This window comes from Rhamphochromis sp. 'chilingali', assembly GCF_963969265.1.
Source record: "Rhamphochromis sp. 'chilingali' genome assembly, chromosome: 1".
Classification (NCBI taxonomy): domain Eukaryota; kingdom Metazoa; phylum Chordata; class Actinopteri; order Cichliformes; family Cichlidae; genus Rhamphochromis; species Rhamphochromis sp. 'chilingali'.
This window is the reverse complement of record NC_137929.1, coordinates 31,491,281-31,563,369: the sequence shown is the minus strand read 5'-3', so window position 1 is coordinate 31,563,369 and position 72,089 is coordinate 31,491,281. Positions and strand designations below refer to the sequence as shown.

At 40.5% G+C, this 72,089-nt stretch overlaps 1 protein-coding gene across 5 annotated transcripts; it reads right to left on the bottom strand.

The window, feature by feature from the left end:
- Positions 1 to 17,501: 17,501 nt before the first annotated feature.
- LOC308407189 (protein Dok-7-like) lies at positions 17,502 to 70,445 on the bottom strand. Of its 5 annotated transcripts, none has more exons than XM_080898708.1 (13): positions 69,989 to 70,375; positions 69,848 to 69,893; positions 67,717 to 67,947; positions 61,830 to 62,030; positions 53,814 to 53,933; positions 43,532 to 43,630; positions 42,544 to 43,340; positions 40,271 to 40,319; positions 39,471 to 40,058; positions 37,212 to 37,300; positions 35,558 to 35,627; positions 26,775 to 26,954; positions 17,502 to 21,192 (listed from the first exon to the last, which is right to left on the bottom strand). In XM_080898708.1, exons 1-13 carry the CDS (start codon positions 70,040 to 70,042, stop codon positions 21,056 to 21,058), a joined length of 2,661 nt encoding a protein of 886 aa, XP_080754834.1. In that variant the 5' UTR covers positions 70,043 to 70,375; the 3' UTR covers positions 17,502 to 21,055. The 5 variants fall into 5 exon arrangements, with proteins under 5 accessions (XP_080754834.1, XP_080754833.1, XP_080754836.1 ...); XM_080898707.1 differs by having other exon boundaries at positions 39,471 to 40,061; positions 69,989 to 70,373; XM_080898709.1 differs by having other exon boundaries at positions 21,054 to 21,192; positions 26,751 to 26,954; positions 39,471 to 40,061; positions 69,989 to 70,378.
- Positions 70,446 to 72,089: the final 1,644 nt, after the last annotated feature.

Below are 72,089 nucleotides of genomic sequence, written 5' to 3'. Positions count from 1 at the left end.
ATCAGAACGTTACTGGAGGCAGTACACTGCTTCTGCATTATGGCATAATTAATGTTTAATAAATATATTCATTAAATATATGGTGTAATATCTTATGTGTTGTTGTTCATATGAGGTTAGATTTGTTCAAATATGTTCATTTTTCAGCCTGGTAAGGATCAGATGTTTGTTTGTTTTTAAATTATGTCCTGATATGTAAAACCTCAGAATCAAAAGAGAGTGTACTCTCTTATTACCACGACTGTATTTTAACTGTTACCTTGTAGTTCCCAGTCCCAATTTCTTGCCATACTTTCATGTTACTCCACCATAAATTTTGCATTCTCATTTAACAAGAAGGTGCCTGAGCTGCACTTTGATATTTCACCAGTAATCCACCAGTCTGTGCCTCTGCAGTTAGCTCATTATAAGCCCTTGTTAACCTAGCCCTGACAGCTGCCAAAGCCTTTTGAAGCTGGAAATAGCTGTGATTATGACCATCAGATGAAGCTGCTGCTGTGATTGTGTCTATAGCCACAGCTATGCTTTGGTTCTTATAATTAAGCACCTGCTTTGAATGTTACAAGCCCACCGAGTGGCTGTTATCAGTTGTGATCACTCCCGTATGTCCAGTAGACGCCCTCTTTTAACTACTGGTAGTGCAGAAGATGCATAATCATTCATTTTATTCATTCGTAAACAAAAAAAGCAATCAGATATTTCATATTTCAATTTACTTTTATCTTAGAAAAGACTTGGATTAAATATCACTGAAAACTTGCCAAGGATCATCTGTGAAGAAAGATCCTCCTTCATTAGACTCAGATGACCCAACATGGCAGAGCAGAAAGCCAACGATGACAGGAATTAGGACAGGACGCCCGGAGTCTAAACGCCGGTGTTGAATACCACTTGCTGCTAAACCGTAACAGCATTTGTTGTTGCATTTGTACCGTATGAGTTTAACATCGGCACTTCAAATCCTCAGGTCAAATCCTAAGATATATACGTGTAATTAATGGTTATGTCAAGCTTAATGTCTGACTTATGTGTCACAATGACTCTCTTTTTACCTGGATAAATCACTATGGCAACTTGTGCTAAAAAGATAACCTGGTCAGGAGCAGTTTATGTTCAGTGTTGCAACATTTTCTTTTATTTAAAGCATGTTTTAACCCTTTAATGCCCAGTGTATCACAGATCTATCAAATACAGTGCAAATGAAAAGTCACATATGGGAATTGTTTTTAACAAATTTGTCAGATGGTTCAATAAACTCTCCATTTAAAAAATAGATTTTTCTGGCAATTATTTCATGGCTCAGACTAAAGAATAAAGTGTCACACAGCTGTAAAGTTACAGCAATGCAAACTGTGCAACACTGGATTTTCCATATGACACACACAGCTGGTTATACAGGAAATATACTTATTCTTGATTCTAATCTGCTGCTCAAATTGCTTCTACTAGAGCACAGAGTAGAAAGTTATCATCAAATTTATCATCAATCATCTATTCAATCAATGAAATTAATTTCACATTGCTCTGCGGACAGATTAAATTGATTTTCACATTTCCTTTATTAGGTTATAGAATAGTAATCTTTAATGCTTTTAGTGTTGGAAGGCATTTTCAGAGCTGTAATCATGTCAGAAATAAACAGAAACACAGAGAGTGCACTCAGTATTAAAATAAATATATTAACTTTTTTTTTTTTAACTTTTGCTGCTCTCTGTTAAAATCCCAAGATTGAGTGATTTTCTGATGCAGTCAGGGAAGAACAGCAGTGATTGCTCCAGCAAGCACACCAAACAGGATTCTCTCAGAGGAGAAGAAGGAGACAAGGGGGTGAGTACACATGCTGTACAACAGCTTGAAGTAAGTAAACTATCTGCCAACAAGTAGCTTTAAATACTGCAGTGACTGGAGATGGGAAACAGGTGCGCCGGCCGGGCTCCTCCCAGGACTGCCTGCTCCTGGATGACGGTGGTTCGTTCCACCTACACACTCATGCACACATGAGAGAGAAAGAGACAAAAGCCAGGTCTACTCATGGATGACATTTTTACACAAACCACCAAATAAGCCAGTGAAACTAACTAAACAGTGAGTGAACATCAACAGGCAACAGTGAAAATAAAAATCTAAAAGATGAGTCTGAAGTCATGTGACAGTCATGTGATTTGGGGAAGAATGTCATGAACTTCCCCAGCAAATTTAAGTTTATACTCAATAAATTGTCATAGATGGGTAAAAAAAAGAGTGTCTTTTAGCAAATGGACTGATAATTAGAGTTGCTACAGTACACATTATTTGTGATTTTTTTTTGGTGGCATTGACGTGCAAAGTTTCAGCCTTTTCAGGCTTTCTTAATTCAGGTGGTTTAACAAGAGCATTGCTTTGACCTTTTAAGAATTACTGCCTTTTTTATACACAATCCCCCATTTTCACAGGTGACTCACCAACAGTTTTATGGCTAAGTGTGGCCTGTTCACTTACTATACCATAACAAATTACCCCAAACGATTTAGGTCCACATATTTATGGATCTAAGCATATACAGCGCTTTTCTCTTCTAACTGAGCTCTCAGAGTCCTGACACCCCAAGCAGCATTCACAGAGTGTTTCATAGCGATCACACGAACAGTCACACACTATTTCAGAGGCAATTTGAGGTTCAGCGTTTTGCTCAAGGATACTTTGACATGCACACTACAGAAGCAGGTTTTCAAAACCACTGATCCTCCAATTAGTAGCGACCCGCTCAACCTCCTGAGCCTCCGGTGCAATTAGATTTTTTTTAAAACATTTTTTTTAGCTTCAAGCTTTCCTACTTTACCTGATCATTGTTTGTCTGCTTCCTGTGGAAAGCTGAGCCAGTCTGTATTAGGAGAGAGAGCGTACTATTTGAACACTATAACATTTTTTGCAAGTCTATCCTAAACTTTGGTTTCCAGTTACAAAAGAGAGCAGACCACTGATGAAACCCCCACTCAGACATCATGTGGCATTTCTGCAGAAATGGAAAAAGAATGACTCGCCACTGAATCTCACTGTTGCAAATGGCTCCTGATTGCTGTTGATAGATTGCTTGCATTCGTTTTCATTGGGGTTTCTGAGAGGACTGTGCAATCCAGACAAGAGAAACACACACAGACACACACACCTGCTACTTCTGTTCCGGTATTGTTGATTGCAGTGCAAAGCAGTAAGTGACTCCTATATGCCTGCAGCCTGGTGTCTTAATTACACTCCTAAGTCTGATAATTACTTTATAATGACTTTGCTTTCCCTTTGCTCTCTTTGTAGTTATATTATTCTGACGTGGCACTTTTCATAGCTTGGAGTAATTCCCCGGAGTGTAACCAAAACAGAAATCAAAAGTCTCCCTGAGTTTTTCTGGGTTTCTAAACAGTAGCTGCAGGTCTTTCTTAGAAAGCCATTTGGATTTGGGTTGGTACAGGGTGTGGTAGTTACCACAGGATTCAAATCCAACCTGAGGCTGTTCTGTGTGGAGTTTGTATTTTTTCCCAGGGTTTTCTCTGGGTACTCTGGCTTCCTTCCACATCCTGAAGATTGTTTTTAGGTAAATTATTGAGTCATAATTGACCGAATGATTGTCTGTCTATGTAATAACCCTGAGACAGGCAACCTGTCCAGTTTGTACCCTGTCTCTTGCTCTGACAGAGGCTCCAACGCTCCATCCAGAGAACTGAAACGGATGAACAGAAGAAAATGGATCATTTTTCTCTGCAACAATTTCCAGCTCTTCCTACAGGATCTCAAGGCACACTCTCCGGCAAATTCTTGGTCTAATGAAAAGCAAGCCATCCAAACCAGAAACTGAACCTCTTCAGCTGGTTCAGTCTGACAGAGATGCAGAGGTTCTAATCCAAGATTTCTCCAGATCAGCTCATCATGGTATCAGTAAAGGCTGAGCCCAGCCGCCCTAGAGACAAAACGTAATTCAGCTGCTTATACTCACACCCTTATTCCACTTACTAGTTACTAACATGGTGTTTTGAAAAAGAAATTAGATCTGCAACAAGAAAACTGCCACTGAACACCACTGTATAATTTTTAACAAGAATAGGTGGACTCATCTATGGGAGCAGACCCAGACAGCAGCCACAGGTTTACAGACAGGCAGGTGAGCAAGCTTTCCTTTCTGACAAGCTGAGAGTGATCCAGTGGAGATGAGGAATGGGAAACAGGTGTGGCAGCCATCCTAGGGTCGGGCTCTAGGAGGAGGAATGGTTTCCAGGCTACAGCGGCTGAGTAAGCGAGAAGGCTAGCCTGTCAAGATAAGGACAAACTGTTGTTAATGAAGAAATTGTACAGCTGCTGACTGAACACCTACAGCCACAAATAAAATTTTCATATAACTATCTGTGTAGGACCACATGTTTAATAATGAGTGAGCTTTAGAGCTGCTGTTAGTCTTTAGTTGTTCCACCCAGGGCGCTTCTGGCAATGGTCTCCTCAAATAATGCTGAGGAAAAATGAAAATTGCCCAAACTAGTTATTTAATCATATGTGCTAGCATCCTATGATGTATTCGTTAGAACTTTTATTGTCATTGTACAGTTTCTTGAAAAGCGAAATTAGGTAGCAAGACCACAAAGGTGCAAAAGTAAAGAAATTAATATACAACAAAGAAAAGCAATAAGTAAACTATATATATGGTGTATGAGTCACAGAAACATTGTGGGGGTGAAAGGGCTCTGGTCATTTAGGATGGGTATGGTAATTGCACATCTGCCAGAATATTGCACAGAGAATGGCAGCAACATAGTCAATAGCAGCGACAGAGTGAAAAGAAGTCTGTTCACACTCTTAATTTGCATTAAGAGTTCAAACAGCCCACCAAAAGAAACTGTTTTTTTTAGTCTATTGGTTTTGCACCTGATGGATCTGAACCGTTTTCCAGAGGGCAGGATTTTGAAGAGGTGCTGGTTAGGATGGAGCTGGTCTTTTATAATCGCCCTGGTTAACAGGGCCTTCCAAAACATCACTAGTTTGAGCCTGGGGGAAGACAGAGACCCAGCCTCAGGGCGTCAGCACACTGTATAAATGGGAGGGTTGGAACTGGAAACTCACCCACCGTCAAATCTGTGCTAAATCAACATGTGGATCCACTCCGGACACCCCCTGGGGAAATAAGGTAGCAAGCAGAAGCACTACCTTCTGCTACTACATACTGCAGCTTTGGAAAAACTCCCACACAAATAAATGTCTTATCTTATGAGCTTTGAAATATTACCAGTAAAACATATCATCATTTGCAGATCCACAACCTAGCAGTTGATACTCGTCTCCACTGGTATGGTTTCCTTTTACTGTGTCTCTCGCTGATCATCAGCTCTGCGAGTCTGCAGTGACACCTCATCAAAGTGGAATATGTCCGAGGCTTTACTGTGGCTACTGTAAGCCAGCCCGTTATCTTCAGTGAACAGGCTATTTCAATGGCACTCTTTGAAACCCTGCATCCAAATCTATTTGTTCCAATTATTCAAGAGTGTTAATTGCTGAAAGAGGTCCCATCTTTTTTCTTTCTTTTTTTTGCGTAGGTCCATGTGCAAAATCTGTTTGCCTGCTGTGACAACTCCCACTCATCCTCTTGTTCAAGTGAAGAGAAAACGGAGACACGTGGAGAGATTTCAGCACCAGGCTACTCTAAATAATGTTCCTGTGATTGTGTTTCATCAATGTGCTACTGTATTTTACACTTTACCTCCATTATGCCCCCTCGTTTCCAGCTACAGACACAGTTAATATCAGGTTTTCTATATAGTATTCTCAGCCATGCACCAAAGACATAAAAGGGGCCTGCAGTTCTTAAAAGAGCATGTTAAATGTCGATCTGTCTTGCCATTAACTTGCCCATTATGTCCAGCTGTGATGACAGATAATCGTGCACCGCTACAGTATGCCGTCTCTCACTGAGACACCAAAAGTAAAATCAAAGTAACACTGAAGCAACAGCATGAGTAAATCTGCTTAACCTCGAGCACCAATATTTTTATAAATGTGTTAATACCGCCTTAAACAGCCGATTCACTGTCAGAGGAAAGCCATTCATCTTGTTCCACTGATTCACACACAGTAGTGCATAAACAGGAGAGAAGTGACTTCTAATGTTGCGCAGTGAGTTTATGTCAGTAGGATCGTTTAGATGATGGATGGACAGCATGGATATATTTTTAAATGTAATTTAAATAACAGAGAAGTTCCTGTAAGTAAACAAAATAGTAAAAATAAGGAATTTTACGTGAATTAGCAGTCTGAGAAATATGAAGCCAGAATTTTCTGTTATTTTACACATAATATGCTGACAGATTTCCTTCTTTCATTACAGCAACTTCATCATAGAAAAACTGAAATGTACTGTTGAAACTGCACTTGCAATAGCTCAGGGATTAAATGTGTAGTTATGCTAGTTTACACTGACAGAGAGGCGAGTTTCAGTCATCCGGCCCACTGAAGACCAATGTGGGTTGTAAGTGATCCATGATGTAAAATGAGCTTGACATCCCCTCCTTAAACTGACGCAGCTGATCTAACATTTTCGGAAACGAAATGATTTGCTTTCATGCAAGTGAATCCAAATTAATCCAATGCATCAGCCTGCTTTAATAAACGGAAAAGTCCTCCAAATATCAGCCAATAAATTAAGCTGACAAAACATTAGGTTTTTCAAAGTAAGGTCAAATATCTACACTCGCAAAATGATTACACTAGTTTAGCATAAACACTGGAAGCAGTGAGGGAAAAAGTACTTTGCCTGTCTGAAAGTTAAAAAAAATAAATAAATAAATGCCTTCCAGCACATCCGGAGGCTCAGAAACAAGCACCTTTTGTTCAGTAATTCCATATAAAAACCAAACTGCAAAGGTGCCAAGTTAGAAATTTCAGTTTATATTGATTTCTTTTTTTCTTTTTTTTGAAGCAGGGTATTTTGTGTATGGGAGCAGTTACTTGCTCGGGTAAATTACATTTGTTGTAGGTGTGAGAGAGACATTTTTATATGGATTTTCTGAAGTCTTTCTGAATCTCTCCAGCTCACGCTTTTCCAACAGAAATATTGATGATTCTGCAGTGGTTGGATGTATAACTAATGGGCGAGAGTAGGATTGAATGATTTTGTGGAGTGAAGTGGTCTGGAAGGGAGAGTTATCGGCCTCTGAATGTGAAAAAGGTCAGAGAGATGGTGAGGATCTCTATATTTACCTGAAGGTACCTGAACGTCTACATCGATCACAGGCCGAACTGGAAGACAAATCCTGCGTCCTTTCAGTATGTGCCATAAGATGTTGTGAGTGCTGTGCACTTTGCTGTGGTCTGCTGAGGGAGAACCATTAGAGTTGATCACACCAACAGACTGACTAGACTGATCAGGAAGGCTGGCGCTGTGATACTGAAGCTGTGGTGGAGAGGAGTTCACTGATCAAGCTGTTGTCCATCACAGACCACCTGACCACCCTCTGCACCACCTATTGGGCAGGCAGCGGAGCACCTTCTTTAACAGACTCGTTCAGGCCCACTGCCACAAGGACAGCTCCAGAAATACAATTTATCTGTATTACAATGTTTATGCAATTTATCTTTTTTCAAAATTATGGGATAAAAAAAATTATTTCTCACTTCTCATTTTTAACCACTCCACTATCCCAGCATCCACCTGCAGCCTCCAGGAAGGATATTTATTCATTACTCCCCAAGTCTATATATAACATCTTAGACAGCAAACTTTAACTGTATTCAGCTGTGGATCAATCTGCAGATCAACCACTTGAAATGCCAGTTGTCAGACTGTTTTAACTTTATTGTAACTCTTGGCCAAAAAGCAAATTTGTATTTTTCTTTTCCAAATTCCAAACTATTATTTTCAATAGATGGGAAAAATGTCTGTAGATTAACTCCAGATTTTGAAAATATAGTGATTAAGAAAGTGTGTGAGACGATGACATAGTTTAATTTTTGGAAGTCTCAGGAGAGCAAAACAGCTACAGCATCAAATGAGATGAATGAACCTGTTGTGCAATTAAAAACACAGTAGTGCAAAAGACATTATCAGTAATTGAAGCTTCCCTCTTGGATTAGAAGTGTCATCTTAACATCGTCAGCTGGACAGTATCTGCACACAAGTCACCTTCACTGGCTAAACAAAGATAATCTTACAAACATTTTGCTGAGCAATGGTTGTCTTTTTTTCTCCTTCCAGTCCACTCAACTGAAACCTTGTGACTCATTTCTAAAATACCAAGTCTTTCTGAAAGTGTGATGAGTGTCTCATCTGCCTTGAAGGTTTAATCAAAGGTCATGCTTCTGCTTCACACAAATGTGCCGGGATCCCCTTCAGATTACTGAAAGCCCAGCAGGAAAGAAACACCCCTGCTAAAGGTAACAGTATTTTCTCAACTTTTTAACCCCATCTGCAACATTAGTAATCTTTGATAACAGTTCATTATCAGCTGAGCAGAGAGACATCTGAATGCAACTGGGGCTTTGCCTCAACAAAGCAGAGACTATAAAACCAAATACTATGCAGAGATATTTTAAACATTAAAGCCTGCAAAGGTCCACAAGATCTGCCTGGAAAGACAGATGACAGAGTGTTTACTGAGAGAGCGCCAGACGTAATGCCAGACATAATGTAACTCAACAACAAGGCCTCTGCTCTGATCTCACTCCTGATGGTGCTGTATACCATTTTCATTCACCTCATCATATGTGATGTTTACAAAGATCAGACAGACCTACTAAAGCTGACACATTTCACAGGGTCAAGGCCTTTAAGCTCAATAGGGCACTAAGTGCTGCATGCCCTATTTTGCAGCATAAAGATATCATCACTTCCCATTTAATATACTTGAGATTCTTTCCATAAATAGAAGAAAAGTAATCCAAACTAAATCACAATACAGTGAAAATATTGATTTTGGCAGCACGTCAGACAAAAGTGATGAGAATATTCTGGGTATGGGTGTATTTGTTGGGAATAATGACGAGGGGAAAAAAAACAGAAATTAGAGAATGACGCGAAAATAAAATCTATGTTTATGCACCGTATTAGACTTTCAGCTTTTTAATTTACTATTTAAAAATACATGTTTTCCTTGGACTCGACTGCTAATTCTCGCCCCCAGCTGCTGTGAAAACACTTTACAGTGACTGTTTACTTTAATGGTGGGAAGCAGCTGAATTGAAGAAAATACATCCCAAGTAGTGTCAAAAAGCAAAACAAGCAAAACCGCAGGATGAAGTACCAAGAAGGTAATAGACGTCGCTCACAATCATCATCATTTTTCAGATTTCCTTTTCCCATTCTTTTTGAATACGTGATAACTTTTCAAAAAATCAGCAAGCCATTTAAAAGATTGTATCCTGCTGGGATGAGTCACACTGTGTCACACAGCTGTGACTGCGATAATTAGTCTGCATGTAAAAGCTAATTTTCTGACACATTTCTATCATCCAGGCAAACACAGAGAGATTTCAACTGATTAACGATAAGCTGAAGACAAGTGAGAATAAAGGGAATGTTTGCTGGTTTAAAAAAACAGGAGAGAGGAGGGGTTTTTTAATTTATAAAGTAAAAAAGTATCTACAGCGTCCTTTTTCTGCAAACATGCCAGCAGCAACATTATGGTGAAAGCCTTTACAAGTACTAATGGAAATCAACAGACAAGACTAAATGACCACGGCCTTACTTTGGGCATGTAAATCTCTCCACATATCCAACCAATCTCACACAGAGAATGTTACTTAAGCTGCTTTAGTTTGCTTATATTATTTCTGCTTAATCTGCAAGCCACTGTGCAACCCACCTCTTCTATTTCATGCTGTGTCTGACTTGCTCAGTCTCATATTTATTGTTACTGATGTCTGCTGTAGGCTCCTGGTAGGTTGCCAAACAGGTCCACAACAACAAAGATATAATCACTGCTTCCTCTTTTCTTCACCACCAAGCTGATTGTTTGTATCTATTTCATCCAATCTCTTAGATCCTCTTCTGTGTCACCAGCCCTCTCCATGTCCTCCTTCACTAAATCCACGAACCTCCTCTTTGGTCTTCTGCCTGGTAGCTCCACCATCCTTTGTCTGTCCATCCTCTGCACATGCCCAAACCATCTCAGCCTTGCCTCTTTAACTTTGTCTCCAAAATGCATATAAATTATGCATATGGAAATTATTTTCTTTGGCTAAAGTGGTGCTGGCTTCAGAGAAAAAATGGGCTTTTGTGCTAAAGTGGTGCCACTAAGCTGATTATTGTTTTTGTCAACCATTTGACCAATTTTGTTGTCTTTGCCTCATAGGGAACAGCCATAAAATGAGCATCGATTTATAAGCTGAAATGTTTGGCTGAATGCTCATTGCTCATATGACAGAGAAATAACAGGCCTCCATTTGGTTCGTTACATAACTCACACCCAAACAAAGCTTACTACAGCATTGCAGCTCAGCTGAATGTGCCAAGGAGAGGTCACAAATTGACTGACTTTGCTAAAGCTTTGGCTAATTTTTTACACATAGTAAAATGTAGCAGCTGCTAGTCCATTCCACGCACCTCTCCTGCAGCGATATCACAAAGTTTTGAAGCTCAAGGTAGTGTTAGGCAAACAATATTTGGGACCTTAATCATCAGTCCTAAAGCTATAAATGAGTGAGTCATACCCAAAAACTTAGAAGTCCAGCCTGCAGCTGCATAGCTGATGATATGTGAGATTGAGAATTGAAAGATCGAATTTGTTCACATCTTAATGTGTTTTATGTTGGGGTGATTAGACCCAGCAGAGAACATTAAGCCTGCAGACAATACTGTCACTATCTTCTTTTCAGTCAAATCCACCTTTTTAACAACTGGCTATAAGAAGGTTTGTTGCAGAAACTTCAGTGGAGCTGTATTATTTATGGGCCCACTGTTACGCAAAGTGTGACCCCTGAAATGAACACTCGGCACCCAGCACACTGAGAAATATTCAGGGTGAGTGAATGAACACATTAGAGAGCTACTGTACCAGCGCTGATGCACAGTTTGGCGTGTATGTGTGTGTCAGTGTGTTTTTTCAGCCTTCAAAAATAAGATCCTGCAGAGATAATGATGATGTTTGTATTCCTAGCTGTCTATAAATCACCATGCTTAATGCCTGGAAGACTCTTATTAAGCTATAATGTGATTATTGCAAATTATAATACACTCTTATCAGCATATGAGCACATTTTGAAAGTGAGCACAAAGAAGGCAATAATGAAAGCGTCAGGCGATAGAGCAGCTGCAGTGCAATGAGAATGAAGGCTGCATAAGGAGAAAAAAAAACAAAATTAGGCATTTCCTCCTGAGATGCCTTGTGGGCAGTGACTGCAAGAGGCTCTTTATGTGTTTGTGTGAGACATTAGGGGTCATAATCGAGTTGGGCTGAACAAGGCCAATGACCAGGCCCAATGACCAGAGCAAAAAGGTCAGTGGCTCGAGTTTATTGGGTTGGCGTTTGGAAATGCTACCAAACCCTGCAGGCTTTGACCATTGCAACAAATCACTTCCGACAGATAAACCGATCAGCTGCTATTTGTGGATGCATAACATTTACTTAGATGCTCTGAGGTTGTTGGATCAAGCATCAGTGCATCATGAGTTAAGAGACTGTAGCTCATTGCTTAGTGGACTCAACACTTCTGCCATGTATTACTTTCGGGTTTTGCCAAACTGTCTCATTGAGACATAGCCTCACCTTTGTGAACTGTTTAATATGATGTAAAATATTCTCTTTGGATGACTTTATTTCAATCCCACGTACAGCAAGGCAAGGTCAGTTAAGCTAAAAGTCAACACATTTCAGTGTCTTTTGTGCTCTGCCAAATAAAAGCTGATGAAAATATGTGGTACAGAAAAAAGAAATCGATTTAAACAAGAAGAAAGAAGTATGTGAATAACTGTATCATGTAGTCAGATTAATATATTGAGTTAGTTGGAAATTGTTTGGATGCTTACGAAACATTGGTTACACACTGTAACCCTAGTTCTTTGACAAATACAGACTGAGCTGTGGGGGCTCAAAACTTTTTGAACTATAGCTAAATTCCTCTGAGATTACAGTGTGTAACCAATGTTTTATTTGACAACAATACCGTCTATGAGCTGCTGGGATGAGGGCATAGCTGGAGGTGGTGCTCCCCTATAGTGGTGGTTTGCCCTCTAAGGAGACTTGTTTTTCCTTTGCTTAGTTATCCAACTTTTCTCATTGCCTCTGGCATGCTGCTCTTTGTTGGGTGACATAGATGGTAGATTAGGCCAAGAGATGGCTGGAGGCTGGTGCTGTGGAGTGGTGTTGGGCTGCCAGAGGATGCTGTAAGGGAGATAGTAGTAGGATACACCAGGATGGGATATCGGAGGGTTTCTTCTTAAAATGACCACCTTCTGGTTTTCCATGCTGAGATATAGCTGTCTTTGAGAGATCGGACCTCCTCAAGCCTTCTGTGCTTCATGTTCCACTTATAGACGAGGCTTTAAATAGTGGTGGAGTGATAAAAGCATATCAGCAGTGAGTACAGGATCTTTAGTCCTTAAATTGTTTTTTAAAAACTGATTTTATTTGTTATTTTCTGCTCCTCCACTGCTAAATTCATCCACTTATGCAAAGTCAGGTCATGGTGGCTTCAGGCTATGCAGTGTATTCCAGACATCCTTTTCCCCACCGCAAAGCTTTTCTCTTCCTCCTGTGGGATCCCGAGGCGCTCCCAGGCCAGACAAGATCATCTCTTTAGCTAGAGATCTGTAGAGATACTGTAAGTTTTTAACCATCGTTTCCTCCCAGTTGGACAGACTTTCCTCCCAGAGGGAAGCATCGTAATCAGATGTCTGAAACACATTAACTTTCTCCAAGCTCTCACCACATGTCTACACTCTCCACTTCTATCTATTCCTCCAGTGCAAAATATTCCATTTTATTCACCAGCAAGATATTAACCTTGTCTGTCAACGTTGACAAAGATTTTGACAAAGAAAGGAGAAACTCCAGCGAGGTTCATCACCAAGAACATTAGCTTTTCACACATACTCATTTGATTCGTGGTTATGAGAAAAATATTGATCAATGCAGCTTCAAGTTACACAGTGCTGCTACAGATTCATTAAGGTGTCGCATTGTAGCTTTTTTTTTTTTTTTTTTTTTTACCCCTATGATGTAGAAAATTTCCTAATCAATGTTTGCAGTAATCCACTGACTTTTCCAGCCATATTAGCCACTGCAGAGAGTGGACTCTTTAAGGCTTTATGTTCCTGAAGAATCATCATTGCACAATAATTTGTTGTTTGGCCTTTAAGTGCTGTCGTATGAACATAATAGCTTTGCATGGTTTCTGCGTAATTTATTACATTTAGGTTTTATGTGTCCTATGAAAACAGCAACATCAATGATAAAGTATCACAAAGCAGAGGGAGAAAAATGACCTTACATTAATAAATAAACAGACGGAGTTGTTTGAATTTGTTTTCTGACAAGTATAAGAATGGTGACGCAAATTAGACTAATTATTTATTCAGTAGATGTAATTTAGTTAGAGGCGGAGAAACAGATTTCAGATAAATGAACAGGCACAAGGAACTCAGCTGAATGATCCTGGATTTTAATACATAACCTTTGTCTGTATTTAACACACTGTAGCCCATGTAAATCTAAAAACAGTGGCATTTACAGTTATTGCAAATATTCTGGAGTGAAGACCACATTAATTTACTTCCTGGGCACAGCCATCGGTCATAGTAAATGGCCTGTATTTGTATAGCACTTTACTAGTCCCTAAGGACCCCAAAGCGCTTCACACCCATTCACACACCGGTGATGGTAAGCTACATTGCAGCCACAGCCAGCCTGGGGCGCACTGACAGAGGCGAGGCTGCCGGACACTGGTGCCACCGGACAGTGGCGGCACCAGGCCCTCTGCCCACCGCCAGTAGGCAACAGGTGAAGTGTCTTGCCCAAGGACACAATGACCGAGACTGTCCAAGCTGGGGGCTCGAACCGGCAACCTTCCGATTACAAGGCGAACTCCCAACTCTTGAGCCACAATCGCCCCAGGAAAAAGAAAGTAAACCCTCTTTCAGTTTAAGGCTTTAAGTAACAAAACATATGAAAAAAATATGTGCTCCTCTGATGCTTCATAGGGATTAAGAGCTTAAGTACAAGTCAGGTGCTATCAAATAGACTTGATTAACTGATCAGTACTTCTATAGCTCTACTCCATTCAATGTTCTGTTCAGTTTTAATGATATAGCCTTTATATATCCTCCTTAAAACAAACTGGGGTTCTTTTGCTTGCTAGGCAAATGTGTAAACCACTACACTACAGAGCCACTACATTTGAAGCTGGCTGCATGTGTAAAAATGGACGTTTTAGGTCAAACCTGGCTTCTGACTAATGGTTTTGAGTCAGTGAACTGTAGTGAACTCCGAGTAAATATTTCCTGACGTTTTCTTAAAGTAAGTTGAAAAGTAATTTTTTGAATTCCTTTGTCAAGTTTTCAGTCTAGTCTTAAGTGCCACTCAAGATTTTACAGTCCTAAGTTGAGTCTCAAGTCTAGGATAAAAGATGACTTTCGGGGCATGTCAAACAAGTCTAAAGATCTTAGAGGAAAAATATGCAGCCTTTTCTCAGTAGAATGTCATTTGGACATTTTGCTCCTTTTTCTTTTTTTATAGACAATTTGAAACCTTTTGGCTTGACAATGGGTTTAAAGTCCGGGATAGATGAGGAATACAGATTGTCAGGATAAAGAACTTTATTCTTGCTTCATTTTATTCTAGATGGCTGCAGCTCCTGTAATTCCAAAACTACTTCACTGTTCACCTGGCCTCTGTACAACAACACATAAAAGAGCACAAAAGCCTTGCAGCCTACTAGTTCACCTTTTATACGATTTGTAAGTACGACTATTTCATGTTTTAAACTGTGTTTTTGTTCTTTACTTGCTCCCAGGAACATTTAACACCATCATGGTGTTAAATGTTCCTGGGAGGCCATAGGAATAGTTGCTTAGAACAGTATCTAAGCAACACATTAAGTTAATGGGAAGACAATTCTATTTAGATCTACCCGTGGCTTAATGTTGAGGCAGTGATATAGATAAGCCCAGCTGAACATTTTCTTCCAGCTTTCCTTCCAGGTTTTGGCTGCTGCAAATGTGTTGCTTTTAGCCCGTTTTAAACGTCTGCTTCCTAACTTGCCCACGTGTGTGATTAAGCATCCAGTGGCAGCACAGCCCCTTTTTATATGAACTCATTCCTAGACTCAGAAAATCAGGGTGGACTTACCAAGGTTTAAACCACTGTGGTGTGACCACGTAAAGAAGTCAAGTGTTTAACAGCACATGAAGTCATGTAAGGCATTCATGGCCTCATGTGGTGTAAATACTAGTTTTGATTTTCCTCAGGTCAACACCTACACATAATATTGCAAGGGAAATCTTCAGGTAGAGAAGTCTCAAGTAATTTAAGCCTGCAAATCCTCATTTTTTATGACTTAAGTGAGTCCCAGGTCTCCAGCTCTTGCAGACAGATGGTAGTCCTGAATTAGGCCTGTGGTGTATGTCGCTGTTGGTAGGCACAGCGGGAGAGATTAAAACCGCTTTTCCTTCTTTGAAAGCAGGTCCTGCAATTACAAGCTGTCTGTGGATTTGCATAGTTCATTAAACTGTTGCCACTAGTTTCTCAATGACATTAACATTAATTTATTTATATCAATATTTGTCCACAGAGGCGGTCCATTATGCTTTATGAATTTAACAGCTCTCTCCATTTAAATTTATTAAGGTAAATGAGTTTTCATGAAACACTTCACTGCACCATATGGTTCCGTTCCAGTTCAGTGACATTAATGTCCAGGGTGCAAGTCTGTGACAAGTCACTGTTAATCATTTTTCACTAAGAGTTGGTGGATAAGATACGACTACCTTAAAAATACGTGGAGCGGGAACAATCCCCATTGATAATCTCTCTGTAAGGGAGCTTTTAATTTGAAATTTGTAAAGGCTGATGTGCAGCTTAGATTGAGAATAATGGGCAACTGTATGGGAACTTTCTCTCCCAGAGCTCCTGCAACGGCAAGCAGCTCACAGATCCTTTCCTGGATAGATGGACTGGAGACAATTAGTGTATGCTCCCACACTGGACCTGTGGCTCAGTCCATGCATACACTGCATTTCAGGCACAAATGAAGTTTGGCATCCATTAGAGCATTGCCACTTTGAAACTCAGATTAATCAATATCTGGTCTCGGTAAGACAGTTTCTTAAAATTAAACGTTTAATAACCTTACCCTTGCTGACTACATTACATTCTGTCAATTAGTTGGACACACCATAGAAGAATGGACAGACTGCTTTGAGCTGATAGGAAAAGATCCCTAACTCAAATAACCACTTGTTAAAATCAAGAGCATCTCTGAATGCACAACATGTTGAGCCTTTAAGCAGATGGGCTAATGCAGAAGACGACAATTCACAGGGGTTCACCAAAAATGTCCAACAGAAGATTTAAAAAAAAAAATGTCTGGTCTGATCAGTCTTGATTTCTGCTGCAAGATTTGGATTGCATAGAGTCAGACGAACATAAAACCATGGATCTATCCTGTCTTGTTTCAACAGTTTAGACAGGTGGTTGTGAAACGAGGTGGGGGATATAGTATCTTTTCTGACCATAGCCATCTGATTGTGACCACAGTGTAACCATCTACCGCTAGCTACTTCCAGCAGGATAACACACCATGTCAGAAAGCTCAGATCATCTCAAACTGGTTCTTGAAGGTGACAATGAGCTCCCTTTGGAATGTGATGGAACGGGAAAATCACATCATGGATGTGCAGCCTACAAATCTGCAGCATCTGTGTGATGGTATCATGTCAACATGGACAAAAATCTCTGAGGAATGTTTCCAGCACCTTGTTGAATCTGTGCAATGAAGAATGAAGGCAGTTCTGACAGCAAACAGGAGGTCAACAGTCCTGGCAATGTGTAACTAATGAAGTAACCAGTGACTGTATATTACTTGTGTTACATTAGATTACTGTGTTATGCTAGCTTTCAGGACAATAACTTACCTAACTATCATTAGTTTAAAAAAAAAAAAAAAATCAACCTTTGAACAGCTTACTGGATCCCGTGTTTAAATGTGAACACCACATCAGATATTGTGTAAACCAACACAACCACCTCACTATGATTTTCTCACAGGTGTTCTTTATATGTTGATATCCTCTGTGCAACAAGGGGACAAATATCTGCTGCGAGCAAAGGATTTTCATGGTAAGCTACCTCGCACAGCAGAAAGTGGAAATACACTCACACACACCAAGAAATATATGATGTTCTGAGCACCTCTGCTACACCCAGCAGAATGTGCAGCACCATATTAAATCATATGATGCAACTGACATGATGAGGTCACACAGGCAGTCTCCATTATCATCCATGCTGTCTGTCTTTGGCTGATATTCCTGCATCAGATCAATAAAGGCACCTTTGCAGTTTTGTTTTGTTTTTTCAATTATTTAATGACTGACTTCAAATCTGGGCAAAGACTACTAAGGGTTTTAAGTCAAATTTGTACATGGAGGAGTGTTTTGTAATCACTTCACATTATTGAAACTCTGTCCATCAATGCAGTGTGACATATAATACCATATATTAATTTGTGCATGTTCACGTTTTCTGCACATAAAGCTGGACATTTATGCTCAATGTATTATCAATGTAATACTTCTGTTTACTTATGTTTTACTTTCCCAGTTTGCCCAGAAATTATCAAAACATCTCGTCTTTCTTGCTGTAATAAATGAGTAAAAATTAGAGCTACAGAGTGTCTGCAAGCTGCACCCTCAGTGTTACTGACTCAGCTTTCAAGCCTAAGTCTTCAGTGTTAACAGAAAAAAACATTTCCAGCATGATAATAAAAAAAGTTAGATATGTATAGCTAGTTTGTAATAAGATGATCAGTATTAATATTATTTGTGCTATCTGCATTATAAACCAGTGGTGTTACAGTTGAATAAAGCAAACACATCAATGGTAAGGCTGATTTATATAATATGGTACCCAACAGGTTTACAGCTGTACATGGAGGGAGAGCCATATGAGATCTACTGTTGTTCTAGAAAAAGAAAAAGAAAGAACACATCAAAGCAGTGTTAACATAAATAATTTACAAGAAAAAGAGTATTACATGAAAAAAGTAGATCCTTAGGAAGCAGATGCCATCCTTGAACCCTTTCCATACATGCTTACTGTACAGAAACACCTTCACATTTTATGACAATCCACCCAAATAGAAAGAAAATATATTTACAGCTAATCAAATCAGTGGTATGTGAACAGAACATGAAAAAAAAAAAAGCAATACTGGCTTTATCAAGAGGAGTAGCTCTACAAATACAAGCTATTTTCAATACTGCAGTAAAATGCCAATATCCACACAAAGACACACAGTATGGAATAACAAAAATGCTAATAGCTTCAGGGAGGTGATTAGAAAAAAAACATTGTATAATATAATTTTGACAAAAACGGCCACTGATTTAAAAACAAAACAAAACAAAGCTTTGCATTATTTATGAAGACTTTCCCAAATTAAACCCAATTGTATATGAACTGGGAAGCAGGAGGGAAAATGTATGGCAGCAACTGATCTTTTTCCCATTAGTTAGAGCCAGGCTAACAAGAGTCACCACGCATAGAATGGAAGTGTTATGCAGAACCATTACCGTATTTTCTGGACTATAAGCCGCTACTTTTTTCCTAGGTTTTGAACCATGAGGCTTATACAAAGGTGCGGCTATTCTGTGGATTTTTCTTCCACCGCTAGGGGCTCTCACCGGAATTGGAATCAAAAACAAGACAGACGAAAAATCAATGCAAAGAAGAATACGATACTTTTTCTTTAGCAGACAGAACACGCACAACAAATTACCAACTGGTAATTATTTTCAAATCCTCGCCCCTTCATCGTGGAAACCACACAAAGAAGTTCATATGAGTTTTAAGTTGAAGGCCATCAATCTTGCTATCCAGGAAGGAAACCGGGCTGCTGCACGCAAGCTTAGCGTCAATGAATCTATGGTGAGACGTTGGAGGAGGCAGCGGGAAGAGCTCATGCAATGCCAAAAGTAGAGAAAAGCTTTCAGAGGACATAAAAGCAGGTGGCCTGAACTTGAATATGTCCTGGAGGACTGGGTGAATACACAGAGAGCAGGTGGCCGAGGTGTACTCACTGTACAGATCCGACTGAAAGCCAAAACAATCGTCCGCGAAATGAATATTGAAGATTTCAAAGCTGGGCTGTCGTGGTGTTTCAGATTTATGAGACGTAAAAACTTGTCCATCAGGGCACATGGACAACCTGTCCATCATGCATCATGGTGCCAGGATAACCATCTCCAGCTGAACGTTGGCAAGACCAAGGAGCTGGTGGTGGACTTCAGAAGGAGTCAGCACAGAGACTACAAGCCCATTATCATCAATGGAGCTCCAGTGGAAAGGGTGCAGTCCTTCAAATATCTCGGTGTCCACATCTCCTCAGACCTGACATGGGCTGCCCGCATTCAGGTCCAGACCAAAAAGGCTAGGCAGCGCCTGTACCACCTACGACAACTGAGGAAGTTCAGGGTCTCTCCAGAGATCCTCGGGATTTTCTATACAGGCGCTGTGGAGAGCATCGTCACACAGAACATGACATCCTGGTTTGGGAACAGCTGTGTTAAGGACCAAAAAGCTCTTCAGAGAGTGATCCGTACAGCTGAACGCTGCTGCAGGATTGCTCTCACCCACTTCAGGACACCTACACCAGGAGATGCCAGACTAGAACAGCACAGACACTGAAGGACCCGTCCCATCCTGGCAACAAACTGTTCCTACTTCTGAAATCCGGTAGAAGGTTCTGCATCATCTGGGCAAGGACAGAGAGACTCAAGAGGAGCTTCTATCCCCAAGCCATCCGGGCCCTAAACCTGGAGGTACAACAAAGTATTTGCAGCCACTTGACATCAGTGTGAATCGGGCATTTAAAGCTGCACTCCAGGTTGAGTGGGAGACTTGGATGACAAGTGGTGAGAAGCATCCTTTTCTGATGTCTGTCAGTGGATCCTAATACCGGTTATTTTCTTTTGTTTCTGTTCCGTTTTAATCAGCTAAGTTGCTGCCGTTAAAAGGCACTGAAAGAATCTGTTCAGGTACATACATGTACATTTACAGTACAAAATCGTTCTGTACATGCAGTAAATATCTAATTTTTCAACATAGATATCTGCGGCTTATATACTGGTGCGCTCTATAATCCAGAAAATACAGTACTTGTGCTACTTTTACACAAAAAAATCTTTTTTTTTTTTTACGCATCAAGCTACTCTGAATTTTGCATCACTCTGAGTAAGACCGGCTGGTAAGCTTTCCTAAATTTGAAACACAGAAAGAGTTATGTGCAACTACATATGGAATTACAGATCACTGAGGAATAAATGTGTGTGAACTCCTTGTGAGAACAAACACTGTTTCCACTTCCTTTCCTGCAAACACCCTACCTTTCTTTTTTACCCACACAAGGGCAAAAACAGCACACAATTAGTGATGGCTTGAGTGAGCTGTAAAGTGCCTTTGCTCTGGGGTATTAGTGAGGCCCCTGACTCAGCCCAGGGTTTGCTCATCCAACTTCTAGAGAGCCTGGAGCTCGAGGAGCAGCGTAATGCCATTTAACGAGATGTTGTTCACAAAACAACGTTGTGAAATCTCATGACTAAGAGCCAAACCTTTCTAAAGCCAGCTCTATATTCCAGCTCCTTTGTGACTACAGTCTCGATCTAACAAAGTAGACATTGGACGCAATACATTTTTCTGGGATTCTGGGTTTTGTAAACTGGCTGAGGTTGCTTTCAAAGATATCTGTATTCAAAAGATGGAACAGAATAGAGAAGGAATCCCACAGGAAGGCCCACAGAGCCACGTTTCTTGCTAACGTTATAGTCTGATGTTGTAGTTCTGCTGTTGTGAAAAAAAAAAATCCTGCTGAGATTAACGTTTGAGTGAAGGAAAATTCAATGTGGCGTCCCCTTTCTTCTCAGCTCCAGAGTGTGCAGGCCCTCCTGCCGACCCAGAGCGTGCAACGTGCCGACTTTGTGGGCCATCTCTGTGGCAGTGATGTCAATCTGGGCGTACTTGGTGGAGCTCTTTCCTGTCAGGACACAAAAGTGGGACTTCTTTTAACTCAATCAGTGTACCATTTAATTATTCATCAGTGTTGTGCTGCACACAAAACTAGCTGCACAGAGCAGAAGCTATTAGATGATTAATCTGACAATGGAAATTTTAAAAATTAGCTTGTCATTTTAGAAATATTCCAACGAGTGTATCAGTATCATACAATATCATATCGTACGTTTACCTCACTCACAGAAGCTTTTCATGCGCTTTGCTAAATTCCTGTCCTCTTCTACGATTTTATCTTGTGGTGCGCCCCAAGGTTCATTTTTGGGGCCTGTCTTCTTTGAAGACATCTCATATCATTGTTTGAGATGATGCCCAGTTGTACATGTCATTCAATGTTACCAAATTATTTGTCTTATAAATAACCGGATGGCAGCCAATTGTGTATTTTGTCTCACTTTATTGTTATTATTGTAATTTGTTATTACTTCCGCTGACCAAATTATCTCTGGATCGCATCCTTGGATAGCCCAGAATGCTGCCCTAAGGTTTCTCACCAGTTCCTCTGAAAGGTCCCTTGTGACACTGATTCTGCCCTCTTTAAACTGGCTCACCACAAAGTTCAAAGTTCAATTTCAGATTCTGATTATCACTTTCCAAGCTCTTTGTGGTGCCTCCCTATATTAGTGAATTTCTACATCCATACATAACTGCTAGGTCTCTGATGCAAGTTGATCAATGCTTCTTGGTTGTACCTCAGTCCAAGTCGAGGATAAAAGGAGGTTTTCGCTGCCATGTTGTGGAACTCACTTCCACTAGACTAAAGATCTGTTGACACTGCTGATACCTTTAAAGGGAAGGTGAAGACCCACCTATGCAAACGTGCATTTATTTGGTTTTATCCTTTTATGCTGTTTTAATGCTCTACTGTCTGACATTGTGAAGCAATTTATACTATTCTTGAAAAGCACTACATAAATAAACTTTACTTTCTTATATCAGTGCTGTGAAAAAACATTTCCCACCTTCTTTATTAATTAGCTTTTTTGCCTTTTTCTCTCACTTAAATGTTACAAATCATCAAATTTTTATATTAAACAAAAATAAACTCTGTGAATATAAAATGTAGTTTTAAATGATGATTTCATTTATAATATTAAGATTATTTCACTCCTACCTGTAGCGACTGATTAGCCTAGCTAAGTCGGAGATAAGCATCTAGCCTAAGGCTTTGGTTTCCCTTCATGAGCCATCAATCATATACAAGTATGCAAGTTCACTTTCCTGATATAAATGGCTGCAAGGTGGCATCAGCAAAGTGTTGTTTATAAATTTTACTCCATAATATTTCTTTTGTTTCCCTTTGGTTTACACATTTGCAGATGTCTTTGGGCATTTTTCATTAATCCCAACATTCTTTTGTCAACAAGATTATGGAAATGAATTGTTAGGGGATATAATCATTTCTTGAACTTGAATCATTAATTGTGGAAGTGACAAAAAACACTCCTAGATCATCTTAAAACATTAATACATACATATATATACACACCGTATTTTCTGGACTCTAAGCCGCTACTTTTTTCCTAGGTTTTGAACCATGAGGCTTATACAAAGGTGTAATTATTATTAATTATTTTCAAATCCTCGCCCCTTCATCGTGGAAACCACACAAAGAAGTTTGTATGAGTTTTAAGTTGAAGGCCATCAATCTTGCTATTCAGGAAGGAAACCGCGCTGCTGCACGCAAGCTTAGCGTCAATCAATCTATGGTGAGACGTTGGAGGCGGCAGCGGGAAGAGCTCATGCAATGCCAAAAGTCGAGAAAAGCTTTCAGAGGACATAAAAGCAGGTGGCCTGAACTTGAAAATGTCCTGGACTTATACATCTTTTTTTTTTTAATACGGCAGATGCGGCTTACAAACAGGTGCGCTCTATTGTCCAGAAAATACGGTATATACACACACACACACACACACACACACACACACCCCCACCCACCTCTGCCCTCGCTGCCAGTCTGCGTGCTTCAAGAATGAGACAGCGCATCACAACACAAATCATATGCAAATGATTTAGCTGAAGCATTTAACATTCCTGTCATGCACTGTCTTCCATATGCACATTACCATAATGTACAGTGGGGCAAAAAAGTATTTAGTCAGCCACCGATTGTGCAAGTTCCCCCACCTAAAATGATGACAGAGGTCAGTAATTTGCACCAGAGGTACACTTCAACTGTGAGAGACAGAATGTGAAAAAAAAAAATTCCATGAATCCACATGGTAGGATTTGTAAAGAATTTATTCGTAAATCAGGGTGGAAAATAAGTATTTGGTCAATAACAAAAGTACAACTCAATACTTTGTAACATAAGCTTTGTTGGCAATAACAGAGGTCAAACGTTTACTATAGGTCTTTACCAGGTTTGCACACACAGTAGCTGGTATTTTGGCCCATTCCTCCTTGCAGATCTTCTCGAGAGCAGTGATGTTTTGGGGCTGTCGCCGAGCAACACGGACTTTCAACTCCCGCCACAGATTTTCTATGGGGTTGAGGTCTGGAGACTGGCTAGGCCACTCCAGGACTTTCAAATGCTTCTTACGGAGCCACTCCTTTGTTGCCCGGGCGGTGTGTTTTGGATCATTGTCATGTTGGAAGACCCAGCCTCGTTTCATCTTCAAAGTTCTCACTGATGGAAGGAGGTTTTGGCTCAAAATCTCACGATACATGGCCCCATTCATTCTGTCCTTAACACGGATCAGTCGTCCTGTCCCCTTGGCAGAAAAACAGCCCCATAGCATGATGTTTCCACCCCCATGCTTCACAGTAGGTATGGTGTTCTTGGGATGCAACTCAGTATTCTTCTTCTTCCAAACACGACGAGTTGAGTTTATACCAAAAAGTTCTACTTTGGTTTCATCTGACCACATGACATTCTCCCAATCCTCTGCTGTATCATCCATGTGCTCTCTGGCAAACTTCAGACGGGCCTGGACATGCACTGGCTTCAGCAGCGGAACACGTCTGGCACTGCGGGATTTGATTCCCTGCCGTTGTAGTGTGTTACTGATGGTGACCTTTGTTACTTTGGTCCCAGCTCTCTGCAGGTCATTCACCAGGTCCCCCCGTGTGGTTCTGGGATCTTTGCTCACCGTTCTCATGATCATTTTGACCCCACGGGATGAGATCTTGCGTGGAGCCCCAGATCGTGGGAGATTATCAGTGGTCTTGTATGTCTTCCATTTTCTGATGATTGCTCCCACAGTTGATTTTTTCACACCAAGCTGCTTGCCTATTGTAGATTCACTCTTCCCAGTCTGGTGCAGGTCTACAATACTTTTCCTGGTGTCCTTCGAAAGCTCTTTGGTCTTGGCCATGGCGGAGTTTGGAGTCTGACTGTTTGAGGCTGTGGACAGGTGTCTTTTATACAGATGATGAGTTCAAACAGGTGCCATTCATACAGGTAACGAGTGGGGGACAGAAAAGCTTCTTACAGAAGACGTTACAGGTCTGTGAGAGCCAGAGATTTTCCTTGTTTGAGGTGACCAAATACTTATTTTCCACCCTGATTTACGAATAAATTCTTTACAAATCCTACCATGTGGATTCATGGATTTTTTTTTCACATTCTGTCTCTCACAGTTGAAGTGTACCTCTGGTGCAAATTACTGACCTCTGTCATCATTTTAGGTGGGGGAACTTGCACAATCGGTGGCTGACTAAATACTTTTTTGCCCCACTGTATACCTTGTGTGAAAATCATATAAGCAAAATGTCAGAGTTTAAACCCACAACATCAGTCCTCGTGCACCAATATGTGTCTCCTGTTAGAGTCCTGTCGCCTTACAGTGCCAGAATTGAGGACATCAAAACCGGCTCCTCACGACACATAAATAGTCCCTGGAGGAGGGTCCCATTAGGGCCACTGAGTTTACAGCTGTGATCTGAATGCCCTGCGACCCCCTTTCAGTGCCGAAATAGGACACTCCTCCTCCCAGGTGACAGATTAATGAGGCCGCATGCCGGGATATAAACTGTATTGCTGACATTAGACATTAACCTCATGTCAGAGCTCGAGCCACGCTGTTCGTATTCTCGAGGGCAGTGACGCTAGCGGCCAACGTGTCTGTCAATTACGGCTCCGATGACAAGGACTCAGCTGTCTTTTACCAAGATGAGAGGAAATCATCTCAATTGTTTGCGAGCGATTCCAGTAACTCTGAGTAGGTCGAATAGAATTACACATAAATATGTAACTACAATGGCTTTCATCCTTGCGTAACGCTGATACACCAGCTTACTGTAAGTTGGCTCTTGCACAGAACACTTTTGCACATTGAGCAAAAGCAAAAAATACCTCACACTATGAGTATCAGGGCTGAGGTCATTTTGTTTCTTAAATCAAGGAGGTGGTCTCTAAAATTCAACAATTTGCATTTTGGACAGTCCCGGGAAAATCTCACAAATATACAAAGACAATCTGAAGAGAGAATAAAAGGAAACAATGATTTTACAGCTTACTCTCCAAAAACGCAGGACGTGGTTCATCAGACCTGACTAACACCAACTCTAATAGTTCGCCCGCAGCTTCTTTTACTTCCTCTTACGCCAACACGTGCTTGTTCATAGGGGAACTTTGCATTGTTGGATTTCTGTCCATAATGGCATTTGATGAGCTTTAGATGAACATTGTTTTGAATTTGCTCTGCATAAATAAAATGGATCGACTGCAGGATGTGCTGCGCACTCTGACCACGCGGTCTGTGGCTACACAGCAATGTGTCCCACGACAAGCTTTATCACAGGCAGCAATCCATGGTGGTAACAGGCACTAAAGACAAACTATAGCTTAGGTTAGTAAGAAAGTTTTATAGGAAATTGGTGCTAAATGAAAACATTGGACAAATGTTACTGCTTACTGGCTGGTGGTGCTATAACATGCAGCCAAAAAAAGAGGTGCATTGAGGTGGACATAAAAATTCAGGATTAGCAGAGTCATTAGGATTCATCTTCTGTGGGTCATGAATGTGATTACAACATTTCTTAGTAGTTTGTTCAAAGGTTAATGGAAGACGTGCGCTGCAGACCGACTGAAAATAACTACACAAGTCTGAGAATTTGTTTCAGTTTGTAATATTTGACAGTTTAACAGCCGGTCTTGAAGACATTTCCTTGTGCCAAAAAAGACAACAGCTCACTTCAATACCCAGCCTATTAAAATTCAAAGATTTATTAATGAGACAAACTTTTTTTGCTATATACTTAAGCTTACAGCATCATGTGGTGGTTGCAGTGAATTGCCACCGTCTCTTCTTAGAGCAGTTCCCTTTAAACCTGCTTTCAATAAGCAATTCTGCACCACCAATCAAAAAGCTCTCTGTAGATTAATGCTCTTATTGGACAAATAAAACACAGTCTTGGTGACATCCTTTAAACTATAATCTTGTAACATGACAATTTTCCAAGTGTCCACCCTGACTGGTCCTCACAGCTGCCGTTTGCAGTTATACGGTATGTATAAATCGAAAGCAGAACATTCATTCCTCAGACACCAACTATCTGGCGTTTATCTCCTTTACTAACCAGAAGATATTCATGCCTCCTTACTCTGAGCTGGCAGATGTGCGGCAGCCGCTTTAGTGCCATGCACAGGATCCTGCAGCTCCAGCTCCATGTAGTTGAGCTGCTTCTTGGACGTGGGGCTAACAGGAATATTCACATACGTCACACCTTCACCGCGAGGTCTTTCAGCAAGCGGAGCCTCTGGGGGGAACACAAACACGGCCCCTGAAAATGCGAGAGTAAATTAAGCTCAGACGGTGTTAGGTTCGTTTCTGTCATGCTTTTTCTTTTTTTAACGTGTGAACACTTGTTTTTAACAAAAATCCCCCACAGAAACTAAAAATAACAAGCAATTTGTCCTGTTGATAATATGCTGGTTTTTTTTGCACCTCCAAGCCTTCACTGTCAACCAAAATCTATTAAAAACATAAAAGAACAATGCCACCTGGGTTCAGCACAATGAACACACACTACACGTATTTCTAGATTCACTTGTGTTTTCTAGACAGTTTGTGTTTCTTAACATGATAAATGCTGCCCGAGTGCAACAGCCCATGTTTAGATTTCCTGTCGTGAGGATTCCCGTGGCATAGAGAGACAAGCTCAAACGGGCTATGACGGCACACAGTACCAATCAAGTCTTTCTCAGAACTGATAATAATTATAAGATTAAATTGAACCAGACTTACACTTTGACACTTCTTTGAAACTGGATTTGTTTTTGTCATTATAACCTTAATCAAAAGCTAAACTTACCCTCCAGTCTGAGCAGCTCTCCAGGCTGCAGCCCAGTGTCAATTAGATATATTCAAATACAGACGTCCACAACACAAGTATCAATACGGTTTCCAGCAGTAAAAACAACGGTAGCTATAATGGGATCGGCAGTCGCACAGGAACACAGCGTTTCACGATGAATTGGTTCTCTCCCCGCCCCAGAGACTAATTATGTGAAATTAGCTGATATGCCCCAGAGATAATTTATGGGATACACATTACGTCCTCGAAGCACAGAATGCTTTGAGGAAGTAAAACTCAATTGTTCTTTTAATCATCATCAAGCTGTTTTGTCATGCGGCTGTATAGTGTATGAACGTGTCCAGATCAAATATCTGAGGGTTTATGGAGCAAAATCTCATTTTTCTATTAGCAAACGTTCATTAAAACTTGAATAGGAACACCCAAACCTCTTTGATTTTCCTGTCAAACACACATTATTGCCAGATTTTTTGCCTACAGTGGATTGCACATCTAATTAATTGTGCCAGAAAAAATTGTTTCAAATCACAAGAAACAGCTCACGGCTTTATCTTCATAAACCTAAAAGCTGAGAAAGGCAGATTTGCAGTCAAGTTTTCTGCTGGCTGCAGAAATGATTAGTTCAGCATCTCAGTGATACAGCTTCAGAACAACCACTACATAAAATATGTGCATATTTCAGCTCTGTGACACACATCACATATTTTTTTTGTGGTGCCTGGGTATGCATTAATGCAGTGATAGCTGCAACCTTCAAAACCAGAGTACAGTACGCTCAAGGATATCTTGAAATTAGCATAACTTGAATACTGCTCTGTGAATAGAGACCAGTGAAAATCACTTATCCTGAACGGTGATATAAACGTTTGCTGTCACTTTAATTTTGTGCAAATGAGAGTCAAGAAAGCCAAATGAATCTACATGCTTTGTGGTTTTACTACAACAAGTACTGCGGTACTGTTCATAGGAATCATCTAACCCGGTTGATGGGCTTACATGACAGGTACAAAAAGTTGTCTACCAGCACAAAATAGATGAGCCATGGCAGTCACACACTATCAGAGTTTCGATGTATAAATATCTCTTTTGTTCTTTTTAACACATTTGCCCATTTGAATTTGTTGGGACAGGGGCATGATTAGCAACACGGTGTCTGGGAACTAAGGGAAAGAATTACTATAATGCTGAAATATAAACATTTTCAGACTCACCTATGCTTTCTTTGTCAAATTCATTGTTTCATAATGCACCAAATCCGATCTAAAGGTCTGGACTTCGGATACATCCAATTTTCAGACACCTTCACTTTGATGTTTTCTGGTAAACATGCAGAATGTTGTTTGGCATTGCAGGCAAGACTTTTCCCTGATAATCAAATCATCTGCATGGCAGCATATGTTGCTCCAAAAGCTGTGTCTATTTTTCAACATATTGTTAGTGGTGCCTCCAAACATGTTACTCATGCTATGTGCATTAATGACCCTTTATACCATCACAGATGCTGGCTTTTTAACTGCGTGCTGACAGCAAGCCAGATGTTGCCTCTCATCTTTAGCGGTCCATAATTTAAAAAAAGAAAAGGAAAAAAAAAATTCACATTTTGAGACCCGAAGACTGTTTTCCAACTGAACTCAGAGCATGGAAGGAAGGACTCTAATCTAGCCTCAATCACAGAGCACGAGGGGTCACTGAATGTTTGATGAGCATGCAAGTGATGCAAGTCGTACACTATGGCCTGCAGTGACCACATAACTAGAGTGCAGTTCAAGTAGCTGCAATTCAAGTCTTTAATAAACCCAACAGAGCTGACACAGGACCTGAGAGATGCATCTGGGCCTTCAGGTTATCCATCGACTGCTCACTGAAGCTTCATCAGAAATGGTTTAAGTGGAAGCGTTGCTGTCAAGAAGCCACTCTTAAAGAAGGGAAACAGGAAGAAAGTGGAGTGGGCCTTATGGAGTGATGAAACTAAAGCTGAAATGTTTTTGTTCAAACCATCCGTGTGCATGGAGAAGTTCAGGAGATAGAGACAACAGTGAGTATCTATAGCCATTTACAAAACATGGCGAATACTGTGTCATGGTTCGAGGCTGTATTTCTGCCAGTGGTGTTGGATCATGATAAGGCAATTCCATCAACTTGTGAAAGTTGGAACAGGGCCTGCAGGCTCATTACTGCTTCCAAAAAGAAAAAAGTCAGCAGCATAATGTGGTTGTTTCTGTCCTGGATGCAGTTTTCGACGTTGCACACAAAGACCATTTATCTCGTCTTTGTTCATATCCACGTTCTAGACTGTGTCGCCATTTCCTTCCTCTGACACGAGAACTGAAAACAGTTCATCGTTGCAAGAGTGCAAGAAAGTGGGATCAACTGGCAGGCAGACCAACAATCCCAAGGAATTGGAAGACTGGGAACAGGAACCAGTTTACAATTCCCATCCCTATTGTTCATGAATATCTTTTTTTATCTGCTGATTTTTGAAATGCAATGCAAAACTGATCAAATGATTAACTAATTATTTAATACTATAGTTTTATAGTTTCACTTTATTTTCAGCACTATTAAAAAAAATATGAAAAAACACACAGTCTTGTATTCATTATGTACAAAGTGGAGTCCAAACAGTAAATCATATATAATTTCTTTGAAATTATTTTAGGGAAAAACAATATCTGTTTTTATATTAATATCGGACCCCCAAAAAAAGAGTGAATTGTTGAAAAACGCACCAATGCAAATACATTTTTCCCTGATTTACCCTCAAGGATCATAGTTGAGCTACAATACACAAACAGAGCCTGTGTTATCTTTTTCAAGTATAATGTCAACAAAAAATGTTTCATCATTAACTAAAAAGAAAACAAAAAGAATTCAAAAAGCCCAGACCCTTACAGACGTAGCAAAACAACGCACTGTTCCTAACAATGCAAACACTGCTGATCTGAGCCTGTGAACATTTATCTATCTTTCTTTGAGTCCGTTGCTGTGTGTGCATTGATGTTTAAAGATTAAAGAGTAGATCTGGATCACAGAAAAGATTTATTTTTTTTGTTTTTTTATCTTCCGTCATTATTTGTCAATCAAAGCAACACAAAGCAGCTTGGTTGAGGCATTTCACAACTACAAACAGAAACATTAATCAGAGTGTGGACTCTGTAGTAGAACGTCTATAACCGTCTTATAGTAAATAAAACAATAGATGTTGGCGCATATATAATACCTACAGGATTATATATGCGCCAACATGGATTCATATTTCTCTTGTTGCAATTACCCTGTCACAGATAGTGCGTTACCATTGGCATACAGATTGTATAGAACAACATTTGGGAAAAAAGATTTCACCTGCTATTGACTCTTCCTAAATGGTAGTAGGCAGTGGCCATTACCCGCAGCTCAGAAGCATCAACCCCAGGGGACACTCTTACAATCAGTGAGAAGCCATTAGACGCCAGCAAAGTCTCAGTGGGTACAGCCTTTGGCAAAGTCTAACCTAATTGATCAGACACCAACCAGCCCTTGCAGGAGAGTGTGGTGCTTTATAATGGCTTCCATTACAACAGTGGATTTGCCCACAGCTCTAAGGCTGGGGGACGCCTCGATAATACACTTTGCAAAACCTCCAGGGGAGAAGTTAGAGGCAATACCTGACAGAGTTTAGTGACCCCCAGCTTAAAAAGTCAAGTGCTTTCGGATGGAAAACACAGTTCAGATAATAACTGTGTATTCAGGGTGTGTGGGTTTTGCACCTTTCCCACATTATTGTTGCAGAAGGACACTAAGCTGTGGTATGTACACAAAAAGGATTACAAAGACCTGTAAACCTCCCACAATGTACAATTTATGGCAACGTATGCATGTGGAAACCTTTGGGAATGGGAAAGCAAAATGCCCTAGTGTAGGTGTTTGTTTTTCTTTGACTAGAACACCTTACCATTTCACTCCCGCTCCAGTTTCAGCTTTAAATGAGACCTTCACCAGGACAACAACATCCACTTTTTGATGCGATAAACTTGTGTAAAAAGTTGAAGAGGCGGGTGCGTGAAATTAAAATAGTTTTTGAGAGCAAGACTACATCACAGATGTGCACGAGCCACAAAGACGGTCCTACCAAAATCCTATTTATGATAGTGTAGTCTATGTGGTCTTTAGTAAAGGCTGATTTTTAGAAATCAAAACTTATAATCAGCCCCTTGGAGGGCTGGAGGGTTTTTGCGTAATCTTGAAAACATGTCAAAGAATATTATTTGAATAATACACAGATTTATAGATGACATACTGTTTAGACCTTGCAAAGTTTCAGGTGGAAAACCATCTTCTTTCGATAATGTCTGCGCTGTATCAAGCGTAAAGCACGGAGGGGGAGGGATGATGATTTTTGCTTGTTTGGTAGTCATGGGACCTGATTATGAACTCTTCTGTGTACTAAAGTATTCCAGTGAAGCAATCTGTCTGATAGCCAAAGCATGTCTCGAACTGACTCCAACAACTGGGCAATGAGCCCAAGGACAGCAACAAACCTACAACAGCACGGCTGAAAAGGAAAAGAATCAAGGTGTAGCAATGAGTCCAGACCTGAACCTAACTGAAATACTGTGATAGGTACATAAGGAGCTGTGCCTAAACAAATGCCCGGAAACCTCAATGAATTAAAGCAACATTATAAAGAAGATTCAAGTAATTCAAGGGTTCAAACTGCTTACTTTGGTGTCATGCTGTTGGCAGGTTTTTGATTACGATGCCTCTTCCGCTGAACTTGGAAAGAAGCCCCTGCCTGTAAGCTAAAAGCTTTAGCATAAAATGGTGTATTTGTATTAATTCCCACCTGAGACTTGGTGGTATTCATTTTAATATCAATGAGATACTCTCTTCATGTCAGCACCAGTGTGATTATTTTGGTGGGAAACAAAGAGTAGGAGATAAGTTCAATAAACAGTAAAATTTGAATAATTAAAGACAACATAATGGCTATGGGCTGGTTCTACAAATATCATTTCAGAAATGGATTAGCAGTGTGAAGCCTAAACTGTCCTGAGGTGCAATTCACACCTCTCCAAGCCGACCACTTAGTGTGTAACATGTAATGACCAACACAGCAGCATCTAAAACGCCACGGGCAAAGCCAGTGTTTGTTTAGCTGCGTTCTGATACAGTGACGCACTCATGATGCAAGCATGTGTGTGTCCGCTTGCATTTTTCATCACATAGAGCTATGATTTATTGCAAAGTCTGGAATGCCTCAAACCTGATATTTTATTTATTTGACCTGTGTGCATTGCTTTAATATGAAAAGTTCTTAAATCATATGACAGTTTTTCTGTAGCTTATCTTCCACTAAGCCCACATACCTTAGCTGCTGGACTTAGCCACATCCGGTCTACCCCCCATCCATTAAGTGTCCGCTGAAGCGGGATGATGGGAAAGATGACGAGGGAGTCGTGAGTCGTGTGTAGGTACGTGAAAATGACTGATGGGTTTGGTGCCACACTGCGACAGCTGCAGGGACTTTGTAGAGCAGGTGTGTGTTTGACTGAGGGCATGTTTCTGGGTGTGGGATGCTTAAGTGGCCAAACGTCCCCTGACAACTGTCCTCTCGCCTCATATCAGGGGAGGCAGCCCGTCACACATCACTGCACTCTCTGGTTACACATCTGTGAGTTTTCTCAGCACACAATGGGCCTTTACGTAACTCGAGTTTATGGCTTTGGATAAAAAGCCAATGAAGACATAAAAAAAAAAAAAACCAAATAGCAAAGACTGTGACTCATGCCGTTGTCTGTTTTGCATGCGATTTATCTGTCTAACCATAGATGGGGTAAATTAATGCCATTTTAAATTACACCTCTGTTTAGCCCTAATTTGTCCCTTTGTGTATTCATTCCCACATTGGAAAGAAACAAAAGGACACAATGATGTGCAAAAAAATGGGAAAAGAAAAACAGCCAAATGCTGAAATTAACCTCGGGTAAACATCACATTAATTTAATATTAATTTGTTGTTTGGACCTCGAGCTTTACGGTTCCTTTTAAACGAATAAAAACTGTAGCGCTTGCATAGCATTTCTTTAATTAGTATCAACTTAACAAAAAGGGAACTGCTTTGGAAAGTTTTACAAATTTCTTAGAACTTTTTCCTTTAAAAGCAGGTCATTAGTAAAATGTAAAAAAGTTCAAAGAGTGAATACTCTCTCATATCCTTTTACTACTTCACATTATCTACAAGAGAAGTGTGTCTGGAAGTTTTGCCACACAGTAGCCATCGTATTTATTTGTGCAGTTATTTCACCTATCTGAATAAATAGGAGGTTCGCCTTTAATTTCAGTGGTAATCAGGCCAGGATCAGGAACAGAACCAACTAGTCATGGAGTCAGTCACTTCCTTTAAGTCCTGTTTTAATGCATATGTATTTACTGACTGACTGACTGACTGACTGACTGACTGACTGATTGATTGATTGATTGATACTATAGCTACATATCTCGCTCTTATTTCCTCAATACTCAAATTTCTAACATTTTCAGTTTATTGGTCTTCAGTGTTTCTTTTATCATTGCCAATTGTTTGTTTTATGTTCGTTTTTGTACACATTTTGTAAAGTCTTATATAAATAAAATACATTCATGTTTTAAAAAGTTTAAATTATCAGTGTGTATAGAGGAGGTCAGCTGAGTGGAACCCTGTAAAATACAGTGGAGGCTCTGTCCTGGTTTCAGCCAGTGGTGTAGGGATTATGTCAAAATTGATGAAATTATGAACAGAAAAAGTAACATCAGACTTTTATCATCCATGCAATAGCATCAGGAAAGGCTTCATTTTTTTAGTATAACAATGATCTCAAGCACACTGCCAATGCAGTAAAAGATAGACAGACCTGGATAGAAAAACTCATAATCAGAAACCATCAGTCATCGATTGTAGCATCATCATAACAGAGAACAGAACAAAAGGTCCAAAGAAGAACTCTGAATGTCCTTCAAGAAGCCTGGAGAACTATTCCTGAACACTACTTAAAGAAATTACAAGAAAGGTGTTCATTCCAAACACTGACATTGATCTTTACACATTTAAAAAATGATTGCTGCACCTATTCCCTATTTTACTTGCAAAAAGCAAAGAAGTGCAGGGAGTTTTGCACCATACTGTAAAATAGCATTTCTATAATTTTATTATATTAGTATTCGTGTAAAATATTATTTAGTAAACGAATTCTAATAAGTTCATTGTTTAGGTGAATGACTGTTTCTAATGTAATACTTTCTCCAGGGGTGTTTCTTATTATGGAGATTTCCCAGAATCCTCTCTCCTTGAGTGACCAGGAGCTCCCCTTTAGTTTTGAGCAATTTTAGCTATTGATGCTACACTTAAGCAGCTTTTTTCCAAACAGTGACGTTTACTACAGTGCAAATTTGCAATGAAAAGGCTTAAAAATTTAGCAGCAAAAAATTTCTCCATACAAACTAGTTTGCATGGCACAACTATTTTACATGTAATAAAGTGCTAATTACCCCTTTGTTTACACTAATCTGACAGCTGGTGCTTGCAGAGAGTCTCTGTAATGCGCTTCATGTGCTATGTAGTAATAGCCACTTCATGAAGGCAAGTCCCCATCAGCATTACAGTTCACTGCCCTGACTGAAGTCAAGCAGGTGTATGGCGAGCGCGCCGAGATATAACATGTTCCTATGTTCAGCCTTGTGGATGTTATGCTTAGTGCCAGTCTGCTTTTCAGACTCTGAATGAGCCTCGTTTTATTTATTCATTTCAGTCCAAGCACACCAAGCAACAGGTGATGGTTTACAGCGATGTTGATTCAGGCGCATGACTCAATTTAATTCACTTTCCGTAAGTGGGCCCGGTTATTGTAAGAAGCCTGGGTAATGCACAGCTGAAAAGTGTTCAGAGCACTTTAAAAAACTAAAATGGTCCATTCAGAAAAAAGAAAAATCCATTTGTGCTGCTACAGACTTGAAAATCTGCATATGTTTGAATAGCTTGGCTGAAAAAAATAATGAACCAAATCGCTGAAACAACCTGGTTATGTTGATTGCCTGGCGTCAGTCTCACTCACCTTCAGTCTCTTGAAGGAACCTCTGCTGGCCGTAGCTGCCCATTAGTTCATACTTGTGTTTTTCCTGTGCCTGCAACACACATTAAAGTAAGCACTGCTGATTATAACTTGCATTGAGTGACATAAGTTTATTACATAAGTGTGACGATGACTGTTCAGTGGGCACATGAGGAGTATTTATAGACATTTGGAATTTACTCAGAACTCAGGGCTATGTCTTACATGTGCGAACACTGTGCAGCATCGCTACAGACAGATAACCATGAACTTTAGGCCCACTGCAGTGCAGAGCATTAAATAAGATTGTGCTCCAGTTTTAGTGAGCTTACCCATGTCTGTATGATGAACTGTTAGCATTTAATGCTAACATTACCTGATATGCTTTTCTTTGTTTTTGTATTGTTCAGCACTTTGGTCTGCCTGGTGCCTTTTTAAAGTGCTATATAAATAGACGACGACAATGATGACGATGATGATGACGATGATGACAATGATGATGATATTTAGCACTTTACTCTCTGGGCTATAGATGCTAATATTAAAGTTTAAAAATACAGAGTCCAGACACTAGTAGGTGACATAATGGTAGCCATCTTTTACAGTCACATAAAAAAGAACGACAGCACAGGACAAACATGAACATGTAATATGCTTGCAGTAAGTGTGTGTGTGACTTTATCAGTGTCTCACATTGCTGTGGAGGAATTCTGGCCCACACTTCTTTACAAAGCCACTTCAGCTCATTGAGATCTGCTGGTATTCATTTATGCACAGTCCTTTTGAGGTCACCACACCCTTTCCTTAAGGGTGGAGTCTTGACTTTGACTGGATGATTGCAGCACCTTGATTCTTTTGTTTCTCAGTCATACTGTTGTAGATTTGCTGCTGTGCTTGGGATCACTGCCCTGTTGCATGTCTTTAACATTTAAAATCCTAACTGAGGCCGTTAAGGTCTAAGGTGTAGCTCTTGGGCTTTTTGCAGTTTCTCTGAGCACTGCACAATCTGACCTTGGGGTGAGTTTGCTGGGAAGCCCACTCCTGGGAAGAATTCCAGCCATCCTGAGTATTTTCTGGTTGTCAATAGTCTGTCTCGCTGCAGAATGATGGACTTCAAATGTTTTGAAATACCCCATAACTCTTCTCCGACTGATGAGCAGCAACAACTGCTTGTTTAAGATCACTGCTGATGTCTTTTCCTGTGTGTTATGCCTCAGACCAAGAAACTGCCAAAATGTCTGCTTTTTGTTCATGCTTGATGATGATCACGTAATCAAGTGTATTTGCGGCTGTAATTGCGAGTGCATTAAATACATTGTTTTCATGCTAAAACTTCAGTTCATTATAGAGAAAATACAAACCCTTAAACTCGCTTATTCTAATCCAAATGCTTAATAATATCAGGACAATAGGCTCAAAACTACAAAATGCTTATTGGACATATTTTTCCATGTCTAATTTCAGATTTACTACTGAAGCCTCTTAATAACAAACCTCTATGGGTTGCCCTTTATTCTGTGTATTCAGTTAATATTCTCATGATATCAGACATTTCCCCCAAATGCTTAGCTGAACTAAGAGCACAATGAGTTGCAAAGTAAAAATGTGTGAGTTGTTGATAGTGTAAAGCGGATTACAGTGTTTTGGATGTGTCTACCTCTGGGTTCCTCTCCAGCATCCGACTCTCCATGATCTCATAAGCAGGATCGGCTCTGCGTCTTTCCTCTTTACTACTAAGCCTTTTGTCTGGTGAAAGAGACGATATTGTGCATTTTACATATAAGAAACAAAAACACATTTTATTATTGTAACTCATCGGAAAAAAATTATACCACATTGTGTTGCTTTCTTTTCTTTTTTTGTTTAAATGCACTTTGTGAACCAAAGCAGACACAATTTTCTCCATGCAAATGGAGGAATTCGTGCAGATCGAGTGGTGAGAACAAACAACAAAGGCTTGATTCATCATCACACAATACTAAGAGTTTTTTTCCTTTTTTCTTTTAAAGAACAAATAGTTAAATAGGATCCTTTTGTTGCTCAGTATGAATCATGGATAACAAGCAAAGGACAGAAATTGCACCCTGAATTTTGTTAAAATGTTTAAGATGTGTCATTTTGGCTTCATTTACTGTCAATATTTATAGATATAAATAAAATTATCATGTTGTCATCATTTGATCTGTGGAACTAATAATAACAGACCCCATCCTAAAATTTACTTGTAACACACATATATAATTCCGACAATAGATTAAGAAATGGTTACTCCTTTCCTAAAAAGTGGTCTTTCTGTGCTCACAAAAAACTTAAAAATTTACAGATGACATTTCATTTAAAAAGTCTTAGTTAATCTTTCTGTAAACAGGATTAAATTCACGAGAGACCACTTACACCCACTGGCCACTTTATTAGGTATAATGTTCAACTGATCAGTGATGCAAATGTCTAATCAGCCAATCACACGGCAGCAGCTCAGTGCATTCAGACATGGTCAAGACGACCTGCTGGAGTTCAAACTGAGCATCAGAATGAGGAAGAAAGATGATTTAAGAGACGTTTGACATGGCTACACTTCACACAAGCTCACTAAAACTGGATACTAAAATATTAGAAAAACGGTGTCTACTCTGAAGAGTTTTGAAGGGTCAGATTTTTGGTGTAAATAACATGAAAGCGTGTATCCGTCCTCCCTTGTATCAACAGTTCAGGCTGCCGGTGGTGTAATGGTATGGAGGACATGTTCTTGGCACACTCTGATCCCCTTAGTACAAACTGAGCATCATCTAAACACCACAGCCTACCTGACCGTTGCTGCTGAACATATCCATCCCTTTATGACCAGTGTACACTGATGGGAGGATAACACACCATGTCACAAAGCTCAAATCATCTCAAACATTCCCATGAAAATAAGTTCATTGTACTCAAATGACCTCCATAGTCACCAGAGCTTAATCCAACAGAGCACCTTCAGGATGTGGAGGAACAGGAGTTTCCCATCATGGATGTGCAGCCAACAAATCTGCATCTACTGCGTTATACTATCATTTCAACATGAACCAAAATCTCTGAGGAATGTTTCCAGCACCTTGTTGAATCTGTGCCATGAAGAATTAAGACTGCACTGAAGGCAAACGAGGGGCTCCAACCCAGTATTACCAAGTGGACCTAATAAAGTGGCCAGTGAGTGTATAAACCCTCTAAAAGCTGTGTCATTTTTTATTACACTTCTGCGAGACTACATGCATGGCACTATAAATACCCAGGCAATGTAGCGTAATGGTCAAAGTGTTTAGTGTTGGTTTCTGTGCACCTTTGCCATCTTAACTACAGAGGTAGAGGCAGTGAAGAGACCACCATGAGAAGAGGATGTATTACTAATGCTAAAGCTGAAGCTAAAATTATGGACGTTGTTGACAGCAGTAGCTGCTATCCAATCGTAACATGCTCATAAGGCTTTTTGTGGTTTTGTTCAGTGTTGTACGTAAACATCTTCAATGCAAAAGTACCACAACAACAGTTAACGATCACAGTTAATTACTGCAAACTTCCAAAAAGGACACAATCTGCTGTGTTTGATTTGAGACATGACTCTCTCTCTCTGCTCTAGCAGGTAAAAGACTGACTGTAAATGACTGAGTTGGTACACAGTGACAGTCACAGGATAAACTATCATTCCTGATTTTGCAACTTTGCGGCAAAGCTCACCTCAAGGCTCAGCTCTACAAAGCAACACAAGTGACTGATTAGAGAAAATAAGCCAGGAAGAAAGAGTGGTTTCACTGAGAGAAACACAAGGAACGGGACAGAAAAAGATCCTCAAAAGGAACAGAATGGGGAAAAAGAGGAAACCAGCCAAGGATCTGAAGTTTGCGATCAGTTGAAGAGGAAACTGTCGAAGGTGGCCTCTTACCTTCACTGGTCACTGTCGATCCATTTATCTCTTCATACCAACACTGCCCATCCGCGCTCTGTGATGAATCGTTTAGGGCTTGGTACAGTAACTCCTCATTAGCTGGATGTTCTTGGCCTTTCTTCAGGTGCAGCCAAGTCGGAAAGCTTTTTAAAGGGGAAATGTTCCTGTTGCGCCACTTTTGAGCGGGCACGGCCCGTGGTGGAGGCTGGCAGTGCTCTCCTTGACACTTCAAACAGTTTTCATAAATGACAGCTCTTTTGTCTTGCTGTGAGTCTTGTAATGGTACTGCTGGTGCCAAATTAAGCTCATTACCAAAAGCAGGGCTCATTGACTCATACAGGTTCAATCTGTGTGTCTTTGCCTCTGGCTGGCTATCTGTGCCTGGAAAGCTGAGCAGATCAGCTAAAAGACAGGCTAATTTCTCTCTTCCTTTTTTTGGCAGCCGTGACTCCTCACTCATCTTCACAGTTAGCATCCCCGCACTGTGGATGATTTCAGAGCCAGGAGAGGTCTCCTGAATTTTCATCTCCGCACCAGTGTGTTCACTGGTACTGGGTCTGCATGGTGATTTGTCACCACTTTGATCTGCTGGATTAAAAATATGATGTTCTGGAGGCAAAATTAAAAAAAAAAAAAAAACCAAAAACCTACAACAACTTTGATTTCTGTCCCAAATCAAAACAGCAAGCTGTGGCTGCTACATCAATGTTTTTTGCCCAGCGTGCTTTAAAACCGTTTATGCATGCAAGAGAAACCACACGCAGCGTGCATGAAAGACTTCAGAGGAGTATCCTTACCTGGTGTGGCAGGTATCACTGAAGAACTACAAGGGCTGTATGGAGTCCCCTGTGAAATATTGATGAAAAAAATGACTTTTATTTTAACAGTCCACTCTAATATTGAAATATGAGGGAAAGGCTCGCAATGACCTACATATTAGTTTATTTTTTGTCAACAAAGCTGATAAAAAGAACAAAAGTGACTCAGGGACTTCACGCTTCAACAGCCTGGCTATGGCTCACAAGCCCACTACTTCCTCTGAGAACAAAAATCTATAAAATGACTCAAAATGTTGGTCAGTCACAGGAGCTCGTTCAGTGAGAGACTGAGATTACCGAAAAGCACCACTGAACGACACAGGAAATCATTCCTGCCTGTGGCCATCTCCCTGTACAACGCATCCACTTAACACACTGTTTGCTGCTACAACTACACATGTTTCTTTTCCAAATATTTATTTATAAGTGACTTATGTATGTATGTATGTATATATATGTATATATTGTACTATTCTTAGTTAGCGTATTGTCTGTCTTGTCTTAATGTTGGTTTAAAATGGAGCACTGTAACAAAAAATAATTTCCCCCAGGGATCAATAAAGTATTCTGATTCTGATTCTGATTCTGAAAATTATATATTTTTATTTATGCACTGAGTTTAAAAAGGCCCAGTCATTTCATTAAACATCTGCACTGTATTATTTGAGGAAATGCAGTAAAATTATGTTGATTTGACTGATTATGATTTCCAAATTATTACGATTCGCCTGATTTTGAGTGTAAATCAGGCGTCATGGCTGTGAATGAGTGTTATATCGGGGGCTGTCTGACTTCGGCATCACATGATCACAGGCGAGCGCTGCTTTGTTTTTTCTTATAAAACAATTACACAAACTCCCCAAGTGAGAAACCAACCAGGTTCCTTAAATCTTATTACATCCATGTGATTGTAATTATAATAGTCACGGTTTAATGTGTCCTGTGAACTAGCCCTTTTCCACTGAGCCAGTCAACACTACAGGGGTAGATGGTGTTGTTCAGGCTGAAGGAGTTGGATCCCCTCCCGTGGCATTCATGTCTGATCCACCTGGCCAATAACTAGTATTCATCTACTTCACTGTAGACCAACGGAAAATACAGAGCTGATTTTTTTTTTTTTTTTTTTTTTTTATCTACCCAATCAAACAAATGCAGCTTGCACTCTTAAATAAATGCACTGCCAGCAGGTGGAGCTCTCTGTATTGAGTAAAAGTGACTAATAAGGAACAGAAAAAACCTTCAGCTACTTTTGTACCTGAAAGCAGCAAGCCATCAGATAATGCACTGTATATGTGTATAACTCCCTGTTACTCCAAAAGTCAACAAATGATTAATCCTTAAGCCATCGCTGGCCAATCAGAACATGTATCATGTATCATGCAATTCTGAAAAAGCAAAAAACTGTCTCCAATTCTAGCCCTGAATGAATTATAATAGTACTTTATTCACATAATATGCACAAAATCTTTGTCAAAATAGTCCCCAGATTCATTAATAAGATAAATAATTATCAGCTGTACCCCTTACAAAGACTACACTCTGAAAAAGAAAAATTCACACCAACTCTGACACCACAGAAGAAGTCAGCCAAAGCTCAAACAAAGAATACCACCAAAGTCTGTACTTGAGTATTTAAAAATAAATAAATAAAACAGCAAAATAGTTCGGCGCTCACAGGCGAGTGAAGCACGCACGGAGTTAAACAGCTTGAAGTGAGCCTAAAGGGCGTTAAAGGCATTAAATAAAGATTGTGTGTTTTGACCTAGATATGCATACACAGATATACAGAAGCAGAGGTGTAATAAGGATAGAAAATTGCAAGTCACTCATAACTTACAAGGTGTGAATCTGCCATATTCAGTGACAGTGTAAAACTGAACCGAGTGCAGAAACACTAACGTGTTGGACAGATGGGCCGTGGGACTGTTAGTTGTTCTGACACCAAACGCAGCGCGGCATCACCGTCAGCCCGCACGATACCACAAAGGTCACACTGACAAGCGGGCTACAGAACAGATGATACACTGATGATAAAGCCTGTGCACACAAGCTGCTACTGCGTGACAGCAGGTTATATAATGGAGCGTGTTCACGAGACCATTTGAACAGGACTGATGACTTTTTTTCCTTCGTTTTTTGAAGTTTGATGGAAAAACAGATGGTTCATGAGAGCAGCTACGCTTGTTTAACCCAGATCTGATCAACATTCCCTTTTGCCAGAAAACAAACAGAATACTTGTGTTTCCACTTACCTTAACTCCACCGCATACAGAGCAGATGGTCACGATGGTTTTGGAGACAGAAGTGAAGGAGGTGCAGGTATTACAAGAGTCACTAGAGGGTGCCACCTTGGTTTTCTTATTCGTCACTGAAAGGCCCTGAAAGAGTTCACTCACTGACTGACTTTCAGTAGCTTCTGAGTGAGCCTCAGGGGTTGTGGCACTGCTCTTGTCCTGTTTTGCTGCCTCTGCTGTGAACCCTAAAAGGGCTGGAGGGTCTTTAGTTGAGGCGGAGGCTTCATTGTCTTTGGCACCTCCACCTGCTTCCTGTAAAACACTCCTGGGAGTGTCATAGACATACCTAAGTGAAGTTGGCACCTGGTAGTCACGTCCAGGAACAGCAGGACAAGTGCAAGGGCTGAGATCTTGAGCCAAATGTGGAGGCAAGCTTAAAAAAGAACCAAAGTCCTCTCCGGGGGTCATATCCAGACTGCCTGTGTAGGAAGAGAAACTGCCAGTGTACGAGGAATGGCTGCCAGTGGCGATGCCACTGTCTGATGAGCTCTGACGACCGATTTCCTGAAGTTGCCGGGGCGGCTTAGCCGCAGGCCGGTGTCCACCTCCCTGGTTGGCAGAAAGCTTCTCGCTGATCTGCAGTGGCACTTTAGCGCCCGTGTGGCTGACGTTTTCAGGTGGGTTGGAAGCCGGTTCAGTCCAAATTCCCAGCCGGCTGCCAATGCTGCAGTCTGAGTGACTGGTGTCTGAAGTGTCAGAAGAACCGGAAATGCTGCGGTCGTCGCCCCCAGCAGACGGGCAGTAAGTCAAAGAGACTGCCAAGACGAGCAGAACATAATTAAACCTTTAATGAATTTAATCAACAAAAACACTGCTTTCATCAACAAAGCACATTAAGGAATCATGACACACTCTCTTTGCCTCGGTCTTTTTTTCCTTCCACTTAACGGAACAATAAATCAAAGCACCTGCCAGCGCACCCAAAAACTTTAGTCGTGTTTTCTACCTGTGCCACTCCCATGAGAGAGCATGCTCAGTCGTTTCTCTAGCTCCTGGGCCTCGAGGTTCAGCTTTTCCTCTGAAGTGGTCTGGCTGCCACTAGGATCTGTAAAAAAAAAAACAAAGGGCTGTATTATAAATAGCAGCCAGCATGATCTCAATCATGAAAAGTCGGGCAGAGAAAAATGAAGTGTAAGTGCTAAGTGTGATGAATCTCGACACTGTCAATGAGATATGGGATCAAATGTGACGCAGCTGAACCGCGGCGGTGACACGGGCACAGCTGCGAAAACACTCTAAACTGCAACGGTCTCACTCAACTGTCTGTGAACGCGCAAACAGTGTCAGCCACAAGGTGTAAGTGAAAAGGAGTAAACAACTTTGCGGACGTGTGCTATTATTTGATCCCTGAGTGTAGCGTGCTGTTGGACAGGCAGAGAAAAGGGTCACACAGGGGAACACCTAGCAGTATTTGTGCAACACTGAGGGGTGTATTAATAGTGCTGCCACGTGGCTCTGCTGGTACGCGTTCTGCTGCTGGCGGAAGTGCATGAATCTAATGTGCCTTGGACCATCAAGGTCAGTTCTAACACTGGGCTGATATATTTTTTTATATCCATCTGAATCCTGCATCAGTAAAGTGGTAAATATACCATAAGTCTGAAATCCCAGGTGATGAGTACTGACCTCCAGTGTACAGGAGTGTCTAAAAAGGTGTTTGAAAAAGGTCACACTGGGAAAAAATTAAAAATAAAAAGTGTCTTTTTTTCCCCACATATTGACCACACATTCCTTTAATGGTGCCACTTGAGAAAGCAGGCTTCCTCATATACATATATTTATATTTATACATATAGGCTGAGGTTCCTCCATTATTTTTCCTTTAAGTATTTTGTAGATTTTTGTGGATTTTTCCTGTTTCTGATTGAACTCCATGCTTACATTACTGGACTACAACATACCTTTGCATGAGTCAAAGTTAGGGTCTTGTTGTAACCCCTTAGATCATCCTCTGCCTGAAACAAGCAGCTATAGCCTCTCCCTTTAAGCCGACTTTCTTCTGATTGCCTGCCACTCAGAAACAGAAGGTCTGGACAGCAGGTGGGTGGAGTTTCAGTGCTCATACGACCATATTTGAGATATCCTCTGACATCACAGTGTTTAGAGCAGTCTGAAGCCTGAGCTTTTGGCTCACAGAGATTACTGGCACATACACTAACCTCATTACTTGAAATTCTGGCCATGTTTAATATAAGCATCCCCTATTGTGGCAGTATAACAGAATATTGAAGCAATACTGTAGAAACTGCAAAAAAACTACATCTTAGAATCTACAGGCCTCAGTATGTTAAATGTCAAAGTTCATAACAGTACAGTTAGAAAAGGGCTCAACAAGTGTGATGTGTTTGGAAGGATTGCAGGAGAATGGCAGCGAGGTTTGGTTTGCATAGCTGCATGTGAACAAGACTTCTGGAACAATTTCCTTTGCACAGATGAGACCAAAGTGGAGATGTTTGGCTGTGCACGTCTGCCAAAAGCCAAACAAAGCACATCAGCACAAACACCTCATACCAACTGTCAATGACAGTGGTGTAGGGGTGATGATTTGGGCTCGTTTTGCAGACCTCAGGATCTTGGCACCATGAACTCCTCTGTGTAGCAAAGTTTTCTAGAGCCCATCTGTCTAAAGCTCAAGCCTGGCTGAAACTGAATCATGCAACAGGACAATGATCCCCAGCACGGCAGCAAATCTACAACAGAATATCTGAAAAGGAAAAGAATGTGTTTGTCCAACCCGACTAAAATGCTGTGGTAGGACCGCAAGAGAGCTGTGCATACACAAATGCTGAAACTGAAAAAGGGTCTGCCTAACCATAACAACATGAGAGACTGATAAAGTCACTCAGTAAATGATCACTAAGTTAATGCTGTAAGGTTTTTGCTACTGAAACAGCTGCACTGAGTATTTCAGATTGTTAAATAGTGTAAAATGAGGAGTTTGTATTTTTATCAATTTATTCTCATTATATATATATATATATATATATATATATATATATATATATATATATATATATATATATATATATATATATATATATATATACACATATATATATATACACACACACACACACACACATATATTAGGGGTGCAACGATATTCGTATCGATATTGAACCGTTCGATACAGTGCTTTCGGTTCGGTACGCATATGTATCGAACAATACAAAATTTGTAATTTATTTTATCAACTTTCCTTCTGACGATGCTGTCTGTGTTGAGCGCTCAGTGAATCTGCGTTCGACTACTCCGCCTAGGGTCGACAGTGCAGCCTAGGCGGAGTAGTCGAACGCAGATTCACTGAGCGCTCAACACAGACAGCATCGTCAGAAGGAAGAGCGCAGGGCAAGCTAGCGAGACAGAAGTTAAGCTCTCCTTACAACATGGACCTCCCCCACCCTCATTCAGATCTGGCGTTTGGAATTATTTTGGTTTTCATGTGACGTATGACCCTGAAGGTAAGCGAGTCATGGACTAAAGTAAAACAGTATGTTGGATGTGCCATGCAATGCTCAATTACATGGGTGGGAACTAGTGTGTTAGCCCAGTTAGCTCGTTAACGTGTTGGCCGTCTAGCCCCATGCACGGGCGATCGGCGGTAGCTCGTTAACGGAGATTTGCCGTGTTGTGGCGTTAAGATCATTTCAACGAGATTAACCTGAAAGCACTAGTGGGAACACAACGAATATGACTGCACATTTACGCCGACATCATCCTAGTGCAAAGACAAGTGGAAGCAGACAAAAAAAAGCAAGCATGCTACTAACTTTAGCCGAGTCATTTAGACAGCTGTTTAATATGCTCCTGAGAATATAGCCCAGAAGAAGCGGATAGTATAGCTTTTATTTTGGAAAGAGACATTTCTCTGTAATAAACTCTCTTTTCCAAAGATGAGTGATTCCTCAATCAGATACAGGGCTTGCAATATCGCTAGCCCGACGTCCTGGGGCTAGCGATCTTTTTCAGTCGGGCTACCAAAATCTATCTCTGCCCTGCCCGTCGGGCTATTGTAGGAAGGAAAAATATATGTCAATGCTTTTGCATTCTTTCAGAAATGTAGCTGGGTAATTATGTCATTGGCATCGGTGAGCCACTGTCAATATGTGACATATTGAAATCGCGTTTGAATTTGCGCTTGTTTTTTTGCTTTCACTTTGCAATCGTGCGAACTGTGTATAGAGAGCGACAGCACTGATCTGTGAGTGATGATAATTTGTGCACCAATTCCTCTGACATCGTCTTATTAATCGTTAGCTTACTATGCAAACATGACAAGTGAAATCTCCCGCAGCTTAAACATGTGAGAGGTTGATCGCACAGAGAATCGCTGAGCTTATGTGAGTACGTGTGTAAAAGCAGCAGGATATATATTTTAGTTCTGCTGAGCCAAATAAGACAGGTCAGGGTGAAGAAGTGACAGCCAAAGAAAAGCTTACCACAAAACGGAGAAGTTATGACAAATCAGACTATAAGGCAAAAAGAAAGTGCAGCTTTATGGTTTCATGGACAAAAGAATTTCTGTGGCTGCAATATGACGAGCTAAATAACCAGGGCTGCACATAAGTGGTCCGCAGGTGCGCATTCGCTGTCAAAATAAAAAACACGCACAAGGGTTAGGGTTAAATTTAAAAACTGTACTTTTGAGTTAAAATATATATTTATAATTTTAATAAATGACAAATTAAAAAGGCATGAACATTTTTTTTGTATCGAAAAAATATCGAACCGTTACACCAAAGTATCGAACCGAACCGTGAATTTTGTGTATCGTTGCATGATCAACAAGGTCCGCGTCAGGTGTTGAGGAACCAGGGCACCCTGACGAAAAGTGGGCTACTGGAACAAGAAGGCATCGGTGGGCAAGAGACGAAAACAGGGCGTTGTTGGAATGCTACTACGCAAGTAACCCCAGCGGAAGGGGCTACATGAATAGGATGAGGGACCTATGGATTCTTCGATACCCAACATCCACAATGACGGCGAAACAACTAGTAGCTCAGTGTTCCAACATTCGAAAGAAGGGACTGCTCTCACAGCTAGAGATTGACGAGGTACAACACAAATGCTACGGCAAGGAGGAGTCAGGACGCCAGGTCAGGGGGGCGATATCATCACCCCCACCCGAGATTGGGTACATAGCCCCAAGTGCGATAGGAGAAGGATCGTTGAGTGCGAGAGGAACTGACCTGAAAAATAGGATCATGGCCAAGCTTGAAACCTGGATCCCCCGTAGCCGGTTACCAAGATTACGTGAAGTACCCTCAGAAGGTCTGCTACATGATGTTAATGCAGCACTACGGACAATACCTACAACCACGATTACCGACACTAACAAGCTGATCTACAATACGGCAGCAGTGATCAGTGAGATGCTTCGCTACAAGTTGAACAGCCACAAGGGGCAGTACCCTCCATGGAGAAGGAGGCTAGAGGGCAAGATCAAAGTAGCACGGAGGGAGGTTAGCCAACTAAGGGAGTTGCAGAAAGGTGCGACAAATAAGAAATACAGCAAGCTGTCCATACCTGAGGCCTTGGAAACTGCCAAGCAAAGACTCACAGCCTTGGCCAGCCGCTTGAGGAGGTACACCAGAGAGATAGAAGGCAGGAGAATAAACCAGCTGTTCTCCACAGAACCAGCAAAGGTGTACTCTCAGTGGCAAGGGAACAATAAGAGAACAGCACCACCAAGGCTGGAGACGGAGCAATACTGGAAGAGCATATGGGAGAAGGATGCAACCCATAACGGCAATGCTCAGTGGCTAGAGGATCTGAGGGCAGACCACAGCGACCTCCCTGAACAGGGTCCAGTAACCATCACAGTGGCAGATATCCAAGAAAGGGTCTCCAGTATGAAGAGTTGGACAGCACCAGGGCCCGACATGGTTCACGCCTACTGGCTGAAGAAGCTGACTGCACTCCACGAGCGTCTGGCAGCACAAATGAACCAGATGCTAGTTAACGAGAGACACCCAGAATGGCTAACTGAAGGCCGGACAGTCCTGATCCCCAAGGACCCCAAGAAGGGACCGGTCCCCTCCAACTACCGACCAATAACCTGCCTCAGTACTACATGGAAGCTCCTGTCAGGCATCATATCGGCTAAGATGAACAGTCACATCGGTCAATACATGAGCGGGACACAGAAAGGAATTGGCAAGAATACCAGAGGCGCAAAACACCAGCTACTGGTAGACAGAACAATCAGCCGAGACTGCAAGACCAGACTGACCAACCTGTGCACTGCCTGGATTGATTACAAGAAGGCCTATGACTCAATGCCCCACAGCTGGATACTGGAATGCCTAGAATTGTACAAGATCAATGGGACCCTAAGAGCCTTCATCAGGAACTCAATGGGGATGTGGCGTACAACACTAGAGGCCAACTCCAAGCCCATAGCACAAGTCACCATCAAGTGCGGGATCTACCAAGGAGATGCTCTGTCCCCACTGCTGTTCTGCATAGGCCTGAACCCCCTCAGTGAGATCATTAACAAGACCGGCTACGGATACCGACTACAGAACGGAGCAGTTGTCAGCCACCTCCTGTACATGGATGACATCAAGCTGTATGCCAAGAGTGAACGAGACATCGATTCACTGATCCACACTACCAGGCTATACAGCAATGACATTGGAATGTCGTTCGGACTGGAGAAGTGTAGTCGGATGGTAACAAAGAGAGGGAAGGTAGTCAGAACTGAGGGGATTGAACTACCAGAAGGCAACATTGCAGACATAGAGGACAGTTACAAGTACCTGGGGATCCCACAGGCGAATGGGAACCATGAAGAGGCCGCTAGAAAAGCTGCAACCACCAAGTACCTGCAGAGGGTCAGGCAAGTCCTGAGGAGTCAGCTGAATGGTAAGAACAAGATCCGGGCCATCAACACGTACGCCCTGCCCGTGATCAGGTACCCTGCTGGGGTAATAGGCTGGCCAAAGGAGGAGATAGAAGCCACTGACATCAAGACAAGAAAGCTCCTTACCATGCATGGAGGGTTTCACCCCATGTCCAGCACCCTGAGGCTGTACGCTAAGCGGAAGGAAGGGGGCCGGGGACTGGTGAGTGTCAGCACCACAGTCCAGGATGAGACAAGGAACATCCAAGAATACATTGGGAAGATGGCCCCAACTGACCGAGTGCTCAGTGAATACCTCAGGCAGCAGAAACCCAAGAAAGAGGAGGGAGACGAGGAACCATCATGGAAGGACAGGCCCCTGCACGGTATGTACCACCGGCAGATAGAGGAGGTGGCTGATATCCAGAAATCCTACCAGTGGCTGGACAAAGCTGGACTGAAAGACAGCACAGAGGCACTAATCATGGCAGCACAAGAACAAGCTCTGAGCACAAGATCCATAGAGGCTGGGGTCTATCACACCAGGCAAGACCCCAGGTGCAGGCTGTGTAAAGATGCCCCAGAGACAATCCAGCACATAACAGCAGGGTGAAAGATGCTAGCAGGCAAGGCATACATGGAACGCCATAACCAAGTGGCCGGCATAGTGTACAGGAACATCTGTGCCGAGTACAACCTGGAAGTCCCGAGGTCAAAATGGGAGATGCCCCCAAGGGTGGTGGAGAATGACCGAGCTAAGATCCTGTGGGACTTCCAGATACAGACGGACAAAATGGTGGTGGCTAACCAACCGGACATAGTGGTGGTAGACAAACAGAAGAAGGCGGCCGTAGTGATCGATGTAGCGGTTCCGAATGACAGCAATATCAGGAAGAAGGAACACGAGAAGCTGGAGAAATACCAAGGGCTCAGAGAAGAGCTCGAGAGGATGTGGAGGGTGAAGGTAACGGTGGTCCCCGCACCTAGTGCGGTGACTCCCAAGCTAGGCGAGTGGCTCCAGCAGATCCCGGGAACAACATCGGAAATCTCTGTCCAGAAGAGCGCAGTCCTGGGAACAGCTAGGATACACTCGATGGATGGATGGATGGATGGATGGATAGATGGATAGATGGATAGATGGACAGATGGATAGATGGATAGAGAGAGAGAGAGAGAGAGAGAGAACTAAGTGAAAATCATTTGCACTTCTAACAAGCAGTAACCCAGCCTCAGGTCATGCTTCCTTGACTGACAGGTATCCAATCTATCAAGGTCATCAATATTTTACAGGTTTGCACATCCCGGCTGAGCTCTGTTCAGGCCTTCAGGGTTACTCCCCTTTGGCCACTTATGGATTTTATGGCTCCAGAAGTTGGCAAAGATGGCAGTGAGCTGTAAACAGGCTTCATAAATGTCCTCACTACATTTTTCTAATGTCTTCGGTTGTGGAATAAAGAATCTACATGAAATAAATCTACAGTGATAAGTACAAATGATCAAATGTCAATCTTAGTTTAGCCCTTTATGAAGGTGAATCTAACCAGCCATCAGCGTTTTACATAATCTTTCATCAATTGAGGTGTTTTTTCCTTGTCTGACAGCTTAAAATGCATGTAGGTTACGTGTCCACCTGCTTTTACATGTTTCGTATTTACACACGAATGTACTCATGACTAAATGCAAAAAAGAAGCACTGCAGGAACAATTTGTATGCTGGGAACTAAACACAAAGCAGGAAAACTATAGGTTGACACACTGGAGCATCCAAGGACGAAAGACAGATAAATAAGCCAAGAACATTAACAGCAATTAATCAAAATAGCAGCTAGCACAGAGATTTAATCATGTGACACAGACAGACTCGGACATGGACTGAGAGGTGAAAGGTAAGTGAGAACGAGAGACGCGGTTAAGAACTGCGAAGGGGGATGAGACAAAGTGAAAGATGAGGAAAAAGGTAGGGGAGAGCCAAGAGCACTGTGACCAAGAATGATGGGGGGAGGCAGCAGTGGAATGCTGTGGATGAGGTTACACACATGCCCGAAGCGATTAGGAGGCTTTGGCTGCTCTGCTACCATGACTTTGACCCCTCCACCCCCACCCCAACCCACATCCTCCCTACTATTTATTCTACTATGCATCACAATAATAGGAATATGAGCTCAACATGCGATTGGGCGGTTAGATGTGTGAAAACCAAAATACCCACAAGGCCCTGCAGCTACTCTCTCAACATTTCCTAATAAGTTGGCGGCTGGGTGAGAAATGTTTTTTTTTTTTTTGTAACTGCTAGTGTGGAAAATCAAAAGTGTTGCTGGAAACAGCGGGGAACCAAATAATGTTTAACCACTTCAGTAACACGTAATCTAACATTTGAAAGTGTTTAAAGGAAGTGACCAAATATGGGGAAATGTAAAATACAAAATATATCCAAGAATGGCTACAGGGTTTTTCTGTTTTGTATCTAATGTATGAACAAATATAACATGGATCATGACGCCGTACCAAATTACAACTTCTATTTTATTTTCCATCTTACTAGACCTGGTGTGCGTGTTTACTGAGATAATCTTACACAGCCATTCCCAACGTGGAGAATGTTTCAGCCCACTTAAAAACCAGAAAATTCCCAAGCACTGCGAGATAAATTAGCACAGAACCCTCCCACTCAAAAATGGTCACTCATCAACAGAGCTGGGCAGTAACGCGTAATCCGATTACTTTTTTCAAGTAACGAGTAAAGTAAGGGATTTAAAAAAAAAAACAAAAAAAAAAAACAGTAATTAGATTACTGTTACTTAACGTAAGCACTCTGCGTTACTGCGGTACTAAACCCTGATTTTGTTTGTGAGAGTGTCTCATGACCATGACGTACAAGTGTGCGACATCCGTGGCAGCAACAGACGTGTTTAGATCAACAGTTGATAATATGGAGTGCAGGAGAGAGAACGACCATGCAGCGTTTAAAGCTCAGAAGTAGTGACGATACTTTGCGTTTGATTTAGTAAAAAGTGACAAAAACATTAGCGTCCGCTGTTCACTCTGCGTGGGAATAAAAGTTCTTTCTACAGCGAAAAATTAAACTTCAAATCTAAGCAAGCACCGAGCACGCTGCGGTGGGAATGTGAAATTCACAGAGAAACACTCAGATCCCCCCACTGACATGAACGCCGCGGTACTGGGCAAACCTTCACAGGCCCCACTCCTGCTAAACAGGTAAAAATAGATTTAAGGGCGACAGGACTTAGTGCTGCTGAATCTATGATTTTATTTATTTGCATTTATTTGAAAGAGTGAGTGTAGACACAAAAAAATTATTTTATTTTATATGCTGGAATATGCAGAAAATAGGTTTAAATGTTAAATAAATTTCTTCAAGTCAAAGACTGTTGCATATAATTAAATTCTTGCTTGATTCAATGTGCATAAAGTTAAAAGATTAAAACTAATAAAACAAGTTTTATAAAGAGATTTTTCCATTTGATTCAATTTTATATGATGGATTATGCAGAAAAAAATAGAATTTTTTCACTTCACATTTTTTGATGAATTCCTTTCATCTACTTTCACTACAGTGTTTTAAATAAATAGTGATATTATATCACAAAAGGCAGATCTGCCATTAGTGAAGACAACTGACACGTGTCAGATTTTCACAGCAGATTGCAAAGGAACAGAAGAACCATTTACACTTTGGTGCTTGGCATCTTTCACAAACTGAAACCTGACAACAATCTGGAACTAGATCCATCCTCTAACGTGCCCACCAGTAGCACTTCACCCTGGACTATACATAGAATACAATTGAATTTGTTACCTAATCAGAGTGAGTATAATAGTCATCCTCTTACTGAAGTTTAAGGTGACCTAAAGCTTTACATTCATCACTTAAGTCAGGGGTTAGGACGTTGATAAATTGGTTCATGGGGATTTATGTAATTGCATTTAAAAACAAACAAAAAAAACCAAAACACAGCTGCCAGACATAATTTAGGCAGATCAAAGCGTATCCATCATCAAAGAAATCCTCTGGCTTTATTCTGCCAAAAATGGGTGGATTTCAGGAAGCTAGAGCATGTCAGCCATGATGAATCTCTATAAGCAACACAAGCAGAGTTAGCTAAAATTATAATGGTAAATGTTGACTTTAGTATTTATACTTAGAAGTCCACGTCTTGTCTTTGAGGCAGGAATTCTCAGAAGTCACTCCCCCCAGCCTCCGCTAAAAGGCTAAAAGTTACATTTTAGTGCAACAAGTCAGCGAGCCGTTTGCTTTCCCCAAGAAGCACGGCTTTAAAACAATTACTCCTTCATCTTGACATTCCCCCTCCGTATAACTTCAGTTCTTTTCAGCCAAGCAATATGAAACACCTCTGATACTGACCTGGCAAAATGGGCCGCAGTCCAAAAGGGCCTCGGGTGGGGGAGATGCCTCTGACGATGCAGTCGAATAGAAAGCTGATCTGCTCGCTCTCAGCAGATGCGAGCAGAAAAACACCAGCCCCTGAAAATAGACTTCATTAGTTTTAAGCTAATTTATGAAAGTGTATTTTACGGTTAATAATCAACAAGAAAGAGTGCAACATTGGTGATGCCAGTATAATAAAAAAAGAACAGGCTGTTTCTTGCTATAAATCAGTAAAACGAGACAAACTTTTCAATTTTACAAAAAACATTTCTACTTTTCAACTACCATCAAAATGTCCTAAACTGAGATATATTTGGTTACTATTTAAAATTAAAAACTATTTGTCTTTTACTTTTAAACCAGGACAGTCATTCAACACGCTAACATGCTGAGGTTTTTGACCCTTTCTGTTTTCGTAGCTTACTATATGAGCAAATTAATATTGCAGCAACACAATTTTCACCCGGGACCAGTGAGAACAGCTTTAATTCTGATGTTAAAAAAAAAAAAAAAAAAATGGCGGCCGTAATCTTTACGTAAGTGGGACATAAAGTTTTTACTCCAAGCCACAACTTTCCTCGATGGTTCTACAAGGAAAGTCAACAGCTCGCCAAAATCATGGACCACTCAGATATTTTACAAAACACAGCTGCTAATAATAACAATTAATCAAAGAGCATCTGTTAGTTATTGTTTTTTTATGACATCAAATTATTTTTTTTCATATCAATATAAAAATAATTTCCTGAATAAAATACCACCTAAAAGTAGAATTTGTTACAATAGATAGATGTAGATGTAGACAGATATAGAGATAGAGATATATAGAGATGGATATAGATAGATACAGATAGATTATTTATAGTGTGTAGTATATGTAAACGAGCACTACATGAACCTTTTCAGAAAGAAACTGAGGCATGATGCGTTTCACAAAGCTGCAGTTATAGAGTATTACATAATAAAAAAGTTCCTTCTTTATGGTTCCCAGTTTGTCTATTTCAACAATTTAGAGTGTAATAAAGGAGGATTTAATATAGTGGAGAGGTCAGAGAGGTCACGTTCTCCTGAGGTCTCTTGACCTCCCTCTGACAGCACAACGGCCTGCGCTTTACAAAGTGTTGTTGTGTCATTCTGCGGCTGAAGCCACCCATGTCAAAGCTGCCCTTACACTGCTGTGGCTGTGAGCAGGGGTCAAAGGTCAGCACCAAAGTCTGCTCAACTGTTTTAACCTGTTCAAACTAAAGATTTATTGCCTCCTTTGTGCTTTTACGATGGAGCTGATTAAGTGGTGTCTCACCTCATACACGTTCATCTTGCAACGTTACAAATTTATATACACGTTGGTTTTGATAGGTGACTGCATTTTAGTTACACTACTAAATGCACGATTACCAAAAAAATAAAAAATAAAAAATCCAAAAACAAACATTCAAAACAAAACAAAGAACAGGTGGCAAAGCTTTTTAGTTCACATTAATCTCTGCAGGAATGAAAACAACTCAAATGGACCCTTCTGGTCTCTGCTCCAAGAGGTGATAAAAACACAGCATCCATACAAAGTAACACAGCTTATAAAATCCAACTTTGTTAAGTGGGAAGTGTAAATGAGCAAGCGCCGAGAGCCAAGGTTGGCATTTTTATTTCGAAAGCAGCAGAGTCATCCAAACGGCTCAAGATGAAAGTCTAGCAAACTTTAATTACTTTAAAGTGAAATTCAGATTTCCTTCACTACCATGTTTGCAACCTTCAGAAATGCATGTAAACATTATCCAGTTTAACTATTCCAGGACGATAAAATTCAGGAACAAATAAAGAAAGTAAATAAAGTAACAAAACTATTAAAGCACTAATTACTGAGAGGTCATTTTGACTGCGTTTAGAGAAAATCGTTTTTCTGAACACTTTGGTACAGCAAAGTGCGCTAAAGTGTACAGTCACTTTAGCGCTAAGCATTTCACACGCACACCTACACTTTACTTAAATGACCATTCGCCCGTGGCGTGCACAAAAGGCAGGACAAATGCAGCTTGCAGTTCTACAGCTGCTCTAACCAAAAGTGAGACACCCAGCACAGCTAAATCACTTCTCGCCGTGCTGTGGATAAACTGTGCCGAGGGATTACATGTCACAGGAATGCTCGGCCTTCGCCGCACACAAACACTGAGATGCAGCCTTACTTTTTCCCCTTTTCTGTATAAAAGTAAAGCAGCTTTGACTTTCTTTAAGATAAGCCAGTAGACTACTGAAGGCTTATTGGCTCTTAAATTTAAAAAAATAAAATAAAATGTCATGTTTCCAGGAGGGTCATCATGTATCTTTAATGCTCCAATGTCTGTCTGTCCCCTCCAGGTGTTCACATACGGTCCTCTTCACTTTAATAGTTTCACATCTGTTGAATTTTTCAAACGTTATCTTATCACAGGGACGCACGCGGCCCGACGTGTTCAAACAGACCTTAAGGAAAACTCCAGAGTGATGCATGTTGCTGAGTTTTGGGCACAGCAGGGGTGATTATGCACAGCCTGAATCATTTCCTTTCTTGTTGTTCTGAACAGATGTTTTTCTAATGCTTCATCTGCCGAGTCAATAAAACGCAACGAACAAACAAGAACGACTGAAACATAGTTTGCTGCCTGTCATGCTGTGTGCTCTCCATTACACTTCTAAGCAATTCAAAGCAGCCACAGCAAGCCCACTCTTTGAATTTTGACTGATATTACACGTGATCAAAAGTGTGTGGACAGGAAAAAAGGCACAGAGCAAAAATCAAAGCTTAGAAATCAGACTGATGAAGCAGTAAAGGCCACCGGAACACTTTAGAAAGAGCGTCATGACCTGTTTTTTTGTTGTTGTTTTTTTAAATGAGTCGAGTTGAAGCTTTTGAATGTGAGTCATTCAGAGAGTACTTTGAGTTACCTGGGGTCTTTGGTACTACACGTCTGTGGAAGCACGAGCAATCAAAAGCAGGATTTCAACAATCTTGCATCTCAAAGGAAAAAGCAAGTACAAGAAGAACATCTGAACAAAGTACAAAATATTACACGAGTCACAGCGTCTCCATTCTTGTGATCACTGCTTTGTAATCATACGCTGTAGTATTCAGAGCCCGACCTATACGTAAGGCTATACAATATTATTAGCCGATGTGGCCTTATTGGAGTGTATGCCACTGGATATGAATTTTAGACTACATGGAAAAACTTACAACCTCTGGCAAAGAACATGAAGTCGTCACACTTGAAAGATGTTCACTGAACTCTTTTACTTTGCAGCAATAAACAAACCACAGATGTGATAAAGTGTTGTTTTTTTGTTCCTTTTGTTGTTTACTATCTGAACAACTCTGACTTCATGAAACAAACTTCAAACTAATTAAATAATTTTGTGTAATGGCACATTTGTTTCCCAGACATTGTAAATTTTCTGTTTGGGTTAAGATCTGGACTATGTGCTGACTGTGTCAATGAGTCTGTCTGCATTTCCTTTCTTCTGTGACAACAAGACGCATCGTCATCATCGTGATGTCGAAAACTAATCCTAATCATAACCAAAACCACGCTCTCAGTGCAATAAGAAAAGCATAAAGCAGTCTACACCTGTGCATTTACTGTTGAGGTAAAGACTTTCATCTCTCCTGCTCCATTTTTGCTTGATTTCTCAAGGCCTTCATCTTTTTTATGGCACCAAATAAAAAGTCCCAGCATCATCCCCTTTGGCAAATGCAGATTCATCACTGAACGTGACTCTTAGCAAATCATCCACAGCGCACAATTGTGTTCGCCCGCTCTAACCTTGTTTTCTTCCCATTAGGCGTTAATGCTGGCTTTCCTTTGGCAATCCCAGTTTTTACACTTTTATCACAAAACCACTGATTCTTCTTTCTGCCAATTTATGGGGAGTTTTGAGCATTTTCAATTTTCTTCTGACTCTTTGACATCTTCCATCTACCCTTAAGTTTTCCTTTTTTATTCTTAACACTTTGCACTTTTCTTAGACACAGCTGACTGGGGAAAAACAAGGAGTTGTATAATCCTTTTGACTGACACCTCTCTTCTTGGAGAGCTGCTTCCTCTTAATCAGGTGTAACAGCTTGCTGAGGTCTGCAAACGCTCTTTTAACTGCTGACTATTTTTAATATTAAAAAGTGTCTGTTTTACACATCCAAATCACAAAGTGATTCCATATTTTCCCTCCTCTGTGCTTAATCTGGGAAAAACAGATCAATAATTAAATTAACTTGTTTGGGGCATGTTTCATGAAGCCAGAATGTTCGGCTTTTAAACAAACGTGCATTTGCGTCACATCTGTGGTGGTTTGTTTATTTGGTTCAAAGTCAAAGAGTTGAATGAACATCCTTCAAGTGGGGTGATTACATAATGCTTCAAAGAAGGGGGTCATTTAAAAAAAGAAGAACCACAAGGCCAAAATACATGTATGACACGACATCTCTAAGGTGACATGTTGAAGTTTCTGAATATGTGCTCTTCTAGCATGCGACTAAAACATCCATCCATCCATTCTCTTCCACTTATCCTTTTCAGGGTTGTGGGGGCCTATCCTTGTTGTCTTAGGGCCTTAGGCAGGGTACACCCTGGACAGGTCGCCAGTCTGTCGCAGGGCTTGACTAAGACATAATAAAGTCAAACCTAATTTCACTCAATAAAACTGCAATTTTAAGAACAAAACCCTTTTAACTTTAAACCTACAGACTAAATGGACAGACTCAAAGGTAAGGAGCTGCCTGTGTACCATATGTACCATACAGACCATAATGAGAACAACAGACAACTTATATATAGTTTGACCAGCAGAGCAACTCCAACTCAGTTTCTTACCATTTTCACAGCTGAGCAGACAGCAGTGTGGATTCAAGTGTTGTCTTTATGGTAAGCTGATACCTAGCATGTCAGACACATTGCTGTGACATCGTTACTCCACATGCTTTTTACTGTGTAGTGTTAAAATGGGTTATGTGGCAAAAAAAACAAAACAAAAGGTTGTGGGGTTTGGAAACAATCTAAATCCAATTTCCTCTCAGATTTAACCAAGCACGTGTGATCAGATGATTGTGTACGTGTCTTGTTACGTCACTATAAAGCCAGATGCTTCGACAAAACTTAAAATATCTGCATCATATTGTTGCTCTGATTATACTCTGGAAATTTTGATCAGAAGTAACGATTCACATCTGCTCATCTGCTGCTTTAATGCTCCTATGAGCACAGTTTGGAAAAGCAAAGTGTGGACAGCTCTGTGATTTACTTAATGACACAACTGTGTGATTCATAGCTTTCGAAGTCCTGCAGGGTGAAGCACCGTTCCAAGAAACTAGATACTCCATACAAATGCAGCACTAGCCTTTCAATATATCATCTGTTTTAATCCATGAACATTCAAAGCACCCTGCAAAAATAAATAAAAAATAACAAACTGACAGTTTTGAGCAGTTGAGACCCACAGAGACGAACTGCTGGAGCACTTTAACTAGTAAAAAACAGAAAAGATCTGCCACTGAAACATTTTAGCAATGGTTTTACACACATCCCTTCTACTTCCGTCAAGATTAAAGTGCATAACAAGAACGCCAGTGCTAAATGTGCTAAATATATAACGTTCTGTGTAATGCTGAGCCAAACTGGCCAGTAACGCTCCCATTGGGGAGGGAAAGGGGAATGAATTTGTTAAAGCAATAGTGGCTGCTTTTTAGCTATCTAATAGCTAATATTGATTCATCAGTAATGACCAGACAACAATATTTCTGGTAGGTTATATGGACAAATCAAAACATATTTCCAGTGTCAGTTTAGAGCCACTGAGCTGAGATGTTAAATTCATTTCACATCATGTCATACAGCACACTTTGATCTTAATTTGGCCAAAATAGAAAAACTCTCTTTTGTGTCACTGTAAAGACCCTTAACTACAAATCTATCACAACTAATCCTCAAAATAGAAGTGTAGTTTTAACAGTAGGACTCGATAATGACAAGCTGCTAATAAGATAATGAAAAGGAAGACATCTGCCAGAATGAATAAATAAATGTGTAAAATTACAGAAAAGGTTCTGGTAGCTCATCGCTCAGACTCTCCTGTAATTACAAAACTGAATTATTTCATTAATTCACAGAAAAATTTCATTTCTATTTTTTTGTTTGTTTGTTTGTTTTACTGTGGGTCTATTGTAAAGAACTGAAACTTCTATAGTGGATAGCTTTTAAAATTACTTAATAACTTTGGTATGGTGCCAGTCTTTATCAGTAGGAAAGGCTGTAAAACCTTTGAAAACACAGCTTCCAAAATCTATGTACTCCTTTGTGTTACCCAGGCCGTTTCTGGCCCCTGGGCCTTTTGTTTGACACAACATGGTTTAGAGACTGATGGATTGGTGGGATTTGCCATTGGTGGAAGGGTTTTTAGAACTGTGTTTCATTTGCATTGCTATAGTAACACTCTTATTATACTTAATGCTTTGCTTGCAGTTTCTCCAATGACATGATGTCATTTGAAAACAGTCACTATAGGATCTTCCTACATTGGGAAATCATGGCAAGAATCATCATAGTCAGAAAAACACTTCCTAAAATCTAAATATATACTAAAGAAAACCAAAATTCTGTATTACAATAAAACATCTAAAGACGAATGACCAACTCACACCATCAGCTGCCTGATAAAAGTTTCTATAAGAAGCCTTTCAAAAAGGAAGCAGAAAAACAAGGACCATACAGTCTTTCGTGACGATAACAGCACATGTAGTTGCTGAGGGCGCTCTCTTTTTTTGGTTCATGAAACTCCACTGAGCATCTTCCTCAACGTGCCCGCCCGAGGGATGCCAGATGTACAACCAGAGAGCAAAAAACACACCCAGTGACTGACCTCAACCCACTAATCCTGATGTTTACAGCGATCTTCTCCATGCAAACATGCAAATTCAAAGTTTGAGCATCACACAGGAATCCAAATCAGGTCCACGGATGCTTAACAGATGACCACGGGGTTTTAAAAGCGCTAAACCAAAGTACTAAAAGTTAAATTTGTTTGCAGGACGCAGCAGAGGATACTGTGTGTTGCTGTCTTCATATGCCCACGTTTGATAAATTATTCATCAGCCCAATCGTACGGACAGAAGCATGGTCAACATTAAAAACTGTTGAGTTATTATTTCGCTGCAGGATGAGTTTTCATCCAAGAAGTTCTACGCTTAACAACGGAGCCTGAAAGAACATAGCCTGAAAGATTAATTTTCTCTGGACTGCTGGACCAAAATATTATTCCGGCAGACTATTTACTGTTCCTGTCACAGGAAAAAGGTTTTAGGTCCACTCTATTTTGCACAAGGCACATTTGCAAAAGTAAGGCAAGGACAAACTAATCATCAATAACAAAGACTCAAACTTCCTCTCCTCTTCTAGCTATATTTCCTCAGGCTAGAAAGCATATTTTTTGAGTCAGATTTATTGTACTGAGAAAGAGCTTCTCTTTCACGGGCAGAAAGATAAGCATGAATCACCGCAAATCACAGCCGGTGATTATTTTGTGTTTTTGAGAGAGAGAGAGACACAAACCACAGCACGTATCATGATTTAATGAGCCATTAGCCTCTAATGATGGAGAGATATTAATGTTATGAAAGGATGGAGATGTTTAACGCAGTCATACTTGAGTCTCTGTCTTTTCTTAAAAGCACATTTTCTTTGAAATTCACTGTTGGGGTTTAACATTCATGCTCTTCTTCTTCCAATTGTGTTATTTTAATATTATTACATTTTTGTTTAATGTCTTTTACTGTTTATGTGTTTCAGATGCCTCACTTTACAATCGGTGATTAAATTTTGCATTACATTTTCTTTGTCACTGTGCAGCCTAATAGCTAATTATCCCCTAAACCCTCTGCCAAGCACAAAATATTATTTTAATACCCATTTACATAAACTTAACACACTCAAATGTTGCACAAAACAGACAATAATTAAGCAGCTATAAACTTACAGTAGCCACATCTTGTTCCTCCTTCAAACACGAATCCATTTGGTACAGGTCCATATCTACGCAGGTCTGGAAGGTTCCAGTGGCCAATAATAACAGGAGGGACATCCCGAGCAAGAGCCAACAAATTGTTGCACAAATGGAGAGTTGCAGGCCCGCTCTCCAACTTGGTCCCTGGTAAGACTCCAACACTGAATCTGTGAACTGAGAAACACACAGATCCTCAAATTTAACGCATATTCCAATAACTGTAAATGAGTTTTACAATAAGTAGAAAGAGTGGAAAGAGTAAAGAGGAACATAAATGAGGCAAATAACCCTGAACACATTTCTTCATAAGCTGCGAAGTACCTCCTATTTTGTCACTCTCAAATACCCAAATGTCCGTTCTGGGTGAATATATTTTTGTAAGTAAATCTGAAGCATCAGCGTTCGACTTGCATTGCAGTGAAATATGTGCCATTTAGGAAGCTATGAGTAATTATGTTTGCAAGTACATTACCTAAATATAGTAGCTTGCTAACACATCGCTAACATTAGCTTCTAGCAGCTAATTAGCAAGAGGGAGCTGGAAAAAAGATCCTCTGGTATAATGAAGTGTAGGTATTTTGTAAGAGTTTTAGCCTCACTTTGGTATGAGGCTGAAAAATAAAGCTAACACAGAAACCCTGCAATACCTTAAGTGTCCATTGGGGCTGGTCCAGAAGTACGGTAATTCAATCCACACAGCAACCATGTTAAAATATTCAAGTTTAGAGTAGAACTGTTCAAAGCCAGGTAGGTTGCATAAACACTTTTTCTGTAGAGATAATTGTTTTCATAAACTGATATACCCTGAATATATTTTTCCAATTCTATTTTCCATTGTTTAAAGTGTGGCCACTTTAAGTGGCAGGCATAGATGGTATAAAACTTAGCTAATATAACATCGTCGACTGGTTTTCTAGAGTCCTGTTCTGAAGGCTAGGGATTAGCATTTTCACGATCTCTATCTTGGTATTTAAAAAAAGCAAGCAAGCAAGTAAAGAAACAAACAAACAAACAAACAAAAAGTCTACGGGAAAATGGCTTTCTGACTTGACCTCTTTAAAAGCTTTCTGATGGGTTTATGGGCTCAGTCATTCGTTTTGTGTCATAATGAATAAAAATTTAAATTTCATGGAGTTTTTCCGTGAAAATGCACACCGGTTTCACGGAAAACAAACTAACAAACTATGACTATGATGTTTTTAGCCAATGAGTAAGAGTTTCACAGTCAACCATTTCGAAACTCTATGATACTATCCTGTCTTTTAGTAACCACTCTATTGTTAAGCTTAAGGAGAACTAGGAATTCAAATACATGAGGAGTCTTGGGAACAGGCTATAGCGAGTAGGGATGGGTATCGAAAACCGGTTCTTGTTGAGAACCGGTTCCCACTGTTTCAATTCCTTGGAATCGTTTGCCACTTTTAAAAACGATTCCCTTATCGATTCCAGTCGCCCCGAATGACGTCATCACGTTGAGTAGCGTCTTTTACCCAGTAGGAAACACGGCGCCTGAGCGGCACAAACGCTCAAAAGTTTGGTTACACTTTATGAGAAAGGATGACAACAGGGCAACGTGCAAAGGCTTGCACCCATTTGCCACAGCAGATGCCCCCGATTTCACTTTGGTAAGTGAATGTGTTTAATTGTAGGCAGGACATTACTGGATATTCTTGTGTAATTGCTACAGAATAATTTATGTTAAACTTTGTTATTGCTACAGGAGAATATTTATTTTATTATTTTACATATACATTTTTTTTCCTGGGGACCCTGTGACACCCCATTGAAGAGCCGTAGGCTGTGGCTCTCTTAAGATCTCACTGTTGGGTTTGTAAGGTCATGTTACTCCTAAATTTCTATCTTGTTCAAAGAGAAGATATAAAACACAGTTCTAAGCTAATCGACTTTAGTGTTCTCCTTTTTAAAAAAAAAAAAGAATCGATAAGAGAATCGATAAGAGAATCGATAAGGAATCGAATCGTTAAACAGAATCGAAAATGGAATCGGAATCGTTAAAATCTTATCAATACCCATCCCTAATAGCGAGGGTACGATCTTCCACCTCCTGTGCTCGTCAATTTAAGGTCATATATTTAAGCGCTCAGTGAATCTGCGTTCGACTACTCCGCCTAGGCTCGACAGTGCAGCCTAGGCGGAGTAGTCGAATGCAGATTCACTGAGCGCTCAACACAGACAGCATCGTCAGAAGGAAGAGCGCAGGGCAAGCTAGCGAGACAGAAGTTAAGCTCTCCTTGCAACATGGACCTCCCCACCCTCATTCATATCTGGTGTTTGGAATTATTTTGGTTTTCATGTATGACCCTGAAGGTAAGCAGTCATGGACTAAAGTAAAACAGTATGTTGGATGTGCCATGCAATGCTCAATTACATGGGTGGGAACTAGTGTGTTAGCGCAGTTAGCTCGTTAACGTGTTGGCCGTCTAGCCCCATGGACGCCCCGATCGGCGGTAGCTCGTTAACGGAGATTTGCCGTGTTGTGGCGTTAAGGTCATTTCAACGAGATTAACCTGAAAGCACTAGTGGGAACACAACGAATATGACTGCACATTTACGCCGACATCATCCTAGTGCAAAGACAAGCATGCTACTAACTTTAGCCGAGTCATTTAGACAGCTGTTTAATATGCTGCTGAGAATATAGCCCAGAAGAAGCGGATAGTATAGCTTTTATTTTGGAAAGAGACATTCCTCTGTAATAAACTCTTTTCCAAAGATGAGTGATTCCTCAATCAGATACAGGGCTTGCAATATCGCTAGCCCAACGTCCGGGCTAGCGATTTTGTCAGTCGGGGTACCAAAATCTATCTCTGCCCTGCCCGTCGGGCTATTGCATTCTTTCGGAAATGTAGCTGGGTAATTATGTCATTGGCATCGGTGAGCCACTGTCAATATGTGACATATTGAAATCGCGTTTGAATTTGCGCTTGTTTTTTTGCTTTCACTTTGCAATGGCGCGAACTGTGTATAGAGAGCGACAGCACTGATCTGTGAGTGATGATAATTTGCGCACCAATTCCTCTGACATCGTCTTATTAATCGTTAGCTTACTATGCAAACATGACAAGTGAAATCTCCCGCAGCAAGCTTAAACATGTGAGAGGTTGATCGCAGAGAATCGCTGAGCTTATGTAAGTGCGTGTGTAAAAGCAGCAGGATTTATATTTGACTACGATGACCTGGATGACTGAGAACCTTCACAGACAGATATATATTTTAGTTCTGCTGAGCCAAATAAGACAGGTCAGGGTGAAGAAGTGACAGCCAAAGAAAAGCTTACCACAAAACGGAGAAGTTATGACAAATCAGACTATAAGGCAAAAAGAAAGTGCAGCTTTATGGTTTCATGGACAAAATAATTTCTGTGGCTGCAATATGACGAGCTAAATAACCAGGGCTGCACATAAGTGGTCCGCAGGTGCGCATTCGCTGTCAAAATAAAAAACACGCACAAGGGTTAGGGTTAAATTTAAAAACTGTACTTTTGAGTTAAAATATATATTTATAATTTTAATAAATGACAAATTAAAAAGGCATGAACATTTTTTTTGTATCGAAAAAATATCGAACCGTGACACCAAAGTATTGAACCGAACCGAACCGTGAATTTTGTGTATCGTTGCACCCCTAATATATATATATATATATATATATATACTTAGGAAAATGAAGAAAGGTTAATTGTATTTCGGTAACTGCAAGTACTGTGTTGTTTTCTTTTTTCAATAAAAATATTTGACAAAAAAAAAAAAAAAAAAAAAAAAAAAAAAAAAAAAAAAAAGAGTTTCACAGTCATATCTGCCCATCCACATGCATCCTGCTTTTTAAAATCTACTTGCTCATTGGCTAACAACTGGTCAATCATAAGTCATCAGCCAATGAGCATACAGAACGTAAGACAAAGATTTAAAAAGGAATTAACTAAATTAATTAATCAATTACACCAGTAAACTAAACTAAAGCTGACCATCTGGTGTCTTTAAGACACAATGCAGGTTTGAGACACTTTTATATTAGCTTTATTTTTCCAACCTAGAACCTACGCCCATGTTTGATGCTGTGTTTTGGAGCATAATGTTGCAGCTAGGTCAGTAATAGTATTTGGGCTGATTAAAACCATTGTACTGAACCTCGTTAGTGGTTTTGTTTCTTTGTAGGATGTTTTTTGCAATTATCTAACAAATAACACACACTGTTGTGATGGTTAACTGTACTTAAAAGTCAAGACAGTACTCCTGTTTTTGTGAGTGAAATCACATTATTTTATTAATCTGTTACTTATGACTAATGAGCACATGCATCCGTATATACAGTTTATGGATGTAGTTGCTAACCTTGCATTAAATGATAACTTCAGGCTCAAAATCCTTATCAAAATATTTACTTCTGTTAAAAAAAATACAAGATGGCTGCTAGCTAAATCTTCCGTTTGCAAGCTCACAAACAGGGTGCAACATTGGCTGCATCCATCTTTTACATACAGTCAATGGCTGCACTTTATCTCTATAGGGATTTTTTGAGGGCTCTACAACTATGTCCTAATGAACCATCAAAGAAACCACCAAACAGTCTACTGGGATTCACTGTGATTAAAGTGAGCAGGATTGCAGAACTAATGAGTAATGGAAAGACAACGGTCAATGTAATTTTGCATACTGACAAAAACAGGAGAAAAGCTTCACAAGGGGCAGAAAACACAGTGTCCTCACACGATGATTACTTCAGCATGGATTTGATTTCATTCACAAATAAAAAGGGGAAACAGCTGCAGACAGAATGAAATCAGCAAGCCGAGCACAACGGGCTCAGATCTAAAGCCCAGCGCAATCAAAGCGTGTCACAGACATCTGTGTTTTATGAGTCTGAGTCTCGACAATAAGAAAAAGGGGAAAGTCGGGTATAAAATTAGAGCGAATCACAACACTTCACTGGCGTTTCTGCCTTTGACTTTGCTAAATTTCACACACAGCAAGTGTGGATCTTGTGGATCTTCCTCAACAACACTAAACTAAAAACTTTCGTGGATTTGAACAAACTTGGCCAGGGAGATTGATTAACGGAGGCGGCGACGAGGGCATGTTGGCCAGGTGCGGCACATCATCGCTCAGGTTAAAAAGGATTCATACAGTCTCACGTAAGACAACAAAAGCTCTGTGCATGGTGGCCCTCAGCCCAGCAGCTGGCAGGTGACATTTCTGCCAGCTTGGATGCACTCCACTCAGTGACATTAGGACACACACACACACTTATCTAACTCTCAATGCAAGCCTGAACAGACACAAGTGCATCTGTCCAAGCATGCACACGTATACTTTAACACAAAACAGACGACAAACTGGAAGGAACAACTGCAATGCAATTTGTCTTAAGCCTCTTCCACACAATCAGGTCCCCCAGCACTGTCATTAATGTAAAATGTAAAATTCAGCTGCCACCTGCTGAACAGTTCGTTGCTATTAATAGCTCCTATTGCTTCATGATGCATGTAACTTATAAAACAAGTCCACACAGTAAACAATATGCACACTAAAGAGAGTCAGTGCTTGACTAAATGACATTCTTAAGAGTAATCAGACATGGAAAAAAAAAAAGTTAAAATATCACTTTAGACAACAAACGTAGTATGATAGTAGATAACAGATATTCATTAAAGACAAAAATCATTTGTTTATCTAGGAAATTGATTCAGAAGCATGTAGATGATTGCACGGGGGTAATTTTGAACAGCTGGATAGGAACATCAAATATCATCATTTAAATTCCTTGAAAGGTTTTGAGGGGAAAGAAAAAGAAACACTGGATGTTAAACACAAGTAAAACAAACACTCATGGTTCTTCTCACCTTCTCCTAGGCTATATCGCAGGCGGGCGTCCCATGCCTGCAGGGCCTCCCTGCTGTCAAAGCCCAGCAAAACAGCCTGATTCAGGCAGAGGATGGTCAGAGTAAAAGCCACACCCTCATACCACTGTCCAGCTTCCAAGCCGCAGATCTCCTCCAAGGTGATGCTCGCCCTCTCCTTGTTGCCGTGAACTTTCTCTGATTTGTCTTTAAAAACCAGCAACACGAGGCAGTCTGCAGGACAGACAATGAGCAGGAGACGAAACAAAGACAGAAGAACACAGTCTGCATTAAAACATTATTAAATTCTACTCTTTTTTTTAAGATGTAACAAAAAAAAAGTAAAATCAATACTGGAATCCCCAAATGACACTGACAGTTACTAACAGGATGTATTTTGACCCACAGTAGCTACTGTAGTGTCCTCTGTTTGTTGCCACCTTTCAAACAATCAGTGTCAACTGACAAAACAACACTGTGTGTGTCCGTGTATCATCCCTCTCCTTCACACACACTCGCATAACTGAGGCATGAGCACAGACAGCTGGGATAACATGACATCAAAGATTTGAAGAGCAGCAGCACTCAGCCTCACTGTGGAGCATGTTGAGCTGTGCAGCGCAACATACCCAAGAAACCTTTCTGCGGTAAAACTGAATGCGGTACAAATACAAGTTCATGCTAAATCCACTCACTTTTCCATAAAATATTTGAAAATGTGTGCAAATATAATGACTACTAGATTTTATTTCCGCAGAGCCAAAGCCTCGCAGGTAAGCGTGACTGTTCACATTCATGGTACATCTAAAAATACAGCGAGTCTCTGGCTCAGACCTTAGCACATTAGCTTTGAAGATGGGATCAAATAAGAACCACAGGTTTGAAGCTTGTGATTTAGAAATAATCTGAAAGCCTGCTGTTGTACAGCAGAAGCAGTACACGTGGTAAAAATAAATAATTTATAAATGTAATTGTGTAAAAAGAAAAAGTAAACTGTGCAGAAATGCTTTCAAGAGTGAGTTTACAGCATGGGGAAAAAGACAGTGTGTGGATTAAAAGCACCTTTGGCATCAGTTTTCCCATTTTTTTAAAACACAATCCCACGTTAAACGTTTGAGTCATTAAAAACGTTTAATGAAATTCTTTTAGCTTGTGCTAATGTTTCAGCTCTTTTTCAGAACCATTGTGTAATATAGGTTTTACTAGAGATGGGCAAGTGTGGATAGTATCAATATCATCTCTGGTATTGGTGTCAGATTGATACTAGCTCAATAATAGGCTCCATACTTTGTTTCTATCCACTGGGTTCAGTATGTAGCCTGCTGAACTGTATTAAATAAATTATTATTATTTTGGAAACGAAAAAAAATATACATATGTCAAAAATCCACTACGTCTGAACTTTTTTGTGTTGACAGTCACGTCTATTTTATTTATAGCCCATAACACATTTAAACAACTGAAGTTTCCCCAAAGTGGCACATTTACATTACAGGCAAAATAAAAGGGAAAAAAACTGTTTATCTGCACGAAACTGCACAAAAACCTAATAATTGTGTTTTGCTCTGGTAATTACTTATTGGGAAAAGTTAAAATCATTGATTTAGTGTTCAGAATTTACAAATTAACAACAATTCACCAAATCTCCCCTAGATAAAGTGCCTTTATAGGTTAGGTTTCAAAGTATCGGCAACACTGGTCCCGTATTTACTTGGTATCGGATCTACAACACAAGTTGCAGTATCACCCCACACATATACATATACATATACACACACACACACGTCTTTTAATACCAACTGTGGTTTGCACACATGTTGATTTTGAAATTCAAATGTATTGAATTTGTCATGCAAGCCTTATTTTAAAAGTTTTAGGTCTTTTTGTCCCTCCTTGGACGCCATAGCCTCCTGGGTCAAAGCTGTGTATTTGAACACAAACGCAGGCCCTTTGAAGCCGAGGCTTGTTGAGCTTTCACGCAACAGAAAACACAAGCAGTGCAACACCAGCTCACTGTCCTCCTCCAGCTTGTCGCGGCAGATTTGTGTAGCCGCTGTCAGATTTAATTTCAAAACAACAATGCGAGCGAGAAATGCTAAAAACAAAATTAGCTAGTTTTTAAGGTTTTTTTTACCTGCTACAGGCGACGGTTTGCGGAGCACGAGCCACCTAGTTTTCCACTGTGAAACAAAAGAAAAGTTTTTTGGGGGGTTTTAAAGCACTGGTCAAAGTGTGCATAGGAGATATCCGCATATTAAGACAAAGTAAAAGCAACCTTTTTCCCGTCTCTGAGTCTGGCGTATCCTTCCACGACAACAGAATCCGTCATCTTCAGTCATGGTTCCTGACAGCTGCAGAGTCGCTGCCTGAATGAGGGGTCACTTTCAAAATAGCTGCGCTCTCCTCTAGCGGGGCGCAAACTCGCCCCCCAGCAAGGAAGGCACATGGAAAATGGCATGACCAGTGTCTGTCTGTCTGTCTGTCTGTCTGCCTGCCTGTGTGTCCGTCTGCCGGCCATGCTGCTGCTGCCACCTGGGCTGGTACAGTGAGACGCTCCCGCGTGTTTAACATGCCACACGCCACTCTAACAGTAAAACCGAGCACGTTAATACATCAAACTAGGCATATACACTCGCCGGACACTTTATTAGGTACACCTTTTCAACAGCTCGTTAATCAACCAATCACAGGGCAGCAACCATCTTTAGGATTCACGGAATGAAACGGAGGAAATGTACAGTGAGCGTCAGTTCTCAGCGAGGTCGCCTTGTTGATGAGATTAGAGGAAGGAAACAGTAACTTGAATAGCATAAAAGAACATTGTGATGCTGGGAGCAAATGGGCTATAGCAGCAGAAGACCACACTGGGAGGGAACTAAGGAAACAGGAAACTGAGGCTATATAATTGTCATGGGCTCACCAACATTGGACAACAGAAGATTGAAAAAAATTGGTCCAGCGGGAAAACATCACCATGTCAATGAGCCGGCTCACTGTACTGGCATGGCCTCCACCGTCACCTGATCTCAATCCAGCAGTGCACCTTTGTGGAGATGCATGTGGAGCAAATGTGTAATGCTATCATATCAGTATGGATCAATACAGAGGTGGGACCAAGTCATTGTCTTGCAAGTCTCAAGTAAGTCTCAAGTCTTTATCCTCAAGTCTCAAGTCAAGTCTCAAGTAATGTCAGGCAAGTCAGAGTCGAGTCTCAAGTCACTGGTGTAAAAGTCCGAGTCAAGTCACAAGTCTGAAACTTTGAATTTCAAGTCCTTTCGAGTCTTTAAAAAAAAAAAAAAACGAAAAAATAATGTTGCAGTTATGCTAAATGTAAATATTAGACCATGTAATTTTAAAATCTGTGTTTTTCTCAACACATGACAAAATAGTGAACTTAGAAAATATACACAAATTGTGAAATTGCACCTCTTTAAAATGCAGCTCAATTAAACCTAGCTCCAAGAATAATTTTCACCGACAGTTCTGAGATACGCTGCATGTTATTCTTGGATGCGGTTGTAGGACCAGCTTTAAAATCGCATGACAAAAATATCATACACATTAAAAAAACTGTATCACCAACGTAGCCTGGACAACATTTGCTAGTTAGATGAAGTCAGCTATCTCATCTTAGCATATTTATTTCAATTCAATTCAATCTTTTTTTTTTTTTTATAAATTTTATTTTCAGTCACAGCAGCATGTTAACAACAAAACATTGAACATACAGTAGTTTGCTGTTCAGTATTTACAATACCCCAAAAGATAACAGAAATAGAGAAGGAAAAAACAAACAAACAAACCAAAGAAACCCCTACAAAACAACAAAAAACAAACAAACAACAACAAACAAATAGAAAAATAAAATGTATAAGGGACATTCAGCGTACAGTTAGCTATGATAGCGATATAGAGATATGGTATCTGGTCATGATAAGGTGGTCATTTTAAATGTTTCCATGTACATCAAGAATGGCTGCCATGCCCTAAGAAATTTGGTGGTTGAACCTGCCAGTGTATATCTCATCTTTTCTAAATGTAAAAACCTCATGAGCTCCGCAAGCCACTGTTCATGTGTGGGAGGAGCTTCCTGCTTCCATCTTAAAAGTATAAGGCGCCTTGCGATAAGTGAAGCAAAGGCAATAGAATTCGAATAGCATTTTGGCAAAGTGATGTCTTGAGGTATCACCCCAAAGATAGCCGTTAGAGCAGAAGGCTCATATTTAACGTTATACATCTCTGACAGAGTGTTAAATATAGACACCCAATAGATATGAAGATTGGGGCATGTCCAAAAGGTATGAAGGAGCGAACCTGTTTCTGCTTTACATCTGTTACACAGAGGGTCAGCTCCTGGATAGAACTTGGCTAACTTT

What these genes read in the sequence shown, in the direction of transcription:
- LOC308407189 (XM_080898707.1), bottom strand. Translation starts at nt 70,042, where the DNA reads ATGACGGATTCTGTTGTCGTGGAAGGATACGCCAGACTCAGAGACGGG. An exon ending in GCGATATAGCCTAGGAGAAG is followed by an intron (nt 62,031 to 67,716) that starts GTGAGAAGAACC and finishes TGTGTTTCTCAG; the next exon opens with TTCACAGATTCAGTGTTGGA. An exon ending in TGCTGGAGAGGAACCCAGAG is followed by an intron (nt 35,628 to 37,211) that starts GTAGACACATCC and finishes TGTGTGTTGCAG; the next exon opens with GCACAGGAAAAACACAAGTA.